This window comes from Micromesistius poutassou (assembly GCF_964030765.1).
Source record: "Micromesistius poutassou genome assembly, chromosome: 2".
NCBI lineage: Eukaryota > Metazoa > Chordata > Actinopteri > Gadiformes > Gadidae > Micromesistius > Micromesistius poutassou.
Window position 1 is genome coordinate 23,306,801 of NC_140272.1, and position 70,521 is coordinate 23,377,321.

Genomic DNA, 70,521 nt, shown 5'->3' on the forward strand with positions numbered 1-70,521 from the left:
TTAGCCGTTTTATTTTCAGTTTTTGTGTTTTTGTTTTTTTTTGCAGGAGAAGGAAGGGTGGGCAAATAAAACTAATTCTGACTCATTCTGACTCAAACTTAAAAAAAGCTCACTTAAGCATTTGAACATTTGTTTGCTTGATTTCAACAGTTAACTCAAGAACCGGTAAGAATGGTTGCCCAGATGGCAGGAGGAGTGTAATTTAAAGATCACATATAGACACTCATCGGGGGGGTCAGTAGCTTATATTATGACTGCTATGCAGCATAGCAGTCATAATGTTGAAATAGATAGAATAGATTCAGCATAGCCTATGCTGAATCTCTCTCTCTCTGCTGAATGCTAGAGAACGAAAAATATTTCCACATCCGTAACAGCATGAAGAGGGCGTGGCTCGGCTCCCACGATGCGGAAGAATTCCCATCCTTGACGTCGCCCTGCGCCAATGAGCAGTTTTGATAGGAATGAATGGGCGCCATGTTTTAATACGCTGTCCTTTTCTTTGTTGGCCCCGCGGCGTTAAGCGGTACCGTCCTTTAGGACTGCAGTGGCGCCGCTCGTCCGGCCGGCGGCGCTGTTGGCCCCGCGGCGTTAAGCGGTACCGTCCTTTAGGACTGCAGTGGCGCCGCTCGTCCGACCGGCGGCGCTGTTGGCCCCGCGGCGTTAAGTTGGGGGCAGGGCGGGAGCAGGAGGACCGCCTCCTCTCTCCTCTCAGAGAACAACCGGAGCAGCACCGAGCGGGCGGACGACGACACAGTTGCTGGTAATTTGTTTTGTTTCTCGAAATGTTTTTCCAGTCTGCCCTCATCCGTACACCGACTAACGCCGCGGACCGGTGTCTCACCCCCGGGGGGGTCGGGTCCGGGGCCGGGTGTGCCCGGCCGCGGGGGGCCGCGCTCCGCCGGGCCCGCGGCCGCGGCTCCGCCATGTCGTGTTTTGTGTTAGCTCGGCGTTAGCTTAGCCGTAGCGCTAACGTGCTAGCTCGACCCGAGCCCGTCCGCCGCTTTCATTCGGCCATTACAAATAAAATAATAGTAAAAAAGTTTACCTGCGTGGGCGAATTGAGCAGTAATGTATTTTACAGCAGTGACCTGACGCTTGCGTGTAGCCCACTTCGCTCCGTGTTCGCTCCATTGGCGCAAAGACTAACCGCAAGATGGCTAATCTGGAGCTAGCCCCCGTTAGCCCCCGCTAGCACAGCGTCCATAGCAGCGGCAGACCGCCGGCGTGGCTCCAGGACCGCTCCGTAGCTCGGTGCTCTCTGAGCCGTGGTTCCAGAGCAGGAAGCCCGCTCACTTATTTTACTCTCCTGAAGAATTGAGGAGGAAACAACCAGTTTGAGTCCTGGAGGTCTTGTTGGGCCGACTATCGTTTTACGACGAGTTCCCGTTTCAGGAAATGTTGGTTAACTTTATTCACGCTAAAAATGCACTCATACGACGTGGTACTGAATCTTTTAGGATTTAATTGTTTGTTCTGATGGTTATTATTCACTAATTTCTCTCTCTCCCCCCCACCCCCACCCACACCCCCCATCTCTCATACGCTCGTTGGGAACGACAAGCTATTTGAAAACGTAATAATGGGAGGTATGTATCAACACGAGTTTTTTTTTAAAATTTCTTCAACAAAATGGTCATGGCACGATAAACACGTTAAGTGGAATAGCTATTTTTCCTCTTGTAGACTAACCATCATGCACAACCTGTGTCTTCCTCAGACCCATCTCTTCGCGACTGCCCCCTTGACTGTAAAGTGTACGTTGGAAACCTGGGCAACAACGGAAACAAGACGGAGCTGGAGCGGTCCTTTGGCTACTACGGCCCCCTCCGCAGCGTCTGGGTGGCCAGGAACCCCCCCGGCTTCGCGTTTGTGGAGTTTGAGGATCCCAGAGACGCCACCGACGCTGTCAGAGAACTAGACGGAAGGTACGAATCCACGAGGAGCTGTCGCTGTAAGCCTGCGCGCGCCCGCTCCCCGCTGACCGTGTTGTGTTTCAGGACCATGTGCGGCTGCAGAGTCCGCGTCGAGCTGTCCAACGGGGAGAAGCGCTCCAGGAGCCGTGGACCGCCGCCGTCTTGGAGCCGCCGTCCGCGGGATGACAACCGGCGGCGCAGTCCGCCCGTGCGGCGCAGGTAGAGTGCTCCCCGCCCGAAGTGCACGCTAATACTTGTCCCATGTTGTCACGTACCGAGATGTGCCGCGGTGCCCTACTGCTCATCCCTCCATGGTAGCCCGTCTGAACACAAGACCGGCTGTTTTGAGTCCGCTGACTTCCACCTGCGGGTAAAAACTGTATTGATTTGTTTTTCAGAGTCTGCGTTGTCATAGATCTGGTTGCCACAAAACATTCAGTAATGTCTGGATAAAAAAAGATTACAAATGGACTAAAATCAGACTTATTTGTAATTACCTTATGAGTGATACTTGTATAACCAGTAAGCTATCAATGTTTTTCACATTGATAACATTTTGTTTCGGGGCCATTTTAAAGGGGCAGTGTTTAGGTTTAAGTGTCGTCTAGCAGGGTGGTGGCAGAGTTCAACCCACTGAATACCCCCTAACCTCTCTCCAATGACCTAAGTCAAGCTAGGGCTGCCTGTTAATGGCCAGTAGCACAGCGTCGGGTCGTCATGGGGATTCATACTCTTAAATTAAAACGGCGTCCTCTAGAGCGTTGATCCGTTCTGGTCTAGTGCAGACGCATGCGTGCTCTGTGGAGACGACCCGTTTCCTATGTAGCTGTAAAGGGCTAATTCTAAGATAATGAAGACGATACGATTCTGACTTGAACGGATTCTATACTAATTAAACATACTCTTATTTCTGCCAAGCCCATTCCACTAGATGGCACTTAATTCTACAGCGTGCACTTTAAAGGCCGACTAAAAGATTAGTGTGATGTCAATGCTGTAACCAGCATTTTCAAATGGCAAAAAATGTAACGGCAAAGATGAGCCTTTAAAACCAACAATAAGCTATTGAAAAGGCAACCTGAGGCAATTGTATTATTGGCATGAGGTAACCTTAATATTTACTTTTCTACACATGTACATTTTGTTCTCAGTTCAGCTGCCATCTATATTAATAAAACTGAACCCCATTGCAGAGTCACCACCACGCTTCTCACCACCCCCTGAGTCAGTCAACTAGTCCTCTTTCAGCATCATGTGACTGCTGACCACCGTCTCCCAGTCAGCTTGGCTGGTGTTTTCACCTGAGCCAGGCGCACCGCCCGTCGTCAGGTTCCGCCAACCTTATGGTTCCTGAGCATGCGGTTCCCAGCAGCATCTCCTCCTCCTTCCTCCAACCTTTACTCAGTCAACAGCGGCCCACCACACATTATCGACCAATCGGCATCTTTATTTTTTTTGTCCTATACCGAATACTTCTACCTACGGGAACAGCCCTTGGCTTGCACTCCCCAAAAGGCAGGGACAATCTCCAGCTATCCCCTCAACAACCAACCCAGCACTTCATATCGCCAACATTCGCATCACGTGGCAAAGCCTCTGCAATTCCACCTCCCTCACCTTCAGTCTGGCCTCCTTGCGTCATTTCTATCTTGTCCAAATCCCCCCAAAAATAGTAAGTTGCTTTTATCCTGCTCTTTGTAGTTCTAATGGTTACAGGGGCTTTAAGACTGCTTGATCGATGGCCATCAGCAGTTATTTCATTTACGCTACAAAAAATGTTAGTCCTTTCCCATAGTTTAAAATGTAACAGCTTTTTTGTTAAAATGGGGCTACGGAAATGTTGTCCATCAATATTGAACCAGTCAGATTGAGTTTTTAAAAGATTTAGACTCTGCAGAATTCCGTGGCTGTTACTGGACCTATGACTGCAGTAGGTCTTTGAGTTAACCTGGGTGTGTCCCTTTTATCCTAACTTATAAAGGTGTACACTGCAGATGTTTGGAAAAGGTCCAGTATCTAAGTGAATTCTTTATGGAATTCAGATCTTAATGCATCTTGACAGGTGAGATTTGTTACCAAAGCGCTGATTGTCAGACGCTAATGCCCTGATAATGACGCCCACCTGCTCCCTCTGTTAGATAACCTGGTTCCACCGGTTGTTAAAAAGAAGGAATAAGAAACGTTATGCATTGCAGTCAAGATGCAGCAGTCGCAACTTTTTAATTTGGGAGCCCCCTTTTCTTTCTCAGACATCCAGAGGTTTTTCCGTGTAGCGCGACGCCGCATAACGCCCAAATCTGTGTTTTCTCCTCTAACCTTCTACTTAGATCACCTAGGAGGAGGAGCTTCAGCCGCAGTCGCAGCAGGTAAGGACCGGACCTCACTGGGCACCTTTCTAACCCATCAGGAATGGAGATTAGGCACTTTTTTAGCTTCCATTCATAGGAAAATGGTTACCTTACTGTGCTTTCATCTTTCCTCAGGTCTGTGTCAAGAGACCGGCGCAGAGATAGGTCTCTATCCAGAGAAAGGAACCATAAGCCCTCAAGATCATTCTCACGCTCTAGGAGGTGAGTTCTATTGCGGTGACTGGGATGGATGCCGCGGCCAAGGATTTTATAATCATTGTATGTTTTCTTGTTTTCAGTCGCTCCAGGTCGAATGACAGGAAGTAAAAGGACGACAGAAAGACTTGAGCTTCTTTGATCTTGTGGTTAGGATTCAACTTTTTATACAGGCTTTTTTTTTTTATTCATTTTATTGGTCACTTCATGTTGTCCTCTGTGGACAAACTATCCAATTAACAATCTGTTTAAATTTGCTTTTTCAACTTCAGGATTTTTTTTTTTTTCTTCAACATTTAAGTGTTGATTATAAATACCTTAACAAGTGAGAACCATTGTTTTTTTTGTTGCTCATTCATTGAAAAAACGAAGTTATTACTGTCTTTCCCCGCATGTAGAGATGTCATCTTGGGATTTCACTTTCCATGGTCAGCCCTTGTTTTTGTTTGCATTAGTTTAACTGATCGAATTAAAGGTTATTTGATGTTTTTAATTTGTTTCTTGGTATCTTTTACTGATGGTTGCCTCTGAATTACCAATAAGGTTTGTGTAGAATTATTTTCATGCATCTTAAATTTGGAATTCCACAAGCAGCAAAACCCTGAATCCTTCAGTACGGAATTGACCCACTTGCCGGCTGCATCCACTAGAGGGCACCAACGTCACTTATTTCTGTTGGAAGTTGTCTGTTTATTCAGTTTTGTAATTACTCAATCATTTAATCAAAAACATTGATCCAAACTGCTTTTGCTAGCCTATTCCATGACGTTTAAGATGTGGTCTTGATGGAATTGCTCAGTTCAATAAAAGTTTAATTCAGTTGGAAATAACTTGTGTCCTTCATAAACTTAATTTAGACTTAATCTAGTTTCCTGAAAATGCAGGGAGAAAAAATACGGATGGTGTCATGTCTGAACCACACAGGAAATTGATGGGCGCACTTGCAAGATACTTCCTTATGTCGATGCACTGCTGAAGTGACATTGCGAAGTTAGGTCAGTGCTGTTGACTTAACGCCATGAGCCTTTGAACATTGGTGTTGGTAAGTTATCTTATCTTAATTAGCTACAACCTCAATATTATTAACTTGTGATTAAACCCAACAATATCTGGAAGTCTAGAGTTGGGTCTATCCAGATGTTTTGCATTAGTGAGTAGTTTTTGAAAGCATCAATTAAATGGGTCAATCTCGCGCGGCTAATTGTGTACTTCAAATGACTGTTTAGGTAAGAAGAAATGTAATGTCGAATCAGAGATCGAAGAAAGTCCGGATGGGTTCATCCCGTCGACGAGTAGACAGAACTTCATTATTGGCGCATGACGCGAGACCAGAAAACCCAACGGACCGTAGCTCCAGACAGGTAGACACGGACTCGGTTAATCCCATTTCTGAAACACTGCATGAAACAAGCGAGGACTTGGGTGAAAAATGTGGAAGCTTGATCCAGCATCCACCAACCACGTTTGAGATTGACGCGCAGTCCCGGAGTGTTTCACCAAAACCCCCTAAACTTCAAAAAGAGGACATGTCGGGAAATAACAGAACTGAGAATGTAGGAGTGAGTGCGTCAAATGACTATACCAGGGAACAGTGTAGAGAATTAAGTGATAATAAAACTCCGTTACAAATGGGGATGTTGCCTGATGAAAGCTGCCAAAAAACAACGCTGCAAATGTCAAAACCGGGTGATGACGACATTGCTGCAGAAGTCGGTCAGTGCAGTGGAGATCTCTGGCTCAACAGCGCTCTGTGTTCATCTCCTGGTCAGCCCCTCACAGACCAACTCTCCGATAGTCCACAGCAATTATCAGACAGTATAATACATAAAGAACAAGAAAGGGAATTTAGAAATGAGGATTCCAATAATTTGGCCGTCTCCTTCTCACCAGGAACTATTGCTGAAAGTCAGGAACACTTATTTCAGGTTGATGGTATTTGTGGTGATTTGCCATCTCTAATGAAGGAAGAGCACGAGGTGAACGATGACGTGAACCCATTGTTAAAACAGTCTGAACATCCAATTCAATCTGTGGTGTGTCCGTTACTCATTCAAGTACCCAGCCAAGAAGAGGCTGAAGAAGCGCAGATGACTTATACCACACCCGACTCACAGGATGCTACAGGCAGTTCTGCTGTAGAAAGCCAACCCCTTCTCACCATGCCATACACTTTAAACCCCGGCAACAACCAGGAAATGACTGTACAGGATAATCTAGAAAACACAGAACGTGATCACATATTTGATTTGAGTGAGCAAGGACACAACATGAAGGAAAAATCCTTCAGTAAAGTATGTGACTCTGAACAGAACAGCGATGGTACAGCGGGAGATGGTTCAGCTTTAGATAAAGATGTCAAACAGACTGAGGTGGCATCCAACCAAGAGCAGGACGGGGATTCAGAAATGAAATCCTCCAGGAAAAAGAGAAGGATGGGTTCCAGTCGCAGGCTTGGTAATCAGGTTAGAGGGGGAGGTGGAGACCACTCAGGACAAATAGTAGAATCAGAGTTTTCTGCCGATCTTAACAAAACCAATACGTCTTTTGAAACAGAGTTGGAAGTTGAGGTGAAATGTGACTCAGAGTCACTCGAGGGGGGAACACTTGGAACTTCCACAGACAAAGCCGATTGTCTTTTGTTCATACCCCCTCAATCAGAAGAGATCGAGGAAACAGGGAGCGAGGACACAACAGATAGAGCGCACAAAGAAATATATACAGGGGCTAATATCCACTGGGCCCCAGACGTTCCCCTTGGTGGCGTAGATGACAGAAAAGAGGATGAATCTGAGGAAAAGGGGGAAATTGTAGAAAAGATGGAAGTGATTCAAATCCCACCGTCCCAAACCATGGCAGAAGAAAACAACCAGGAAACCTCTGGAAACATGTCCCGTCCATACGATGAGGAAGACCTGTGCAGGGCTGCTGCTGAGCCACAGGACAAAGACATCAGGCCAACAGGTGCAGTATTTGATTTGAGTGAGCCAGAACACGATGTAAAAGAAAAAACCTGCAGCCAAGTATGTGAATCTGAAGGCCAAGTAAGTAATAAGCCATGGGAATTAATTGAAGACACTGCACCAGAGGAAGGAGAAGGGCAGCCTGTAAAAGTTGTGGCTCTGCAGTCAGAATACTCCTCAGCTTCTGCTGATGACGAGAATCATCACACATTTCTGACTAGAAGTGGAAATATTTCCTTCAACGATGGGACAGTTGATAACCCCACAAAACAACCAATTGCAGAATTAATTGAACCAGAAAAGAATCAAAGTGGAAGTGAGAAAAAGGTCACTCTGGATTCAACAATAGAATTGAAAGATATATGCAATAATGACTCCAATGTAACATCTGAGTTTAACCCACAGTCTGAAGATGTTGCGCCTACTTCAAGCAATGTCACTCTAAGTGATAGTCACAGTATTGATGACTTTCCCGTAGAGAGCCGTCTATCAGTTAACATGACAGAGATAAATCCTTTGGCCACACTTCCTCAACATGTTCCCTCGTCTGGAGAGGAACAATGTAACGCAGTAGAAATGTCTGCCCCCACTTCATCACCACTACAGGACGATAGTGCACAAGTTGGAGCGCAAACGAGCACAGGGTTATCACATTCATTAGGAAGAACGGAACCTGGCTTCAATAAGAGTTATCTTGAAAATGAAAACCAAAACCCTGTAGAGATGCCAGAGGTAGATGGTTCAGCTTTAGATAAAGATGCCAAACGGACTGAGGTGGCATCCAACCAAGAGCAGGACGGGGATTCAGAAATGAAATCCTCCAGGAAAAAGAGAAGGATGGGTTCCAGTCGCAGGCTTGGTAATCAGGTTAGAGGGGGAGGTGGAGATCCGTCAGGACAAATAGTAGAATCAGAGTTTTCTGCAGATCTTAACAAAACCAACACGTCTTTTGAAACAGAGTTGGAAGTTGAGGTGAAATGTGACTCAGAGTCACTCGAGGGGGGAACACTTGGAACTTCCACAGACAAAGCCGATTGTCTTTTGTTCATACCCCCTCAATCAGAAGAGATCAAGGAAACAGGGAGCGAGGACACAACAGATAGAGCGCACAAAGAAATATATACAGGGGCTAATATCCACTGGGCCCCAGACGTTCCCCTTGGTGGCGTAGATGGCAGAAAAGAGGATGAATCTGAGGAAAAGGGGGAAATTGTAGAAAAGATGGAAGTGATTCAAATCCCACCGTCCCAAACCATGGCAGAAGAAAACAACCAGGAAACCTCTGGAAACATGTCCCGTCCATACGATGAGGAAGACCTGTGCAGGGCTGCTGCTGAGCCACAGGACAAAGACATCAGGCCAACAGGTGTGTGTTTCCCCATGCTTGTCCAGAACTCTTATTCAAAGGAGAATACTCCTCACAGCCTGGACATTAACAGCTCAATCCTGTTTGCTCCAGTTTCTGATATCAGGGATAATGATGACAAGATGGACACTGCAGCCGAACATCCAACTGCACATTCGTCAAATTTAGATCAAATTAGCGGCCAAGGGAATCAAGGGTCCCTCCCACCTGTTAAAGACCATGACGAACATATTTTGAGGAGAAGAAAGATGGGTTCATCTCGCTGGACTAAAGGAAGTGCAACAGGGTCACAAAAAGGCTCAGACGAAGCCCCCACAACAGACAACAAAGAGAGGGGAAAAGATGCCGCGTTATCGGAGAGCATTCCGGAGGAGGATCCCCAAAAATCGATTCCTGAAGATAACGAAGGAGCTGAGAAGGTCGATGAGGAGGAACCAAACCAGATAGCCGGTGATACGCACCAGTCAATGAATGAAGCTCCAACTTCTGTGAGGAGAAAGCTGGGCTCCAACAATATGACCGGCAGAATGACACTGATAACAGAGAACAGTGAGCTCTCAGGAGATAGGAAGACATTCAAAGATGAGCTCAAAATGAAAGTAAACAAGGATAATGAGACAGAGCAGAATGGAGAGAGAAGTTCTGAGACCGGTGTAAAACCAGTGAACACAACCTTAAGTTCTCTCCCTATCGACGCACACGTTGAGGCTAGAAGAAGGAAGTTAGGTTCTCAACGGAAGTCAAGGGGACAGCAGCACCATGACTATCCACCTGAGAGTAGAGACCATGGAGCCTTTGGAGGTCACCCGCAGCCTACAGAACGACCAAGGTCAAGGTCAGGTCATGCTCTATATCTTTCTATAATTATGCATATTGCACTTTGTCAATAGTTTATTACACTCCTTAGAAGGAGATACAGACTCAGAATAGAATAACAGAATGCAAAAATTAACATTCTGTTGTTGTTTTCAGTCGGCTGATAATTGGTAATGCAACCCCTGCCTCTGGTAAGTAAAACCTAAATATTGAATGGCTGCAATTTTAATCTTGAGTCCCATCATACAATGGAACGAGAGGGTCCCTTTTCTGCAGATACCAACTGCTTCAATGTGGTGATGGTTGGGAGCAGCAGTGTTGGCAAGACCTCATTCATGAAAAGGATTCAAAGCGGGTCGTTTTCTCCCGGTTTCTGCGCCTCGATTGGTAAGCTTGACGTTGGGTGTGTTATTAACTATTACCATGCTGACCTAAGAGTTCCATGATTCTGAAGTGTACTAATGTACGTTCCTTGTTTTCCTTCTAGGCATTGATACATGCGTTCATGCATTACCAGTGGATGGGAGGGAAGTGAAGCTTCAGTTTTGGGATACAGCAGGACAGGAACGGTACATCACTTTGGAACTACCCAACACCTCACCTCAGAGAAACATGCTAGTCTCTTCACATTTTCCCAAACCCTACAAAAGAAGTGCTAAGCTAAAGTGGGCTTGCCTCAGGAGTCTAACTGGATTATAGCCATAGGCAAATTCACTAAAAAAAAATGTCTTGCAGTTTTATTAAGAAAAAACATTGTTGATAATGTGAATTGAATAATGTTAATGATTATTGAATAAATCTATGCTAGAATGTTCTCTAAAATACTGTTACATTGTTTGTTGTCCTTAAAAGGTTTCGCAGCATCTCGAAACAGGTCTTTCATAAAGGCCAAGCGTTCCTGTTGATGTATGACATCACTTCCTCCGCGAGTTTCACTGACGTCCGATACTGGATCAGCTGCATACAGGTACGACTCTCACGCTTCATACGGCCTCAGTGCCAAGGTGGCGTAAGGATAGTCTGTGTTGGCCTTTAGTTGTGCATCAGTGAAAAATGAAATAAAGGTTAGAACTAAACTAAAATATGTATTATAAGTGTGGTTGCAAAGCAATCCACACTATAGTTGTGTGTGGTATTATGTGTCGAGCAGCGTATGTGCTGGCACCTATTGTTGGGTTCAGTAGGAGGCCAGTCCTGCATCCTGTTGTTAGTGTTAGTTTTAATATTATTCTTCTGCCACAAACAGCTAACAAGCCACAACCACCCGCTCACTCTGAGTGACTCTTCGTCCACACGTCTCCTCGTGATGAACAGATCTGCCTCAAGAACTATGATAGCCGTCAGGACATATCTAGGCCATTTTGAATTAAAAGTTTTTCAGGACAAAATTAATTAAACCAGATGAATTCAGGTTTTTCCTCAATTGGGGCGTGGCATTTAAACGACATTGCTTGTGACATAAATGACCACAGTTCCTCGCTCTAACAACTGCTGATCCCTTTGACCTGCGGTCATTCAACCTTGCATGCGTATGACCGGACCTTAGCCGAGGCTGCTCATCTTAATCAGCTCTATGAAGACAGAGGTCCTAATGAGTAGCATTCAAATCAAATTGCAAAATGCTTTAGAATGGGCAGATCATTCCTGGAAAATACATTCCCTTTATTGTACAGATGACAAGTCGAATGGAAGGCAAAGTCTTAAATAAGTTGTGCCCTTTGCAGGAGACTGCTGGAAAAGAGGTCATAATGTTGTTGCTTGGTAACAAAAGTGATTGTGCAGAACGGCAGGTCACCGCGTCTGAGGGAGAGCTCCTGGCTAAGGTACAGCGACGACTTTAACATCTGTATAAACCGTCAGCGTGTAAACAGACATGGAACGTGTTAACCCTGCTGTACGTTATGCCTTCCTTGAAATCAGATTCGTCCCAAAGATTCATGTCAAAGAGTATGATTTTTCAAACATGCATTGATGCAATTGAATTGCATCAATTGCTAAATCAAGTGCAATAATGTGAATCAGCCCCTGTGTAGAAATGTTGACCTTCTTTAGGATGTGTCTATTCCATTGTGTTCAAATGTAAGTTCAATGCATTCAATTTCCTCCTTACAGGAACATAATATTGATTTCACTGAGTGCAGCGCTGCCACTGGTGAACACATCGTCTCCAGCATTGAATCCCTCGCAAGGTGAGGTTTGATTTTGTTCTTCAGTTTAACCCGCAGCCCAACATCTTCAGACATACAGCGTGGCTTCATTTTTGGGCTGTCACTAATAGTTTTGTACTTCTCTGGAAATGCCAGGAAGCTGACTGAGAACTACAAAATAGAGGAACACGTTATTTTGCGACAACAACAACAACAACCACAGAACAGGAGATGCTGCTGAGGAAGCCACGATGAGCATCCTGCGGCCGCAACACGTTTAACCCTGTTTATGGACTCCAGTTCCAACATACAGTCCTAAACTAACAAGTAATATACATTTAATGGTAATCTTTCCTCTTATACATGTTCAAAATGACCTTTTGTGGGACATGCATTTAGCTCAATATGTGTAGTTGTATTTTATTTTAAATAATCACTTTAAGGGGAAATCAATGGGATGTTAGGGGGAACATAATTACAGTAATTTACCTAAAGGTCATTCTCAGATTGAGTTTTATCTTTTGGCTTGCCATTGCAATTGGCTGCAAATGAGACATTCATACTGTTGTAGCCCATAACCTTAGGACGCACGTACATTCTACATCGTGCAAATGGAGAATGTAAATGAGGAACAGTCTCCGTTCGAGAAAAGGGTCCATTTCATCTCCATCCTGCATGTTAACCGCCTGCCTGATAAGATATAACCTAACTCGGACTTCTCCTTTTGAGTTGTAACGAGGCCAGCTCTCCACTAGAGGGCAGCAGTGGGTCGAATCACTCTCCAGTGTGGCGCTAGTAGTTAATCAGAGCTTCCCAGTTTGGAATGCCATCCATCATGATTCTCATTCTAGTTATTCTCTTGGATTTACTTTTTTCCAACCCTTTATTTCCAACTTCAGTTTGAACCCATGTCCATGGCTCAACGCATTAGGATTGGTTTTTGACGTTAGTCCATTATGTTGAATGCTTCATTTATAACAGTTATGACAATGTAAGCATGTATGTAACTCACTGCTGAATATAAATAAATATGCATATATTCCAGGGCAAATGACCTTGTACGGATAATTGAATGGAAGTGATCCCTAGTCGATGTGAGGTGAGCGCCACCAGTCCGGGTCATACCGCCACACCTCAATACCACGTTCTGACCTGCTCTCCGGGATCCCTCGCTGTCCCACGTCCCCACGGGTCGCCTTGATGCAGCCGTGTTAAAGTGGGCGGAGCGAAACCCCATGAGGGCAGGATATTGGACCACTAGTTGAGAATGTGATCATCCGTTGTGAGCGGTGCCCTGTGATATGTGATATAGGTGTGGACAGATCAATGTACCAGCCTGCCCAGTGGACTGCGGCCATAGGCTCATCTACACGTCGCCCACCTACTTAGAGGTTCCACTTTGAGTGGCTCATCACACCTTGGTGTGTGAAATAGCGGCCCTTTAATGAGTAAAAGCAAAGTACTTCACTTTAAGATCAGGGGCCGTATTCACAAAGAATCTTAGGGCTAAAAGTAGCTCTGAAGTGGCGAATTTAGGAGAAACTCCTTAAAATAATGGGCGTGTCAGTCTTACATTTAGGACTCCTAATTATTATTATTTTTTTTGTATTTTAGGCCTCAAAGTAGCACCTAAGTCTAGGAGAGCTTAAAGGTCCTGGGGCCTCATGTACAAAGCTTGCTTACGCACAAAAAAGCTGCGTAAGCAACTTCTCACGCAAACGTTCGGATGTACAAAGACTGACTTGACGTGAGAAAGTGCGGTTCTCCACGCAAACTAAATGCCTGGCTTACGCACATTTCTGCTGCATTTTGTCAGTTGGCGGCACATAGAGGCAATGCAGCGCAACAACATTAAGCCTACGCGATCACGAGTCATGAAGTAATATTGCAATATGAGGCGAGTACAAAGTGGATTTGAACGTTGGAATGCGTGAACTTAAATGCGCTTCAATCATGCGTTATTGTTGTCGAGACGCATAATGTGACACTGTTGTTAGGCTAAACTTAATCAGACCCATAAAATTAAATTGTCAATATTGGAATTAAAAGGAAGCCCCAACAATATTATTTTCAGTTATGGCTTGTTTATTAAACGTTACATATTTTCCGGACCACGCATGACATATGATCTCTCTTCACACATTTGTTGTGAAATTCTTGACTGCAATATTATTATGTGATGTTGAGTGGAGTAAGCACAAGCCATTGTTAGTTAAAATCAATCCATCAATGAACCAGTCGGCCAATTTCGAATTATGTACATATTATTGACACATTGGGTGTATGGATACAACCTATCGTCAGCATGCATCCAAATAAATGAGAATATAAAAGCATGCGCAAAATGTGGCAATAATCGATAGGTTGACAATGGCAGTATTGGCCTTGTTAGAAGATGCTCGCATTCAAAATTAACGGGTATTCCGCGATTATTATGATTTTTTGGTTAAAAAAAAAGGGCCGATCCCAAATCACAGCTGCCACCCTTTGCTCAAATAGGGCGAGCTCCCAGACTCCGCCACGCTGCGCTCTGACCCACGCTTCTCCGGTAGGCAAAGACCTTTCTTTTTACGTCCACCTTGATGTCCGACCACTTTTTTTTTTAATGTCAGCAACAGTTCGGCTTTCCGCCCCAACCTCATTGACCGACTTGGCAACGTTTTCCCACGCCAGTTTTTTGCTTTTGGTGCTGATTCCGGAGGAAAGAGAGCCAAACAAGATCTTATTTCTGGCCTCTACCTCCGAAATCAGCACCTCCACCTCGCATTCACTGAAGTTATTTTTCTTCCTTTCTCCATGTTCTCCTTTCTCCTAACGAGCGCACTACTGCAGGCCTATTTATACGAATTAGCATATTAAATGAGGGAGGAGACTGGGTGGAGAGACGGGCTCGTGCATGTGCGCTCAATTTCACGTTAATTGGGATGTACAAAGAGAATCTGCGTGAAATCGTGCTTACGCAAGGATTGATACATCCGGATTTATTTCTTTGTACATGAGGCCCCTGGAGAGGACTCCTAACTCACTAAGACCTATTCACAGAGAATCGGGAAACGGCTGCAGCGAGTCGAAATGTTTTGGAGGATTCAGGTTAAGGCAAGGGTGTCAGGTTACGGTAAGGGTGCCAGGTTAAGGTAAGGGTGTCAGGTTACGGTAAGGGTGCCAGGTTAAGGTAAGGGTGCCAGGTTACGGTAAGGGTGTCAGGCTAATTGTATCATACTCCCAACACATATTAGAAGACTGTGAAGACCTATTCACAGAGAATCGGGAAACGGCTGCAGCGAGTCGAAATGTTTTGGAGACAATGGAGGACTGCGAATTAATAAAGAGATTAATAAAGAGATAGGCTAAATCGTGAGGGTATCAAACTTGTGGTTGAATTAGTGAATAACAATTTGATATTTAGCAACAGGGAAAATGCAACTTTGCAATGTCGACAATTTAGGAATATCATAACCATCAGTGATGGTTAAAACACACGGGGGAAATGTTACAAATGTACCTTTCATCATCCTTAATTATTTAATTTATAAATATAAATCACTTAAACCATCAATATTTGTCATTTTGTCTCATGTATTAATAGTAATACAACACTTTAATCATTATTTATTTCAAATAGTAATAAATGGTTTGAAGTAAAACATAATAGAACTACTCTTACTTATGATTGCTATCTAATCATTTATTGTAAGATGATTTATTGTATTGAGTTTATAATCAGATCAGTAGCTATTGGTCCTGGGACCAGTTGGGCTTAGGACTGAACATGGACTGATATTTAAAGTGTGTAAGTGATAGAAATAATAATATGCTCATTAGATAATAGTTAGCAGGGTGCTTTCAATGACCTCCTTGATATAATGCAATTCATGTATTTTTATTGTTTTCTCTCTCTTTTTAACGTGCATACAACGTCATTATCGTGGTCTGACCAAACGTCTCATGATGCGTGTATTCTGCTAACTGCACTGTCCAGAACTGTTTGATAGGACTTCATTTGATTTATCTCCAGTGAATTATGTAAATGGAGGTAGTCCAACCCAGGAAAGTTGTTAAACCAAACGATAGATGTCCACAGACATTGGCAGAAGCGGTAGACAATTATAAATTGGCAAACAGTACAAAATAAACTTTTAAGCTTTATCACAAAGGGGAGCATCAAGAAAAATAATAAAGGGTCATGTTATGGTTCAGCAATGATCCAGAAAGTCTTCAGTGTGGCTGTCTGTCTGCACTGTGGGTGTCTGTCTTCACTGTGGCTGTCTGTCTGTCTTCAGTGTGTCTGTCTGTCTTCAGTGTGTCTGTCTGTCTTCAGTGTGGCTGTCTGTCTTCAGTGGCCGAGCGGGACTCTGCCAGACGGTTCAGAGCGCGGTTGCCGTGGCGGCGGCGGCGGCGGGCGGCGCTCCGCTCCGCCTCTTAGAGTTGTTGTAGCGCTGGATGGTCTGCGCCACGTGGGCGGCGGTCCACTGGCTCCGGGGCAGGGCCTGCTCCGCCGTGAAGGGCCCGTCCCGCGTCCGCCGCACCGCCGCGCACGACGCCGCGCTGCGCAGCTCCAGGCCGATCTCGTGCACCACCTTACGCAGGTAACGCTGGGTCTCATTCAGACACTGCAGCTCTGGAACCAGAGCACATAACGCTGGTCTCATTCAGACACTGCAGCTCTGGAACCAGAGCACAGAGCACAGAGCGCTGGTCTCATTCAGACACTGCAGCTCTGGAACCAGAGCACATAACGCTGGGTCTCATTCAGACACTGCAGCTCTGGAACCAGAGCACAGAGCAGGTAACGCTGGGTCTCATTCAGACACTGCAGCTCTGGAACCAGAGCACATAACGCTGGGTCTCATTCAGACACTGCAGCTCTGGAACCAGAGCACAGAGCGCTGGTCTCATTCAGACACTGCAGCTCTGGAACCAGAGCACACAGCACAGAGCGCTGGTCTCATTCAGACACTGCAGCTCTGGAACCAGAGCAGATAACGCTGGGTCTCATTCAGACACTGCAGCTCTGGAACCAGAGCACAGAGCACATAACGCTGGGTCTCATTCAGACACTGCAGCTCTGGAACCAGAGCACAGAGCGCTGGTCTCATTCAGACCAGGGCACAGAGCGCTGGTCTCATTCAGACCAGGGCACAGAGCACACAGCGCTGGTCTCATTCAGACCAGGGCACAGAGCACAGAGCGCTGGTCTCATTCAGACCAGGGCACAGAGCACAGAGCGCTGGTCTCATTCAGACCAGGGCACAGAGCGCTGGTCTCATTCAGACCAGGGCACAGGGCAGACTGCGCTGGTCTCATTCTAAACCTGCTCTAAATCGAGTGCTCTGGGATTGACCCGTGGCTGGACCTAAGTTAGCCTCGGTGGAATCGGATGAGACTAACTTAGGGCTGTCAGGCTAAGGTAAGGGTGTCAGGCTAAGGTAAGGGTGTCAGGTTAAGGTAAGGGTGTCAGGCTAAGGTAAGGGTGTCAGGCTAAGGTAAGGGTGTCAGGTTAAGGTTAAGCTGCCAGGCTAAGGTGAGGGTAGCAGGCTAAGGTAAGGGTGTCAGGTTAAGGTTAAGCTGCCAGGCTAAGGTAAGGGTGTCAGGTTAAGGTTAAGCTGCCAGGCTATGGTGAGGGTAGCAGGCTAAGGTAAGGGTGTCAGGTTAAGGTTAAGCTGCCAGGCTAAGGTGAGGGTAGCAGGTTAAGGTAAGGGTGTCAGGTTAAGGTAAGGGTGTCAGGCTAAGGTAAGGGTGTCCGGTTAAGGTTAAGCTGCCAGGCTATGGTGAGGGTAGCAGGCTAAGGTAAGGGTGTCAGGTTAAGGTTAAGCTGCCAGGCAGCTAAGGGTGTCAGGCTAAGGTTAAGCTGCCAGGCTAAGGTTAAGGTGTCAGGTTAAGGTAAGGGTGCCAGGTTAAGGTTAGGGTGTCAGGTTAAGGCTAGGGTGTCAGGTTAAGGTAAGGGTGTCAGGTTACGGTAAGGGTGTCAGGTTACGGTAAGGGTGCCAGGTTAAGGTAAGGGTGTCAGGCTAAGGTAAGGGTGCCAGGTTAAGGTAAGGGTGTCAGGCTAAGGTGAGGTGCCAGGCTCCCAGCTGAGTCCAGTGAACTCCCTGGATGTCATTAGGATGTCCCTAATGTCCCTATTGGCATATTGTATCATACTCCCAACACATATTAGAATACATTTGATGGATTAATCCACTGCCTAAAATAGTACAATTTACAGAATGTCGCCTCCTGAGATATATATAGAGATAAGTTAATCAATGTAAGAGCTTGTATAACGATGTCAGAGGCTTTAAGCCTATATCATTCCTGAGCCATCAGCAAGTTTCCGTAAAGTCCAAAGTTAAAGCATTAAAAGAATAACAGCCTTGTTATAAAAACGTCATAGAGTACCTACCTAGTTGTTTCTAATATATACACACACCTTATTCTTGTTTGCCCCTTGGCAGTTATGTCACATGATCTGTTCTAGTGTGTTACTTTCTGACATTACCCAGAATGCCCTTTGCTAGCCCCTCTCAACACTAGGAGGCACCATTCTTTAAACTGTACATTTATAAATTGAATAAATCAACTAAATGCATATCGATATGTATAAACAGGTGATGACAAAGTGAAAACCAAAAAGACGATACAAGCAAAACTAACAAAAACATATACAGGTTACGGCGACTTCTGAGTCGCGTCCCTTTAATCGTGAAGCCGTTATTTAACGGTAGATATTCACCCAGGGTGAAGAACGGGGGCTGGAAGCCGGCCACGCGGAGCCCCGTCAGGATGGGGGGCGACTTCCCCTGCGGGCCGAGTTCCCCCGTCACGGCCATCTCATAGGCCTCCTGTGAGCGCAGGTCCACGTTGGAGTGGCTGAGGACAGCGCCACAACACAGGGTTAGTGTCCACGGTGGAGTGGCTGAGGACACCACAGCGTCACAACACAGGGTTAGTGTCCACGGTGGAGTGGCTGAGGACAGCGTCACAACACAGGGTTAGTGTCCACGGTGGAGTGGCTGAGGACACCACAGCGTCACAACACAGGGTTAGTGTCCACGGTGGAGTGGCTGAGGACAGCGTCACAACACAGGGTTAGTGTCCACGGTGGAGTGGCTGAGGACAGCGTCACAACACAGGGTTAGTGTCCACGGTGGAGTGGCTGAGGACACGTCACAACACAGGGGCCGTGTTCCAAATCGTTCCCTATCACGGATATAGTGCACTATAGAGGGTGATATAGTGCACTATATCACCCTATATAGTGCACTATATAGGGTGATATAGTGCACTATATAGGGTGATATAGTGCACTATATAGGGTGATATAGTGCACTATAGAGGGTGATATAGTGCACTATAGAGGGTGATATAGTGCACTATATAGGGTGATATAGTGCACTATAGAGGGTGATATAGTGCACTATAGAGGGTGATATAGTGCACTATAGAGGGTGATATAGTGCACTATATAGGGTGATATAGTGCACTATAGAGGGTGATATAGTGCACTATAGAGGGTGATATAGTGCACTATAGAGGGTGATATAGTGCACTATAGAGGGTGATATAGTGCACTATAGAGGGTGATATAGTGCACTATAGAGGGTGATATAGTGCACTATATAGGGTGATATAGTGCACTATAGAGGGTGATATAGTGCACTATAGAGGGTGATATAGTGCACTATATAGGGTGATATAGTGCACTATAGAGGGTGATATAGTGCACTATATAGGGTGATATAGTGCACTATAGAGGGTGATATAGTGCACTATATAGGGTGATATAGTGCACTATATAGGGTGATATAGTGCACTATAGAGGGTGATATAGTGCACTATATAGGGTGATATAGTGCACTATAGAGGGTGATATAGTGCACTATATAGGGTGATATAGTGCACTATATAGGGTGATATAGTGCACTATAGAGGGTGATATAGTGCACTATAGAGGGTGATATAGTGCACTATATAGGGTGATATAGTGCACTATAGAGGGTGATATAGTGCACTATATAGGGTGATATAGTGCACTATATAGGGTGATATAGTGCACTATAGAGGGTGATATAGTGCACTATATAGGGTGATATAGTGCACTATATAGGGTGATATAGTGCACTATAGAGGGTGATATAGTGCACTATATAGGGTGATATAGTGCACTATAGAGGGTGATATAGTGCACTATAGAGGGTGATATAGTGCACTATAGAGGGTGATATAGTGCACTATAGAGGGTGATATAGTGCACTATAGAGGGTGATATAGTGCACTATATAGGGTGATATAGTGCACTATATAGGGTGATATAGTGCACTATATAGGGTGATATAGTGCACTATAGAGGGTGATATAGTGCACTATATAGGGTGATATAGTGCACTATAGAGGGTGATATAGTGCACTATATAGGGTGATATAGTGCACTATATAGGGTGATATAGTGCACTATATAGGGTGATATAGTGCACTATATAGGGTGATATAGTGCACTATATAGGGTGATATAGTGCACTATAGAGGGTGATATAGTGCACTATAGAGGGTGATATAGTGCACTATAGAGGGTGATATAGTGCACTATAGAGGGTGATATAGTGCACTATAGAGGGTGATATAGTGCACTATAGAGGGTGATATAGTGCACTATAGAGGGTGATATAGTGCACTATATAGGGTGATATAGTGCACTATAGAGGGTGATATAGTGCACTATAGAGGGTGATATAGTGCACTATAGAGGGTGATATAGTGCACTATAGAGGGTGATATAGTGCACTATAGAGGGTGATATAGTGCACTATATAGGGTGATATAGTGCTTTTCTGACGCAAATGACGTTCAGAAATGTTCAGAGTAGTGTCTGAATTCTCGTTTGTTGGTTCCCTAATATAGTTCACTATATCATAAACACTGTATAGTTCACTGTATCATAAACACTGTATAGTTCACTGTATCATAAACACTTTATAGTTCACTACATCATAAACACTATATAGTTCACTGTATCATAAACACTATATAGTTCACTATATCATAAACACTATAGTTCACTACATCATAGACACTATATAGTTCACTGTATCATAAACACTATATAGTTCACTGTATCATAAACACTATATAGTTCACTGTATCATAAACACTATATAGTTCACTGTATCATAAACACTATATAGTTCACTGTATCATAAACACTGTATAGTTCACTGTATCATAAACACTATATAGTTCACTATATCATAAACACTATATAGTTCACTATATCATAAACACTATATAGTTCACTATATCATAAACACTTTATAGTTCACTATATCATAAACACTATAGTTCACTATATCAGACACTATATAGTTCACTATATCATAGACACTATAGTTCACTGTATCATAGACACTATATAGTTCACTACATCATAAACACTATATAGTTCACTGTATCATAAACACTTTATAGTTCACTATATCATAGACACTATAGTTCACTACATCATAAACACTATATAGTTCACTGTATCATAAACACTATATAGTTCACTACATCATAAACACTATATAGTTCACTACATCATAGACACTATATAGTTCACTATATCATAAACACTATATAGTTCACTGTATCATAAACACTATATAGTTCACTACATCATAAACACTGTATAGTTCACTACATCATAAACACGATATAGTTCACTATATCATAAACACTATATAGTTCACTGTATCATAAACACTATATAGTTCACTACATCATAAACACTATATAGTTCACTATATCATAAACACTTTATAGTTCACTATATCATAAACACTTTATAGTTCACTATATCATAAACACTATAGTTCACTATATCAGACACTATATAGTTCACTATATCATAGACACTATAGTTCACTGTATCATAGACACTATATAGTTCACTACATCATAAACACTATATAGTTCACTGTATCATAAACACTTTATAGTTCACTATATCATAGACACTATAGTTCACTACATCATAAACACTATATAGTTCACTGTATCATAAACACTATATAGTTCACTACATCATAAACACTATATAGTTCACTACATCATAGACACTATATAGTTCACTATATCATAAACACTATATAGTTCACTGTATCATAAACACTATATAGTTCACTGTATCATAAACACTATATAGTTCACTATATCATAAACACTATATAGTTCACTGTATCATAAACACTATATAGTTCACTACATCATAAACACTATATAGTTCACTACATCATAGACACTATATAGTTCACTGTATCATAAACACTATATAGTTCACTATATCATAAACACTATATAGTTCACTATATCATAAACACTATATAGTTCACTGTATCATAAACACTATATAGTTCACTGTATCATAAACACTATATAGTTCACTATATCATAAACACTATATAGTTCACTGTATCATAAACACTATATAGTTCACTACATCATAAACACTATATAGTTCACTGTATCATAAACACTATATAGTTCACTGTATCATAAACACTATATAGTTCACTGTATCATAAACACTATATAGTTCACTGTATCATAAACACTATATAGTTCACTATATCATAAACACTATATAGTTCACTGTATCATAAACACTGTATAGTTCACTATATCATAAACACTATATAGTTCACTACATCATAAACACTATATAGTTCACTGTATCATAAACACTACATAGGGAATAGGGAGTGAGGGAATAGGGAGTGAGGGAATAGGGAACGATTTCTACACAGCTAGGGTTAGCGTTCTGGTGGTGAGCTGAGACTGCGACATTTAAATATGTGGTTTAAATGACCAGAATGTATATGTAATCCTGTTCAACACAAACTTTACAATCATTAATAAGTCATATTTATATCACCGCTTATGTTTCCAGGTTAGGGCGTGCTGTTAAATGGGTTCTGAAAGTGGGAGGAGCTTACATGAGCAGGGCCTTCTGATTGGCCCCCTGCAACATGGCCAGGACTTTCTCCAGCTTGTCCCGTGTGACGTGATCTGAACACACCAAGAACATTCACCACAGGATTACACTCACACTCAACCCAGACACAACCGCACACACACACAGTTCTACACACCATATGTGGACCGCTCAACAACCCTGCCCGTGCGAGAGAAATCGTCCGTTGCAAATCCAAATTCACCCTCCAGAGTATAATCCTGGAACACACAACCGACGGAAACGCTTTAAACAGAACGCAGCGGCGGCCGTCTGAACAGCAGCGGAGAGGAACAGAACAACAAGCCTACCCGGGTGCAGCACATTTGGTAAAGATCATTCAGCCGCTTGTTTCCTCGTCCGACTCCGATCACTAGGAGTCAAGGGAACAGAAGGGGTCAACAGCGTGAAGGCGCAGCGCTCTCCCCCTGACGCCCCTGAGCCCGGGCGCCTCACCCAGCACTCCGGACGACGCGGCGTCCAGACGATGGCCCACGCCCACCTTCACACGTCTGAACTCTGGCCCACGGACTGACACCGGAGAGGAAGTGGCACGTTACATTCAGGCAGCCGTAATTTATTTACAGCTTTATATAACAAGTTAAAACACACAATAACAGACATGGACAAAATATGAGATGTTACGTTACATTATATACAAGCAGATTCCCTTGGAGACCAATATGAGACCAATAGTATTAAAACATTTATCATTACTCCATACTATTACGGAGGAGGGCGGACGTACCCAGAGGATGAGCGGCCAGAGTGGGCAGGGGGCCCGCAGAGAGCGTCGGGTCGGTGGGACCTCTGCCTGGTCCCCACAGCCCGACCCCAGGGGCCAGGGGGCCCGCAGAGAGCGTCGGGTCAGTGGGACCTCTGCCTGGTCCCCACTGCCCGGGTCCAGGGGGCCCAGGGGGCCCAGGGGGTCCAGGGGGCCCAGGGGGCCCAGGGGGTCCAGGGGGCCCTGGGGGTCCAGGGGGCAGGGCCAGGGACCGGGTGCCATTCACACCTGGTAACGACGATGTGCGGGAATAATGTTGAGTCCACATCTATAGTAAATTAGTTTTAAAATATTTTGTCAGTGCAAGTGTGCAAATGTGAATAACCTTCAAGAACACACGTCTCTATCCTGTCCCGGACGAGCTTCCAGTGGACGCCGGGCGGTTTGTAGACACAGAACAGCCCCTCCAGCCCACCCGACCTCCGCACGGCTCGAGCCGCCATCGCTGTTGTCCGTCAGAAACGCTAAAGTTCGGATCAATACATCTGAGCGACCCACCGACCCGCCGAGAGCCCGCAGGGAGAGCCGCGGGGATGTTGTTCTGTTCTCCACACGCGTGAGGAGGGGCGCATGCGTGGTCGGGACCCAGCGGGTCCTCTCTGCCGCCCCCTGCTGGTCCGGAGGGGCGCATGCGTGGTCGGGACCCGGCGGGTCCTCCTCTCTGCCGCCCCCTGCTGGTCCGGAGGGGCGCTGTAGTAAACATTGTTGTTGAGCACGAACGGAACTGGGAGAAGCACAGTAGCTATTTTTCCACACCGACGTCCGTGAGCCGAGAGCCGTGAGCCGTGAGCCGTGAGTCGAGAGCCGAGAGCCGTGAGCCGAGAGCCGCCCACCACACGACGAGCGGAGCGGGACGTCCGGCGCTTTGGACCACCAGACGGGTCACAGAGAACACAGTCCGCCGCTCCTTTCGGTCAGCAGACCCCGGGGCCTCCGACCCACACCGCCCAGCCCAGAGCGAGCAGAACCCGGGTACCAGCCCCAGATTGAGGTACACCCGGGTACCAGCCCCAGCCTGAGGCAGACCCGGGTCCGGGTCCGCTCCGCCGGGACTCCAGCGGAGCGACACGTAGCGGTTATATCGTTGATTCGGTTTCAAACCGAATCAAGTCGCACCGTAACCATGTTCATTTAACCCTACTGACCGTGAAGTGTAACCAACTCCTTTATTATTAATACTCGTTATAATAGTAATACTCGTTATAATAGTAATACTCGTTATAATAGTAATACTCGTTATAATATTGAAGAGTTGTTGTGGCTCAGGCGTCCAACCAGCGGGCCGTGATTGACTTTGAGGGGCGATACAAAGTGATGACGGGGAGCTTGAAGCTTCTCTGGCTTCTTTTCTGCGATGTGTTTGTTTTCAACCATGCTTACATTTAGCTAGAGTGCCTTCTAGTTGAAGATACATTTTGCGTAAACGTTACATGAGACAGGCCTGGTGCGTCAGTAGATCTACACATAGTCATTTTGGAAGGGAATCGAATTGCGCAACACTTGGCCAGACCAGTGTACCATGCACTGAGACTTGCGTGGATTTCTTACTAAAACTTTGCGGACGCAAAAAATCTGGAAAGATGCTGCGCACAAAAAAAATCTGAATGTATCAATCAGGCCAGATGTGTGCCAGGCCAGATGTGTGCCAGGCCAGATGTGGCCTGACGCGTCCTTGTGTGTCCCCGTGCTCAGATACAATGCGCGGCCCTTTGCAGTGCGTGTTGTGGGACGTGAAGGACACGCTCCTCAAGGTGCGCCTGTCGGTGGGCCAGCAGTACTGCAAGGAGGCGCGCCGAGCGGGCCTGGACCTGAAGACCTCGGAGGTGGACGTGGCCTTCCGGCAGGCCTACCAGCACTGCTCCCGCCGCTACCCCAACTACGGCATCACGCAGGGCATGGACGGGCAGTCCTGGTGGATGAAGGTGGTGCGGGACACCTTCTCCCGGTGCAAGGTTCAAGACCCCACCCTGTTGAACACCATGGCTCTGAACCTCTACAACGACTTCTGCAATCCAGACAACTGGGAGGTAAACGAGGCGCTGTGGGGTCGGGGGGGTTTGAAGTGGTCCTCAAAGTAAGCATGGGGGCATCTCTGCTGCACGAGCACGAATGAGGATGTACCCGGTGTGTGTGTACAGTGTGTGTGTGTACGGTGTGTGTGTGTGTACGGTGTGTGTGTGTACGATGTGTGTGTGTGTGTGTGTACAGTGTGTGTGTACGGTGTGTGTGTACGGTGTGTGACCGGTGTGTGTGTACGGTGTGTGTACGCTGTGTGTGTACTGTGTGTGTGTACGATGTGTGTACACAGTGTGTGTGTACAGTGTGTGTGTGTGTGTACGGTGTGTGTGTGTGTGTGTACAGTGTGTGTACGGTGTGTGTACGGTGTGTGTGTGTGTGTGTGTACGGTGTGTGTGTGTGTGTGTGTACGGTGTGTGTGTACGGTGTGTGTATGGTGTGTGTGTACGGTGTGTGTGTGTACGGTGTGTGTGTGTATGGTGTGTGTACGGTGTGTGTGTGTGTGTGTACGGTGTGTATGGTGTGTGTGTGTACGGTGTGTGTGTGTACGGTGTGTGTGTACTGTGTGTGTGTACGATGTGTGTACACAGTGTGTGTGTGTGTGTGTGGTGTGTGTACAGTGTGTGTGTGTACGGTGTGTGTGTACAGTGTGTGTACGGTGTGTGTACGGTGTGTGTCTGTGTACAGTGTGTGTACGGTGTGTGTGTGTGTATACGGTGTGGGTGTGTGTACGGTGTGTGTGTGTGTACAGTGTGTGTACAGTGTGTGTACAGTGTGTGTATGGTGTGTGTACGGTGTGTGTGTATGGTGTGTGTGTACGGTGTGTGTGTGTCTAGACAGTGTTAGGACCCCGGGGGGGGGGGTGTTAGGACCCTGGGGGGGGGGGGTGTTAGGACCCTGGGGGGGGGGGGTGTTAGGACCCTGGGGGGGGGGTCGGCGGGGCTGTGCTGGGTCCAGTGCTCACAAACCAGTAGAATGAAGAAGACTTGAAGGGAGGAAGAAGTTGTGTTTCTATCATTTCTATCATATATTTTGTACCTTGTACAAAATATCTATATTTCCATACGGATATCATTTTTTATTTTATTTATTTAAATAGGGACCGAGCACATTAAGTTACACATTAAGTTACAACAGACATTACAGTATCAGTACACAAATACACAAGTTACTACAGACATTACAGTATCAGTACACAAATACACAAGTTACAACATCTGTTGTACATGGAGTGTGTTAAACTGATCCCAATGCTGTGCCTTCAGGGCTGAGACAGATCTCAAAGGGATGCAGGCACTCCATTACTGCAGATGGTGGGCACGTATAATATAATATAATAATCCAGTTTTCTACTAAACATGGTGTTTACAATCAACAGTGAAGAGATTGTTTCTGAGGACATGGGGGATTTGCCTTCAATTAGAACAGAGGTCCTTCATCGCCATCTGGTGGCTGTATGGTGCAGTTTCTATTGTTTGTCTTTGTGTCATTCGCGATATCTGCCCTGACCTTTCAACAGAGGGCTCAGGTGTCAACATTGTACAATGGGTTCTTAAGTTATCTAGCAGTTTGTGTCTCATAAAGGTTGTATTGTTAACCCCTGAACCTCCCACTACTAAAACCTGTCTCTTTGCTCTACTACACTGAGCCAGGTCCTCATCAGATGTCGTGCTATGGCCTGTAGCTATAGGGCTAACAAATGATAATGATATAGGGCTAACAAATGATAATGCACGAGGTGGTATTCACTTTTAAGTATAACATTTATATCAGGTGAAATGATTTTCCACTTTCCACTGTTTTCTAGCTTTATTCACTCTAACCAAGTCGTATCCACGTTGAATATTTCACTTACACAACAATGTTTCTCTCGGTACCAAGATGCCATATGAGATATACTCGATTAACTTTGGCTAGGTTATTTTCAGAAACAGGCATAGTAATGAAGAGGTTAATAAAACTCTAACATTGTATACTATACAACGTTGTGTAAAGTTTTCCCCTTGGTATCGAATATCGACATCTTTCAAGGTATTGTATCGCTGAATCGGACAACACTCAGCGTAGTTTAAAGGTGGACGATGTGGAGTGGTGTGGCCCTGGCGTGGCCCTAATGAGGGGCCCCGCTGTGGCCCCGTCGTGGCCCTAACGAGGGGCCCCGCTGTGGCCCCAACGAGGGGCCCCGCTGTGGCCCCGTCGTGTCCCTAACGAGGGCCCCGCTGTGGCCCCGTCGTGGCCCTAACGAGGGCCCCGCTGTGACCCTGTCGTGTCCCTAACGAGGGCCCCGCTGTGCCCCCCAGGTGTTCCCGGACTGCCGCCAGGCCCTGGAGAGCTGCTCCTCCCTGGGGCTGACGCTGGGCGTGGTCTCCAACTTCGACCGGCGGCTGGAGGGCATCCTGCAGGCGTGCGGCCTGCTGACCCACTTCAGCTTCCTGGTGACCTCGGAGGAGGCGGGCGTGGCCAAGCCCGACCCGGCCATCTTCGAGCAGGCGCTGCAGCGCTGCGGCGTGGCGGCCACCCACACGGCCCACGTGGGGGACCACTACCTGATGGACTACCTGAGCTCCCGCTCCCTGGGGATCCACGGCTACCTGCTGGACCGCCAGAACAAGTACACCAACTCAGACCTCCCCTCGGAGCACCGCATCGGCTCGCTGGAAGAGCTGCCCCTGCGGCTGCAGCACTTCATGGACTAAGCCCCCCGGGGGGGGGCCCCCGGGGGCCCGGACACCGACTCCAGGGGGTCCAGCCGTGGGTCTGGACCCCCCTCACAGGCTGACCCTAACGGGGGGGTGGGGGGGGGGGGGGGGGGTCACGCTTTAAGCACACCGCCACAGATTGATTCTTTTGGGGGGGAAGTGGTTCTTACCTGAGGCTGTGTAACAGTGGAGAATCCTGCATTTCAGCAATCAAATATATACACATATAATGCACCTTAGCAATACTGTATAACGATATATATCATATGCAATAATCAGAATAAAATCCATTTATATTCATTCTGTTCACTTTTCTTCATTTTAATTGAGTTTATGTCGGTTAAGGCTCAGCATGTTGTTAAAGTCAATGTTCAAAGCAACACTCTTTAATTGTACAAACATGTTGAACTACTGTGGAAGCAACGATCACCTAAATATGACTGTTAATCATTAACATATTTCCTTCATCCTTTTGGATTCATTTCATAACCAGAGGGTTGTGGCAGTATTCTAGAGATCAGCTGACCTGAGACCTGACGTCATCCTCGGAGAATGAAGGAAAAGTTAAATTACAACAAAAGCTGAATCACTCATCCAGAGCAAAGTCAAATAAACTACTGCAGCAAAACAAACATTTTGGTAAAGAACGAAACTGAATGAGATTAAAATGAAGATGAAACCATGTATCCATTTCATCAGCCCTGCAGCCCAATTCAATTTGAATTATGTCTGTGTGACAATGTATAATATTACTCAGTTTTTATATATAATTCACCCTACCCCACAAATATGTATATTTATGTCAAAACCCACCCTGTACAAGTCTGCAGAGTATAAAATCAGTGCATTTTCTTCTGTGTACAGAGGGTCAGAATGTCCCTGAAAAGATGGCAATGATGCATCTGCCCTTAACTGCGCCAATTCCAAAAGGCAGGATATAAATGTTTTTACAGAGCATGGGGTTGATCCCTTTTATATGAAGACTGGTGGATCTAGGACAGATCACTCTTTAAAGAGCGGATTTCAGTCGTAATATTAAGATTGAAAGCGCGTTGATTTTCTTCAGTGGTACACCAGGTTCTTCAGGCACAGTGTAGGCTATAATATCCCATTTAGTGCCATACAAAAGTTGGCCATTTTGACAGAGGCTGTCCAGTCTCCATTCATGTTTAGGAAGAACAGGATCTGGTAAAGTTTCCCCATCAGTGCGAACTATTCCTTCCCATAATTGGTGAATAATGCTTCAAATTGATGTGACGCCACCTGCAATATACCATCCCCATCCATTAGGGTCATTATCATTAATTCGAAGACTTAGCGATCATTTTAAGGATTATTAAAATTGTTAAAAAGATTTAACAATAAGTTAAGTTGAGTTGTTTAAAAGTCAGGTTCAATAATGAACAAATGTACACGAGATCCAAGTTAACGTTGTTAGTAACTCAGTAACTCTAAAGCAAGCCTTCTAACCTTTCTTAGAAATACCACGGCCAATTCTGTAATTTATTTATGCAGTCAGATGATGTCTTAGAGTCAGTGCTATTATGATAACACTAAAACCAACAATATGTTGCAAAAATATGCTAAATAAAGAAAAACAAACACATTCACATCTGGAAATAACAATTTATCATCACCTCATGATGAATCAGACGAAATGCAGAACAGTGCCGTTCGTACGGTGATAAATCACTGCTGAAGTTCATGGCTGCCAAAGGGGTTATCGCCCGCTGGCTGTGAGAGCTAAACCCTGCTCTAGGCCGGCTGTGCCAAGCACTGGACAAGGTGCCAATACCAAGACCAGACAGCAGCGGACTGAATGGGAGCTCTATCCACACTAGAGAAGCTCCACATAGTTGTTGCACAACAGCATACCATCGGCCGGTCTCACGGAGGAACAGACTTCATTGTGGACGTCCATAGGCTGCCATCACATTCGTGGAAATGAATCAGACCTAATTTTAGATAAGAATCCAGAGAAAGTAAAGTTGGTGTGGAAGGAAGTTGCAGACAGTGACTAGAACCACCTATGACATGGGTTCAAATGACATTACCGTGTGGTGTTATTTGATAGAGGAGAATAACATTGACAGCAACTAACCCGTAATACTCTTCAGTAGAACCTATCTGGTCAGAAACAGACACTGGGAATGTTGGGCTCAGAATAAGTAGAAGACAAAAGAAAATGCGTGCTACCAGGAAAACCAAGCCCAGCGAGAAGCGCATGAAAGTGTTCCCGAACTGGACGCTGTGCTGAAGTGAACCGTCCGCTGATAGAGGAGCGCGGTTCTGTTTCCAGCGCCCTCCTTCCCGTGCCTAAGCCTATTGTGCATCTCCAGAGAGCCCCACAGAAGAGCTGCTTATTCCTAAGCTGCTTCAGCGGCTCAGCCAGCAGCGCTCTAAAAGGCTCCGCAGCAATCCAATCACAAACATAATAGGATTGGGGAAACAAAAGCCCGCCTAATTTTGGAGACGGCGAAAGGAAGAGCAGAAGAGATACGGTCGATAACGGAGAGCTTCCACACCGCCCTAGCCGCGGAGCCGGGGGGCGACGGAGCGACCCGGACGTCACAATCTCAAAGCCGGTTCTCACGTGAAGAGAGAGACGATCAACGTGGAGACGCCAGCAGTTGAGAACAACAGGGACACACACTGAACCAACGAGGTCAGTGACACGACGGCCCCCTGTCCTCCAGCGCCACGGCCCCCCAGAGTCAGGCTGGGGGTGGGTTTGGGCCCCCCGGGGTCAGGGGTCGCCCGCACGTCTGGAATAGAACCAGTGTAAGGGAAACATGGAGAGCCTCACGCATGAGAAATATGAGAAACGTGCAAAGAACACACAATGATGAGGTCAAAGGAAGTGGGTGACGCTCATGTGAAGCCAAGAAAATAAATACCAAGAACACGGTTTGCAAATTTAAATATTCATTGAAAAGCGAATTTCATGGAATACAGGTCTGACAAACTGAAGCATGCAGCAAATTAAAAAGGTTTGAAAGAAGAGCATTACATCTTACAGAATACATTATACCTACAACATATTCTATGTAAACATGCTGTCAGGCATGACATTTCTAACGATTGCGACAAACTGTAAACATGAAAAGGTTATTTTAGTGCAGCATTCCTCTTGGACAGTACTGGGAGCATGGGGACAGTACTGGGAGCATGGGGACAGTACTGGGAGCATGGGGACAGTACTGGGAGCATGGGGACAGTACTGGGAGCATGTGGACAGTACTGGGAGCATGTGGACAGTACTGGGAGCATGGGGACAGTACTGGGAGCATGGGGATGACAGCAGAGGGTATTGAAACGGTTTTCAATACAGAAACGTGGAACTCAAAGGCAATCTCAAGAACCTCACTGAAGATACCCCTTGGACTAAAAGCATGAAGTGTACGCCGAATTAGGGCAATAATCTGTTAATGTTTTAAAAAACTATTAAAACATCAGCAGTGACTAAAGTGTAAGTATGCATACGTGTCTATGTACAAGTAGTATAAACAGTGAAATGTGTCTCTTCCCTTAAGTGCTTCATAGTAAGAATTAAGTGTACCCGTGCATTTCATACCAGTTTTAAGAAGGGGTGAGCTAGCTCGTAGTCCGTTGCCACATATATATATATATATATATATATATACACATACATATTTTTAAGTAGAGTAAAGGAATTAAAACAATATGACTGACATTACAGCCTGAATTAGTAGTCGGAAATATGAATCACTAATTTCTGCTCCCTAAAATTCCTGCTCCTCTATAAACATACCTTTGAAAACCTTTTTTTTCCCACCAACATAGCATCTCTATAAAGAAATATCAATTTGAGAAGCCTATTTGTGTTATCGACTCAATCCGTTTTGATTAAAAGTTTACAAGTCGTCGACAGTCACCCATTTTTGTCAAGTGAAGTGAGTTCAAATCCCTCGCTCGTAAAACCGATACAACTACTCCCAAGCCTTGGTTTCCCCCGGCAGAACTTCAAACATCTAAAGTAGTGCTTGATCAAATATCTGATGTAAAGTATGTGCATGCAATTTAAAAAAAAAGACAAGAATGGGCCAGTCCTCCGACTCAGAAATCAAAACAGACGCGTCTGCGGTCCAAGATAAAAGCAGTCCTGGTGGACCGTCCTGGCCGGGGCCCCCCCTCAGCCTGGCCAGGGCCCCCCCTCAGCCTGGGCCAGGGCCCCCCCTCAGCCTGGGCCGGGGCCCCCCCTCCTTTAAGGTACAGGCAGACGATCATCTTCTTCCTCGATCATCGCCGTTCAAAAGTACAAAACACGGAAACAAAGGAACCGTGGTGGAGACGGTTCCCCTACACGGGGGGGGGGCAGAGCGGCTCGGGGAACGCTGCAGCGGTGGGGGGGGGCAGCAGGCCGCGGGCCCGGTGGTCTGACCCCCGCTTTCTCCTCACACCACTGCAGAGAAACAAGGAGAACACATCACCGCTGTTACAGCTTGTTGACATTTCGTCAATTTCGAAACAGTACAACTTGAGTGAAAGCGATGTTAATGAGCATGTGGTGGGAGCCCAATCCGGAAATGTCCCGTACCGCTTTCAGAAGGACGGAAGGAAGGCCCGCCCTTCAGCAGCTCTCTGTTGTGATAAGCCCGCCTCCGTCTCTCATAGTCCCGCCTCCACCAACAGCTGAGGACACAAACGTGTTCATCAGGCCAACAATAACATAACAATAACAAGAAAAGCCGGGCAGAGTTTCATATATTACTCTTTCTGGTAGAGAAATGTGCCATTTAATTTACGAGTAGTATTGCTTTGAATCATAATAGGCTGATCACACAGAATTTATTATTATTATTTAAATAAAAATAAACTGAAAAGTAATAAATACAATTCTAATCCGGTTGTTTCACTGTGCGTACAAGTTAAAATATGTTCTACTTTGCGACGTATGTGACCCCCCCCCCCCGCCCCAGAGCCACGAGGAGACCGTCCCCCCCCCCCCCGCCCCAGAGCCACGAGGAGACCGTACTGTAGCAGAGTGCAGAGCAGCATGGTGAGGGCACAGCCCACCACACACAGCACCAGCACCGTGGCGGCCGCCGCGCCGCGCTGGCTGGTGGCCACCACCGCCAGCAGGTCCGCGTGCTCACAGCGCATCCCCACGAACCCCGAGGGACACCTGCAGGAGGAGCACACACAGCCAGTCTGAACACAGCGTGTAACAACAACACACTGACCACAACGTGTAACAACACACTGACCACAACGTGTAACAACGTGTAACAACACACTGACCACAACGTGTAACAACAACACACTGACCACAACGTGTAACAACGTGTAACAACACACTGACCACAACGTGTAACAACACACTGAACACAACGTGTAACAACACACTGAACACAACGTGTAACAACAACACACTGACCACAACGTGTAACAACACACTGACCACAACGTGTAACAACACACTGACCACAACGTGTAACAACACACTGACCACAACGTGTAACAACGTGTAACAACACACTGACCACAACGTGTAACAACGTGTAACAACACACTGAACACAACGTGTAACAACACACTGACCACAACGTGTAACAACGTGTAACAACACACTGACCACAACGTGTAACAACGTGTAACAACACACTGAACACAACGTGTAACAACACACTGACCACAACGTGTAACAACACACTGACCACAACGTGTAACAACAACACACTGACCACAACGTGTAACAACACACTGAACACAACGTGTAACAACACACTGACCACAACGTGTACCAACACACTGAACACAACGTGTAACAACACACTGACCACAACGTGTAACAACACACTGACCACAACGTGTAACAACACACTGAACACAACGTGTAACAACACACTGACCACAACGTGTAACAACACACTGACCACAGCGTGTAACAACACACTGAACACAACGTGTAACAACACACTGAACACAACAACACACTGAACACAACGTGTAACAACACACTGACCACAACGTGTAACAACACACTGAACACAACGTGTAACAACACACTGAACACAACAACACACTGACCACAACGTGTAACAACACACTGACCACAACGTGTAACAACAACACACTGACCACAACGTGTAACAACACACTGAACACAACGTGTAACAACACACTGACCACAACGTGTAACAACACACTGAACACAACGTGTAACAACACACTGAACACAACGTGTAACAACACACTGAACACAATGTGTAACAACACACTGACCACAACGTGTAACAACACACTGAACACAACGTGTAACAACACACTGACCACAGCGTGTAACAACACACTGAACACAACGTGTAACAACACACTGAACACAACAACACACTGAACACAACGTGTAACAACACACTGACCACAACGTGTAACAACACACTGAACACAACGTGTAACAACAACACACTGACCACAACGTGTAACAACACACTGACCACAACGTGTAACAACACACTGAACACAACGTGTAACAACACACTGACCACAACGTGTAACAACACACTGAACACAACGTGTAACAACACACTGACCACAACGTGTAACAACACACTGACCACAACGTGTAACAACACACTGAACACAACGTGTAACAACACACTGACCACAACGTGTAACAACACACTGAACACAACGTGTAACAACAACACACTGACCACAACGTGTAACAACACACTGAACACAACGTGTAACAACACACTGACCACAACGTGTAACAACAACACACTGACCACAACGTGTAACAACACACTGAACACAACGTGTAACAACACACTGAACACAACGTGTAACAACACACTGAACACAACGTGTAACAACACACTGAACACAACGTGTAACAACACACTGACCACAACGTGTAACAACACAATGACCACAATGTGTAACAACACACTGACCACAACGTGTAACAACACACTGACCACAACGTGTAACAACACACTGAACACAACGTGTAACAACACACTGACCACAACGTGTAACAACACACTGAACACAACAACACACTGACCACAACGTGTAACAACACAATGAACACAACGTGTAACAACACACTGACCACAACGTGTAACAACACACTGAACACAACATGTAACAACACACTGACCACAACGTGTAACAACAACACACTGACCACAACGTGTAACAACACACTGACCACAACGTGTAACAACAACACACTGAACACAACGTGTAACAACACACTGACCACAACACACTGACCACAACGTGTAACAACACAATGACCACAACGTGTAACAACACACTGAACACAACGTGTAACAACAACACACTGAACACAACGTGTAACAACACACTGACCACAACGTGTAACAACACACTGAACACAACGTGTAACAACACACTGAACACAACGTGTAACAACAACACACTGACCACAACGTGTAACAACACACTGACCACAACGTGTAACAACACAATGACCACAACGTGTAACAACACACTGACCACAACGTGTAACAACACAATGACCACAACGTGTAACAACACAATGACCACAACGTGTAACAACACACTGACCACAACGTGTAACAACACACTGACCACAACGTGTAACAACAACACACTGAACACAACGTGTAACAACACAATGACCACAACATGTAACAACACCACACTGAACACAACGTGTAACAACACACTGACCACAACGTGTAACAACACACTGAACACAACGTGTAACAACACACTGACCACAAAGCGTAACAACACACTGAACACAACGTGTAACAACACACTGAACACAACGTGTAACAACACACTGAACACAACGTGTAACAACACAATGACCACAACGTGTAACAACACACTGAACACAACGTGTAACAACACACTGAACACAACGTGTAACAACACACTGAACACAACGTGTAACAACACAATGACCACAATGTGTAACAACACACTGAACACAACGTGTAACAACACACTGAACACAACGTGTAATAACAACACACTGAACACAACGTGTAACAACACAATGACCACAACGTGTAACAACACAATGACCACAAAGCGTAACAACACACTGAACACAACGTGTAACAACACACTGAACACAAAGCGTAACAACACAATGACCACAAAGCGTAACACACTGAACAAAGTGTAACAACACACTGACCACAAAGCGTAACAACACACTGAACACAACGTGTAACAACACAATGACCACAACGTGTAACAACACACTGAACACAACGTGTAACAACACAATGACCACAACGTGTAACAACACAATGACCACAAAGCGTAACAACACACTGAACACAACGTGTAACAACACACTGAACACAACGTGTAACAACACAATGACCACAAAGCGTAACACACTGAACACAAAGTGTAACAACACACTGAACACAAAGCGTAACACACTGAACACAAAGCGTAACAACAACACTCTGAACAGTGTAATAACAACACTCTGAACACAAAGCATAATAACAACACTCTGAACAGCGTAATAGTGTAACAGAGCTAAAGACTCATGGAGTCCCAGAAAGGATAAGCCAATCAAATCGGCCGGCGTTCCGGTTATCCCAAGAGAGGGAATTCCCTGACATTACTGCAGTCACACCAGATAACAATTTAAAACTATTTCAGATGTCTCCCCTGGCACGACGACCAGAGATAAATCGATTTTCCAGCTGATTCTTACTAGTCTTCCGCTATTGAAACATGTGAAATTGGCTTGCCTGCCTGATGACCTAATGCGCCTTTTTAAAATATTTTCTTTTTCCTAAGAGAATTGAAGGAAACCATGTGTCTATAACGTTTTTACCAGTTCCAGATACCACATTTGTCCCAATGTCAGGCACAAAACATTTGAATAAATATATGTTTTTCTTGGATCAGATGATGGGATGGCTATGTAAACCTCAATAGTCCAATCAGATTGAATTACAGAATGTGGGCTGTTCATTCGCTTGGAAATACTAAAATGCAGGATTTTCTGGATTTTAGGATTTCATTTTATGTATTTAAAAGCAACATTAGAAGTTTTTAGTAAAACTTCTGTTGGTTTCAACTTCCTCTCTGAATGGCTGTGCTTGAGGTAAATGACATAATGGAATTAGGAGGAGAGTCTGCCTGCGTCAGACGGCAGCGGCTGACGCTCTGACAGCGCTGTGTCTGTGGCGCTCCTACAACGTCATGTAGCAGCGCCGTCCCACAACATCACCTGCCGGCTAAGTGTTTGTCGTTTTTACAAGCCTATGAACAGCGTGTTTGTTGCTCCAGGGACATGGTTACAGCTGATCACGTTGTTGTGATGCCGTAGTTTTGTGACCCGGGGAAAAGAACTGAAAAACAGCACAGATCCTAGGAGCCACAGCGACAGGGCGGTGTCAGGAGGCGCATGGATCCAGTCCCGTTATCTCTCTGACTCATTTTGAAATAGCACCACATCCAACTGTTTTTATTTTGACCAAACTTAAAGGGGTAGTTCAGGATTTTTGGACATCGGGTCTCATTTCCAAGTGAGCCAGTGTGTTATTGATAACTGGAGACCGTTTTCAACACGTCTCATTCAGTCCTTCTAGTTGCGGAAATCGCTGGTGGTAGGCTAGCGCAAGTCGAGGGGAACTGCTAGCCTGCCAATAAAAACTGTTTCACCCACTCCACAGTACACCCGAGGCAAACCAATTATAACGCCAGACAATCGATGTAAATGTCTGTGTTGATAGAATAATGTTAGAAATAAAACTATCGTTGTATCGCAATGATCGCATTACATTTTGGGGGACTACTTTCTCAGCAGCGGCGGCGCCGGTGTAGCGACCGATTCACTACAGCAGAAGGTAAACAGAGAAGCGCACTCCAGGTAATATCAGTCCGCCGCTGCCGTAGCCTGCTCTCAACTACAGGGATTATAAACTAAATGCAATGCGATGATGCAAGGGTAGTTTTATTTCTAACATCATTCTATCAACACAGACATTTACATCGATAGTCTGCATTATAATTGGTTTGTACTGTGGAGTGGGTAAAACAGTTTTTATTGGCAGGCTAGCAGTTCCCCTCGACTTGCGCTAGCCTAGCACCAGCGATTTCTGCAGCTAGAAGGACTGAATGAGACGTGTTGAAAACGGTCTCCAATGATAAATAACACACTGGCTCACTTGGAAATGAGTTCCGATGTCAAGAAGCCCGAACTACCCCTGAAAAGTTCAGTTCTGAGAAAGAAAACAAGTACCACTTGTTTTCATGTTCAGTATTACAGTCAATGGTTCACAGTCCCGTCTTTACACCTTCTTTACACGTTGTTTACACGTTCTGTACACGTTCTGTACACCTTCTGTACACCTTCTTTACACATGTATTCTAGCTCTGGTTGATCCGTCACGTTGTTGCTGCACTCACACACATGCAGGCGTCTCCTCCAGGACCAGGAAGCGACAGGTGCCATGGAAACAGAAGTGTCGGTGTGAGTCCGGACAGTCGTCAAAGTGGAACCGCACCGCCGCCACGAACTCTGGGGAACACAGGAGAGCCAATCACAGGAGGCCTTAACCACTAGAGGAGAGCCAATCACAGGAGGCCTTAACCACTAGAGGAGAGCCAATCACACGAGGCCTTAACCCCTAGAGGAGAGCCAATCACAGGAGGCCCTTAACCCCTAGGCCCTTAACCCCTAGAGGCCCTTAACCCCTAGAGCCCCTTACCTAAGGGGACCGTAGAGAGATCTTTATTGTAACTTAATCTAATCCTACGGTAATGCTCTCTGAATGTTTACGGCCCACAGCCGGTGACAGCCTCCTATTGGCTGACGTTGGGGAGCTCAGTGAAGGACCACGTGTGTTACGTTAACGTGGTGACGCTGTCCGGCGCGTGGCTCCGCCTCCTGGGTCTAGACATGGCGGCCGTTGACGTGGTTTGGTTCGGCTCCAGCGTTTGTTAAATGTAGGGACAGGCTGACAGGACACGTCGTTCGAGTCAGAGCCTTATTGTTTCACTTTTCTGCTCAATAGTTTGTGTTTCATCATGAATTGTTCTACTGTATTCAAAAACAGACTGATAATCAATACTAATAAATAACTACTAGTAACTAATAAATCATTTCTCAGTCTTTGCTAGCTGTTTGTGAAACCTCCTGTGCATCTCCTTGGGGCTAAGCCCCCCCTGTCCTTAAAACCTAGTGACGCCTCTGGTTTCATCAATTAATGTTTCAAAACAAATCTGCAACCCAAATTGAAATACAGGATACAAAAGAACAAATAAAGCAACAGCAACATGATTTTGAGGCGCTGCAGACCCACAACACAAAGAGAGCAGAAGAGCTTTACCTCCATTGTCCCCACAGGGAGGGAATGTATAGTTTACAGGTTTTGTATTTCAGGAATCACAGCCCAGTCAGATCAGATCCCCGTTAAATATCACTGATAGGATATCAGGTGTTCCATCATTTCACAACTTCTGACAGTCGTGATGGAGAAACTGAAGTCAAAATGATACTCAAAAGAAAATGTGATATCAATTCAGGAAACACAAAATACCGGCAACTGGCCCCAACAAAAGGTTGGTGTAGAGTCCTCAGGCTCCCAAATCAGATGTCACAATGTGCCATTCAGGAGAGAGAACACACACACACACACACACACACACACACACACACACACACACACACACACACACACACACTTTCCTGCAGGCGTCTGACTAACAACCCCTCACTTTCTTTCTTTCCACGAGACCAGCGCTCCCAGACAGAATTCCGTCAGGATGAGCTTGGGAATGCCTCCCAGATACTGACTACGTGTGGTGATGTGAACATCTGAGGATAGAAAAGTCCTACATAAAGGCTTTGTACCAAAAACAACCAGACTGTCCGTCAATTACCGTGCAGGAAGTCTCCTCAATCCCCTTCCACTTCCTCTCTGACTGCTCTATCTCTCGTATTCCCTTAAACACAAGCTGTGGACAGGAAGTTGAAAATGTAACCTGTGATTATAGTTTTTGGGTGAGTTTGCACCAAACTCTTTTACCGCTTACTTTTAACTGGAGGGATGGTTTTGGGTGTAGTGCTGGTGGTGGTGGAGGAGGAGGTGGTGGTGACCAGGGGGGAGCCGGAGGAGGAGGTGGTGGCGGAGGTGGAGGTGGAGGTGGCGGTGCTGACCAGGGGGGAAGCGGAGACGGAGGTGGAGACGGAGGTGGTGCTGACCAGGGGGGAAGCGGAGACGGAGGTGGTGGAGGCAGAGGTGGAGGTGGTGGTGAAGGTGGTGGTGGTGGTGCTGACCAGGGGGGAACCGGAGACGGAGGTGGAGGTGGAGGTGGAGGTGGTGGGCGCACCGGTGGAGGCGATGCGGATGGAGGGGCTGGCCTCCATCACTGGACCTCCCGGCGATGCTCCCAGCGTAAACAGGGAACCTACCGGTGGAGAGGAGAGGGGTTGTTGATCGCCAGCATCGATTAAAATGTAATCCGATCCGAAGACCGTGAGCGGCAGGTGAAGGTGGAGGCTACAGGCCGTCACCAATGTGTTGTTGTCCACAGCGCTCACGTTCAGAGAGATGCGTCTCCCTCGAGGCCTCCACTTCCACTTCGATGGGATCTTATGGCCACCGAAAGGTCAAGTAGTCGTTCATTAAAGCATACCACAAAAAAACACCACCAACACCTCGCGTTTAGTGTGGCATGCTGCAAACACTACACTCTAAGTAAGTAAGTAAGTACACAAAGGCGTTGAACATAATCGACAGATGAAACACACGTTTATCCCGGATGTGACAGATTGAAGCACTACTTTTACGTTAGATACAACAGGCGTCGTGTCGTGGGGACAGTGAAGCCTCGTCGGGTCTAGATGGCACAGCAGGGGTTCAGAGAACTCACCGGTCAGGAGAAACACTGCGTCCCACAGGATCCGATTCATCCTGACGACTTGTAGGAACAACGAGGTGGTGGGCTGGGGCTGAGCGTGGATCCACAGTTTAGGGTGACGGCGTTCAGCGCGCAGCCCATTAATAAATCCGACCCCGACACTGACTCAGCCGATGTCCAGCACAAACATTTCCACCACAGTAGTGGTCAAATTTGAATTTATACGGAGTTTGTAAGAAAAGCGAAGACTTCCTGGTTATTCCACGCGCTTTACACTTGTTTCAATCAGCTCTGAGCGGCGACGCGCACGGTTCATTCCCGGATCACTGGACTGAGCGGCGCGCACCGAGAGGCCAATTAACATGAGGGGGGGGGGGGTGGGGGGGGTGGAGAGAGAGGGGTGGAGTGAGTGAGGGAGGGGAGGAGGAGAGAGGGAGGGGAGAGGGGAGGAGGAGAGAGGGAGGGGAGAGGGGAGGAGGAGAGATGAGGAGTGAGTGAGGGAGGGGAGGGGGAGGGGGGAGAGGGGAGGAGTGAGGGGAGGGGAGGAGGAGAGAGGGAGGGGAGTAGGAGAGAGGGGAGGAGTGAGGGGAGGAAGAGAGAGGGAGGGGAGAGGGGAGGAAAGAGGAGAGAAGGAGAGAGGAGGAAGAGGGGAGGGGATGAGGAGAGAGTGGAACAGGAGGAGAGGGGGAGAAAGGAAGGGGGAGAGAGGGAGGGGAGGAGGAGGAGGAGGAAAGGAGAAAAGGAGGAGAGGAGGAGGAGGAGAGGAGGAGGAGGAGAGGGTGGGCAAAGCGCAGACGGGTGGATGGTAAGAAGATCCCGAGGATTATTTTCAATGCAATGCAGCGAGTACGTTTGTGTCACATCTGTACAGTACATTATCTGAAGCGTGCATTGCTATATTGTCTAGAACCAGACAAACCAATGACCCGCTTGATAGCAATAAGTAAAAAAGTAATAAATTAAGTGCAATTTCTTGTATTCCCTCAATGAAAATATTCCAGAGTTGGAATAAAAATGTACTTCTGGAAATGCTGAGATGAAGTCAAGTGGTTAGACGCAAACCAGCCCTGGGTTTCAAAGAGGTTTAAAAGACGGTGATTTACCATGAACACATCAGTAGGTGTGGTGGGAATTCCGGAACCATGTCAATCACAATTGTCTAAACTGACCAAACTGGGTAGAATAAAGAGTCTTCCGAACTAACATACAATAATACAATGGATGGGAAATCAACACTGGTCACATGTAGGCAAGAGATTAGTTCCTTTAAACCTCAGTCATTTTCTCCTGTCTCTGTCGCGCATCACGTTATGACAGCGCCATCTGCTGGACACACCCGCTGTCTGCGGGCTGTAACGCACTGTACAGCCCTTCACGGTGGTCAAACTTTCAACCATGTATTCATTTGAATTAACACTTAATTACAATTATTATTCAATTGTATTTTACAACCACTGAGCACACGTGTTCAGGATTTAGCATAAGTATAAGTAAGCACAAGTAAATCCAGAGTAAATCATTGGTTTACTGGTTACCCCCCCCCCCCCCCCCCCCCCCACCTGTATTGGTTTCCTCCCACCTTCTATTTCTCTCTCCCTCTCCCTCTCTCTCCCTCTCTCTCTCCCTCCCTCTCTCTCTCCCTCTCCTTCTCTCCACATGCAGCTTGCACTTCTAGTTTGTATGAAGAGCGTTTAGAAAGGGAGTTGTATTGTGTATTGTGTTACAGTGAATTCCTGAACAGTATTTCGGAGCTTATTCACCCCTGGTCCGTTGTTTATCCGTTGTGGAAGGTACCATGGCTGACCAGGGCACGCCGAGGGTAAAGTGACTCTTTTGTCTGTAGATTACAGTTTTACATCTATACACTGTTTATACTGTCATATCTATACACTGCTCCACTTTTGTAAAACGAGATAAGGCATTATGGATTTATTGATGTCCTAGTAGTGGTAGAAATATATTTAGCATTTTTATAAGAACTGTATTTACTGCCAGATCTGTTGAGTGAATCATGTGACGCTCGTGATCACAGCAGCAGGGCCACTCGTGGACGCTGGCGCTGATGGTGACCTCCACCGCCATCGGGGGGACGCTGCAGTACGGATACAACCTCGCCATCATCAACGCGCCCACAGACGTACGTTCTGAGGACCCAATCCTTCTACACATTCTGTGTGTGTGTGTGTGTGTGTGTGTGTGTGTGTGTGTGTTGTGGCAACCCGGCCTGTGACAATCAAGGTGCTGCAGAGCACCTGAGGCCCAGGGGAGACCTTACAGCTCCCAGGGGCCCTCAGGGCTCTGAGGGCCCCTGGGGGTGAGAGGGGAGTCCAGCCGTGGCAGCACAGCCACCCGGTTATCGTTCTGTTCTTTTAAGAAAGATCTTTTATGTTTGATTAAAAGTGACTTTGTGGCTTAACGACCCAGAGGACCGCGTGCTGATTGAAGTGAGGCGGTTCACTCGCCGAGCCGGGTCGCCACAGTGTGTGTGTGCGTGTGTGCGTGTGCGTGTGCGTGTGCGTGTGCGTGCGTGTGTGTGTGTGAGTGTGTGCGTGTGCGTGTGCGTGTGTGCGTGTGTGTGTGTGTGTGTGCGTGTGTGTGTGTGCGTGTGCGTGTGCGTGTGTGTGCGTGTGTGTGTGTGCGCGGGGCCTGAAACAACACTGACTAACTCTTGTGTGCAGTTCATCCAGCGGTTTGTGAATGATACATGGCGGGAGCGCTGGTCCGTGCAGCTGGAGGACTACCAGGTGACGCTGGTCTGGACCATCATAGTGTCCATGTTCTCATTGGGTGGTCTTGCAGGCGCTCTTATTGCTGGACCAATGACCATCCGCTTCGGGAGGTAATCTATGACGTTGCCATGACGTATCTTAACGTGATGTTATGCCTGCACACGCACCTTCAACACTTGGATTAGATTCCAAGCTTTAAAACAATCGGTACAATAAACGTGTCAATGTGTGAACGCCATCGGTTACATTTTTACTTTTTCCGTCTCCCTTGACCGACCGGACACAAACAAACCCTCACGTCGACCGTATAGTGGAATGAAAAAAAAGCGTCCAGGCATCGCTTTGTGACGCATGGCGGCTGGGATCAAACACGCACCTCATCAGTACCACCTTAAACACACACGAGGTTACAGAGAGCAGACAGCTCCACACACACGAGGTTACACAGAGCAGACCACAAGACATAAGTTACTGTGGTCTGGAGACATCAGATCACTAATACTGATCTGACAAGAAACATGAGACCTATATCTGTCCTGCAGAATCTTTGTTCCATATCTAACCATACTATACTCCTGTGTTTCTCCTGTGGTTCTCCTGTGTTTCTCCTGTGGTACTCCTGTGGTTCTCCTGTGTTTCTCCTGTGGTTCTCCTGTGTTTCCCCTGTGGTTCCCCTGTGGTCCTTCCCTAAGGAAGAAGTGCATGCTGCTGAACAACGTGTTCCTGATGTCCGCCTCCCTGCTGGCTCTGACCAGCCGAGCCGCCAAGTCATTTGAAATGATCATCATTTCACGTGTTCTGGTTGGAATAAATGCTGGTATGTCCAAAGGCCGAAGTTCACATCATGTTTCATACCTTCATCGCACATTAAATGATAAATAAAAGAGTCTTTGAGGCTGAAGAAACCCTCAAAAATGTGGCCAATACAATTTATTTTGACATAATATCATTGTTAAATGTTTTGAATTGTCGCTAGATGCAAATTCAGCTCCCAATAAGAATTTAAATTTTTGCAAACAATCACTTAACTTTAACGTCATTTTACTTACTTGCTTATTTTACTTATTTTAAAGTATGGCAACCCTCCCTCTGCAGGCATCAGCATGAACGTGCAGCCCATGTACTTCGGGGAGAGCGCGCCCAAGCACCTCCGGGGGGCGGTGTCCCTGTCCTGCGCCGTCTTCACTGCCCTCGGGGTGGTGCTGGGGCAGGTGGTGGGGCTCAGGTAGGTCACATGGGACCACTCCATAGATCAGTCTACAGATGATCTTCATGTAAGCAGCTGTTACGCCTCGTGCCCACTGTAACGTCCGTCGACGGATCTCATTGACTTTACATGGGACACTCCCGAAATGCATTGTGGGTCCGTCCGTCAAATCGGCTCCGTCTCTTGCGTCCAAAAGTTGAGAAACGAGAAAAGCCCGCTGTACACGTCCGTCGACGGAAGAGAGTGGGCGTGTCCGACGCATGGGGTAAAACACGATCTGCGTATAATGTGTATAATAACGCGATCTGATTGGACAACGGATCCGTCGCTGCCTGAAAAGTTAAACTTTTCTCAACTTTTGGACGCAAGAGACGGAGCCGACTTGACGGACGGACCCACAATGCATTTCGGGAGCGTCCCATGTAAAGTCAATGAGATCTGTCGACGGACGTGTACAGTGGGCAATGGGTGTAGACGGGGCCTTGTTAAGTAGCCATCATGGGCCCTTCAACCAAGGATAAACAAGTGGTTCCACCACAGGTCTACTGAGAATAGGACTAAGGATTACAAGTCAAGATGGGTTTATTTTATAACAATATAGATGGTTAAAATAAGATGGCTAAAATAAGTTTATCAATACAATAATTACAAAAGAGTGTTGTCTACTTACTTCCAGATAATTTCACTCATTTAGTAAAGCAAAAAATACTGTTCTACCGCAGGCTTGAACTTGTACTTGCCGTTTTAGATGTTTGATTTATGCTCTCTTGTGGGGAAATGGCCAGCTGTTTCAAAGTCATTGCCAGTGAGGTGGTAAGCTGTCCTTCTGCTTCCCATGCGAGAGTGAGCGCCTGCTGGAGGGTCAAACCTTGTTTTTATAGTGTTTCTTTCCAGCCTCTGAATCCAAACTGTTGTCAGGATATCTGTATTTAGCTTGTGCTGGTAACCACAGTTTTAAATGTATTCCTTTGACCACACAAATGATACAGACTCCTGATGTAAAGCGTAATAATTTCTTCCGGGATTTCGTTCGATGCGACAAAGACAATCGCTAAACTTTCCCGCCTGTCCGCATGCTTTCTAATTGAACCTTCTCTTCCGCCTCCCGTCTCCTCCACCTTTCTACGAATCTACTGCCCCCCCCCCCCCCCCCCCGTAACCTCTCTCCTAACTTGGCAGTGTACCTTTGTAACCCTAGCAGTGTACCTTTGTAACCCTACTCCGACTAACATGACTCCAGCATGCAAAAACAACATACACCCTCAGAAAGAACACTGACACAGGATCCCGTCCCCTGGTGATTCCATGGGAAAGGTCCAGTCTCTCTCTTGGCTTCATTACGTGGAGGGGAGTCGTCCTGGCCTCACTGCTCTGGTTTGGATAACCAGCCCCCAGATCCATGGGCTCAGTGAACTCCCAGCCGAACAGCATCACGTCGGGTGTCAGGCCGGTGGAGCTACGCTCGGTAGCATAGCTCCACCGGAGTAAGCTCTGCACGGACGGTCTCTTCTTCTACCCCCACTAGAGACAGCCCTCCCTGGGTTTTTTTCTACAATGCCGTACCCCAGACTGCTTAACAGGTCACATTGAAGCCCCCCCGTCCTGAAAGCGCTCTGCATCGTGGCTGTCTGACTCTGGTAGTAAACGGGGAGGACCGACGGCAGGGCCTTCCAGACAGAGCATCTGCATCTCAATGCTGGGTGCCAGCGGGCCACCTGGCCCCCGGGCTCCCTCTGCCAGGTCAGTGCGTACAGTAAAGTGTCTCCCCAACAAATACTACAACGGTCAACTCCACTCCACTGCTAAGAGCTCCCTCCTAGTGGTGCAGTCATATGCCAAGACCCTCTCGTCAAGAAACAAAACCCTCTCGTCAAGGTCCAAAGTCACTGGCGCCTGTGTCGAGCACTAGATCACCTCTGTCAGACGGATACTCCAAAATGGGCGCAGTGCTCGGAAGCCTCTTCAGTTCATAGAACACCTCCTGACATTATGCCGTCAAATGGAACCGGGCGTACTTCTGGGTGAGGGCTTGGCAATGATCGGAAAGTCCTTCACAAATCGGAGGCAGTAAGAGGCCAAGTCAATGTACTGGCTCGGAAACAGCTCGGAAACATTCCGGGGTGTGGGCCACTCCAGGACTTTGTGAACCTTCTCCGGGGTCTGTAGCAGCACCTTGGGCGGACACAATGTGCCCCAGGTAGGTAGCCTGCTCGCGGAAAAGGAGTCATTTATATGGCTTAGGGTTTAAACTACGCAGCCGGTCGAACATCCGGGCTAGACGCTCCAACATCTGCCGCAAAATCAATGACCAGGACGATGATGTCTTCACGTCTCGCAGAGACGCAGTCCATAGTCTGGAACGTAGCAGGTGTGTTATATAACCCAAAAGGCATCACATTCCACTGGAATAACGCTGAAGCCCGGTCGGCCCCACCTGGGTCGGCCACACCCGGGTCGGCCACACCCGGGTCGGCCCCACCTGTCAGTACCCAGAGACACAGCGTGCTGAAGCACTGAGGACAGCGGCCAGAGAGTGTCCTGGATGCGTGGCATTGGATCGTCCTTAATAGTGTGTTCATTCATAGGCCCACGACTCGATCCTGAGCCCTTACTCATGAGCACGGGCTGACGTGGACGGTCGCTGTAAGGTTACCGTGTCACCCAGGGCGTTAATGGTCACCCAGGGCGTTAATGATCTCCACACCGAGGCCCCGTCCACACCGAGGCCCCGTCCACACCGAGCCGATTTATTGGTGAAAGTCTTTTGCGTTTGGGCCGACCGTCCAGACGGACCCGGCGGATCCGGTGCCCGAAAACACACTTTTCTGAAACCAGGTCCGAAGGTGGATCAGATAAAAACAGACCTATGCGTTTTCGTGTTAGGATTCGTGTGGACGCCTGAAATGCAAACGATGACGTCATCGCCCCCCCCCCCCCCCCCCCACCAGCTAGGCGACGTTAGAGCGTTGCGTTGATTTTTTTGGGGGGATTATTTTTGTAGCTTTAAATACAGCCCCTTGGTGAATTGAATTACTAACTGTACATTAAAAAGTATTTCTGCTCAATCTACAAGGTTTAACAACTGCTTTCTCCTCCTTGACTGTATGTTTGTATACAGCGCACAGGCTTGATTGACTTTTTCTTTGTGGAGAACCAGCACCACACAGTGGCCTTGAATATGTACTACAGCGTTTCTGAAGCTAGAATTTTCGCAACGAATCCGTCTTTACGGAGATATTCCTGAAACGCATCAAAGGAAAGCGGATCATTTTCGCCTGTGTGGACGGGGCTGAGGGTGTCCTGTTCTTGCTCAGGGTGGAGGCCATGTGGAGACTTTTCATAGATATCATCCCTGAGCGTGTGCAACGCTTCCCCCCACACGCCGTCTCAGTAGCAGTCCGGTCGCCGTGGCATGTTCAGATGAAGACTCGTCATTTATAGCCAGCGTGGACCAAACATTACGTCATCACGACCATCACACACATTAGTTCATACAGCTGTTTGCCGCGTGTCGCGCACCTCTGGAATGGAAGGGTACGAAATGCGTGTCCACTCCAATGTTAGGGCCAAAGGGCCAAAGGGCCAAAGGGCCACCATTACTGCCATTATGCCCCAGAGCGCCTGTGTCTGGGTGGAATGTAGTGCTGTAGTCTGCTTGCTAAGTAACGTACAATTTTTGTTACGTAATTTAAACACGGCCATCATTTTGGCTATGTTCACCACTTACGTATGAATAAACCCTCATTGGAAAGATACTCAACTGTTCTACCTAGTGGTGAGGTCACTAGAGAGATAATTGAAAAGCCTGTAGATCAGAGAGCAGCCTAGAAATAAACACTGGTGTACTTTTCTACCAGGGTATTCATGTTTTTCCATACTTTACTAATCTGGAATGTCTTTTAAATTTAAATATCCTCATTCGGGGGCTTTGATATTGGGATTTAATTTGGTATAATCTGATTAATCACATATATCATGAGATTAATCAGATACTTTTCATGACATATATATGTGTATAAACACACACAATCATTGCCATAAGCAGTGTTTGGGACATGTTTCCTTGGTCTCAGTCTCCAAGTGTTCCCTTCGCAGGGAGATCCTAGGCAGTGAACCGTACTGGCCCTACCTCCTGGCGAGCAACGCCATCCCGGGCTTCATCCAGCTGCTCACCCTGCCCTGGTTCCCCGAGAGCCCGCGGTACCTCCTGATCGACCGCGGGGACAAGGAGGCCTGCGTCAAAGGTAGCACACACATGGGTATATATACAGGGATATCTATATATATATATATATATATATATATATATATATATACACATGGGTATATATACAGGGATATATATATATATATATATATATATATATATATATATATATACACATGGGTATATATACAGGGATATATATACAGGGATATATATATCTATATATATATATATAGATATATATATATATATATATACATGGATATACAGGGATATATATATATACATGGTTATATATATATCTATATATATATATATATATACATGGATATACAGGGATATATATATATATGCATGGATATATATATATATATATATATATATATATATATATACATGGATATACAGGGATATATATATATATATATACATGGATATACAGGGATATATATATGCATGGATATATATATATATACATGTATATACAGGGATATATATATATATATATATACAGATATGTATATATATATATACAGGGATATATATATATATATATATATATATATATATATATATATATATATATATACATGGATATATATATATATATATATACACCCCTGTATATACATGGATATACAGGGATATATATATATATATATATATATATACAGGGATATATATATATACATGGATTATATATATATATATTTATAAAACAGGTGGCTTAAATCAAGCAATCTGATTGGTTCCCAACTGTTGTATATAGACCGAGTCAGCAAGCAAGGAAACGTCACTTCCGGTCAGGGCCGTGGGGGAAAACAAACCGTTTTCCCCATACACACTCATGCAAAAAGGCGGTATTTTAAACCTTTGTCAAACGCTTGTCCGCTGTCATTTCTTGGTTTGAATCACTTGTATATGCTGTCAAAGGGCTATATATTAAAAAAATTATCATGATCGGGTCGATTGTTGTCCGTATATTTTTTAAAAAGTGGATCTTTCACAGTTGGTCTTCCCCCACAGCGTTGAGTCTAGGTGGGTGTTCCCTTGGTCGCCGGCCGGATCTATATCGTAAAAACGCGGCAAGTGTTTGTCTCTTGCTGTCATGTCTTACTTTCAGTCACACATTTCAAGTTTTTTAAGATAAAGCTCTTTGTCAGCACATACAAGTGACTGAAAGTAAGACATGACAGCAAGAGACTCAACGCTGTGGGGGAAGACCAACTGTGAAAGATCCACTTTTTAAAAAATATACGGACAACAATCGACCCGATCATGATAATTTTTTAAATATATAGCCCTTTGACAGCATATACAAGTGATTCAAACCAAGAAATGACAGCGGACAAGCGTTTGACAAAGGTTTAAAATACCGCCTTTTTGCATGAGTGTGTATGGGGAAAACGGTTTGTTTTCCCCCACGGCCCTGACCGGAAGTGACGTTTCCTTGCTTGCCGACTCGGTCTATAGAGCATATACACACAGCTATGACGCCCGTTCAGTTTACAGAGTTCAGTATCACTCCGCGCCTAACTTGAACTGTTGTTTATTTATATATAAAAGCAATAGCATAGTTCACTGAAGCCTAAAAAACATGTTGATTGGTGGAGAGGGTGGAAATGTTGTACAGCAATAGGCACACGGTGAGTGAACTCGATAGTAGGCTAAATTGCCGGTGAACCGAGCTACCGTCTCTAGCCTTCTCTCTGAAGGACGCTACAGTGTGTTGCATAGCAACCGCCGTACACTTTGCAGGCAGCCAGGAGGGACTACTTTTTTGTATTCGTTAAAAAAAAATGCTTTTCCGACTTTCTAGCTTTTTCAAAATTGAGGGTGTCTATGACTTTCATTTCGCCACACTTACGTAACCGTTTTATAAAAGCAATAGATCACTTCAGTCAGTGATATACGGTCATTATACCACAGTGAAGGGGGTCGCCGTCCCTTAACTGTGGTATAATGACCGTATACCACAGCCTGTCGTGATCTATTGCTTAAATATATATACATGGATATATATATATATATATGGATATATATACATGGATACACATGGATATATATATGGATATATATATATATATACATGGATATACATGGATATACAGTATATGGATATACATGGATAAGCCCCAACAGAGCTCTGTGTGTGTGTGTGTGTGTGTGTGTGTGTGTTATGCTCTGTGTGTGTGTGTGTGTGTGTGTGTGTGTGTTATGGTGTGTGTGTGTGTGTGTGTGTGTTATGCTCTGTGTGTGTGTGTGTGTGTGTGTGTGTGTGTGTGTGTGTGTTATGCTCTGTGTGTGTGTGTGTGTGTGTGTTATGCTCTGTGTGTGTGTGTGTGTGTGTGTGTGTTATGCTCTGTGTGTGTGTCTGTGTGTGTGTTATGCTCTGTGTGTGTGTTATGCTCTGTGTGTGTGTGTGTGTGTGTGTGTGTGTGTGTGTGTTATGCTCTGTGTGTGTGTGTGTCTGTGTGTGTGTGTGTGTGTGTGTGTCTGTGTGTGTGTGTGTTATGCTCTGTGTGTGTGTGTGTGTGTCTGTGTGTGTGTGTGTGTGTGTGTGTGTCTGTGTGTGTGTGTGTTATGCTCTGTGTGTGTGTGTGTGTGTGTGTGTGTGTGTGTGCAGCCCTGCGCCGGCTGCGGGGCTGTGAGGTGGGCTCCGGGGAGCTGGAGGAGATCCTGGAGGAGCAGGCTCAGAGCGCGGGGCTGCGGCCGCGCCGGCCCTGGGAGCTGCTGGCCGACCGGAGCCACCGCTGGCAGCTGCTCTCCGTCGTCATCATCAGCAGCGCCATGCAGCTGTGTGGCAACGACTCGGTGAGGGGGGGGGCTAGAGGGGGGGGCTAGAGGGGCGGGGCCCTAGAGGGGTGGGGCCCTAGAGGGGTAGGGCCCTAGAGGGGCGGGGCCCTAGAGGGGCGGGGCCCTAGAGGGTGAGAGCCCTAGAGGGGCGGGGCCCTGGAGGGGTGGGGCCCTAGAGGGGCGGGGCCCTAGAGGGGTGGGCCCCTAGAGGGGCGGGGCCCTAGAGGGGCGGGGCCCTAGAGGGGTGGGGCCCTAGAGGGGGGGGCTAGAGGGGCGGGGCCCTAGAGGGGCGGGGCCCTAGAGGCGTGGGGCCCTAGAGGGGCGGGGCCCTAGAGGGGTGGGGCCCTAGAGGGGCGGGGCCCTAGAGGGGCGGGGTCCTAGAGGGGCGGGGCCCTAGAGGGTGGGGCCCTAGAGGGGCGGGGCCCTAGAGGGGCGGGGCCTTTACGTGTTCTGCCTATATTGTAAAACACCACCATGTGCTCACTGTAGATGTGTGAACGAGTCTCCGAGCGGCTGCCTTCTCCTGCTGGTCCCTCTGTGGTGTTAGTGTCTGTGCTGCTGGTCCCTCTGTGGTGTTAGTGTCTGTGCTGCTGGTCCCTCTGTGGTGTTAGTGTGTCTGTGCTGCTGGTCTCTCTGTGGTGTTAGTGTGTCTGTGCTGCTGGTCCCTCTGTGGTGTTGGTGTCTGTGCTGCTGGTCCCTCTGTGGTGTTAGTGTGTCTGTGCTGCTGGTCCCTCTGTGGTGTTAGTGTGTCTGTGCTGCTGGTCTCTCTGTGGTGTTAGTGTGTCTGTGCTGCTGGTCCCTCTGTGGTGTTGGTGTCTGTGCTGCTGGTCCCTCTGTGGTGTTGGTGTCTGTGCTGCTGGTCCCTCTGTGGTGTTAGTGTCTGTGCTGCTGGTCCCTCTGTGGTGTTAGTGTCTGTGCTGCTGGTCTCTCTGTGGTGTTGGTGTCTGTGCTGCGGTACAGACCGTGGTGTGAGGGAGCCGCTGGGTGCAGGGGCCCGGGGCTGTGCTGGCTGCGTCCTGACTGTCCCGCTGCTTGTGTCTATAATTCATGTGTCCATGATATTCATCCTCAGGTATCAGGTGCGTGGGTGAGCCGGGAGCTGCGGCCTGCGTCCGGGCCTGTTAGAAATGGGATATTCCCCATCAATATTTGATCCTGTGTTTTCATGCGTACCGTGTGTCTCATATATCTGTACATAATAATATCAAGCAGCTTTAACATGCTTTTATCCAAAGTGACGTACAATTGATGTTATAATTGATATTATATGTTTTATGATACATTATCTTTGAGCAGTTAGGGGTTGGACATCTTGCTCGAGGATGCCTGTAGGGTTTTATTTGAGATCAAATGGACTGAATTAGGCAATTAGGCAGTGAATTAGGCCTCATTACTTGGGCTATGCAGAAAAAAGCTGAGCTGAGCTCATAAGAGGTGAGTTATTTGAGCTGAAGCACACAGAACGACTCATGAACCGTTGTAGAACACTTGTCCTATTGTCCCCTCCAGATCTATTTATATGCATCATACGTGTTTAAAGAGGCTGGGATCTCCGTAGAGAAGATCCAGTACATTACCATTGGTACTGGCGCATGTGAATTCTCTGCCTGTATACTGTGTGTAAGTATTGTGTGTGTAAGTATAGTGTGTGTCCTTATTCTATGTGTCACTATAGTGTGTGTCCTCATTCTGTGTGTGTGTATAGTGTATGTCAGACACTTTACTATAGTGTGTGTCAGTATACTGACACACACTAGATCCTGTGTGTGTCAGTATACTGACACACACTAGAGTGATACACTATACTGACACACACTATAGTAAAGTGTGTGTCAGTATAGTGTGTGTCAGTATAGTGTATCAGTATAGTGTGTGTCAGTATAGTGTGTGTCAGTATAGTGTGTGTCAGTATAGTGTATCAGTATAGTGTGTGTCAGTATAGTGTGTGTCAGTATAGTGTGTGTCAGTATAGTGTATCAGTATAGTGTGTGTCAGTATAGTGTATCAGTATAGTGTGTGTCAGTATAGTGTGTATCAGTATAGTGTGTATCAGTATAGTGTGTGTCAGCTACAGAGTATGCTACAGAGTATTGTAGTGAGCGATACTCGATATCCAGCTCAACTAAAACCCTCAATTCAGAATAATGGATCAATAACAATATTGATCATTTGTACCTGCTTAATCATTTGATTGGTACCCGCTAAAGGTGAAAGGTCGATCGTGTAACGTACAATTCTAACAGGAGTGTAAAGAATGATTCTTTCTGCTGCTCTGCTCAGAATCTTCTGGTTGAGCTGAAGGGGCGGCGCTTCATGTTGATGGGGGGCTACGTGCTGATGTGCTGCTGGGCCGTGGTCTTCACCGTCGCCCTGTCCTTTGAGGTAACCCCCCCACTACTGGACAGCCCTGTCCTTTGAGGTAACCCCCCCACTGCTGGACAGCTCTGTCCTCTGAGGTGACCCCCCCACTACTGGACAGCTCTGTCCTCTGAGGTGACCCCCCCACTACTGGACAGCTCTGTCCTTTGAGGTAACCCCCCCACTACTGGACAGCTCTGTCCTCTGAGGTGACCCCCCCACTACTGGACAGCTCTGTCCTCTGAGGTGACCCCCCCACTACTGGACAGCTCTGTCCTCTGAGGTGACCCCCCCACTACTGGACAGCTCTGTCCTCTGAGGTGACCCCCCCACTACTGGACAGCTCTGTCCTTTGAGGTAACCCCCCCACTACTGGACAGCTCTGTCCTCTGAGGTGACCCCCCCACTACTGGACAGCTCTGTCCTCTGAGGTGACCCCCCCACTACTGGACAGCTCTGTCCTCTGAGGTGACCCCCCCACTACTGGACAGCTCTGTCCTCTGAGGTGACCCCCCCACTACTGGACAGCTCTGGCTCTGAACGCAATCCAAGAGCATCTGCGTTTTTCTGTCCTACTGAGACGCTACAATCAGGGAATATGCATTTACATTAATATGTTTACATTAATACATTTATATTACTACATTTACATTAATACATTTACATTAATATGTTTACATTAATACGTTTACATTAATACGTTTACATTAATAAGTTTTTGCATTAATACATTTACATTAATACGTTTACATTCATGCGTTTACATTAATACGTTTACATTCATGCGTTTACATTCATACGTTTACATTCATGCGTTTACATGAATACGTTTACATTCATACGTTTACATTAATACGTTTACATGAATACGTTTACATGAATACGTTTACATGAATACGTTTACATTAATACGTTTACATGAATACGTTTACATTCATACGTTTACATTAATACGTTTGGTAGAAACAGAGTTCACATCCATCTAAAACAGATTGTTTGGTTTTAATTCATGGTTGTATATATTTACATTTTCATGAACACTTAAGTCTATGCTACACGTGAGCCTCCTAAGATGGTGCAATTTGATTGGTTTTCTGTCTCGGGGTATTGGGCAATATCCCATGACTGAGATCTCAAACTCGGGATACTGTTTTCATTGCGCGTGACGGTCGTCTCGTCACGCTAATAAAAACAAATAACCGTTAATAAAAACAAATAAATTACGGCAAAAAGTGTTATCTTGTTTATTTGTGTTCACGTGTAGTACATACTAAAACAATGACTCACCTCAGGCTCTGTGGAATAGCCTAGTCCCTCCCTAGTCCCTCCCTCCCTCCCTAGTCCCTCCCTAGTCCCTCCCTCCCTCCCTAGACCCTCCCTAGTCCCTCCCTAGTCCCTCCCTAGTCCCTCCCTAGTCCCTCCCTCCCTCCCTAGTCCCTCCCTCCCTCCCTAGACCCTCCCTAGTCCCTCCCTCCCTCCCTAGTCCCTCCCTAGTCCCTCCCTCCCTAGTCCCTCCCTTGTCCCTCCCTCCCTCCCTAGACCCTCCCTAGTCCCTCCCTAGTCCCTCCCTAGACCCTCCCTAGTCCCTCCCTAGTCCCTCCCTCCCTCCCTAGTCCCTCCCTCCCTCCCTAGTCCCTCCCTAGTCCCTCCCTCCCTCCCTAGTCCCTCCCTCCCTCCCTAGACCCTCCCTAGTCCCTCCCTCCCTAGTCCCTCCCTCCCTCCCTCCCCCCTCCTCACGGAGCCTGGGGTGGATCCTTGTTAAAGACGTGTTCACTGAAAGGCTCTGCTGTTCACTAGATGTTGTACAGCTGTGACTCCTGTCTCTGAACAGCATGTGGTCTCCTGGATGCCCTACCTGAGTATGACCTGCATCTTCACCTACATCCTGAGCTTTGGCATGGGCCCAGGTCGGTCCGCTCTCACTCCTCCCTTCAGCTCTCTCTTCCAGCTTCGGGAGCCTTTCCCACCATATCTCATGACATTCACCCTCAGCTCTCCAGCTCAACGCTATCATTCCGTTGTTTTCATACACCCTGAACCTCCAGGAATAAGAGTCGTTTAGAAGATGAATAATAAATGTGATGGAGCAAAACGTGTCTGATCTCCAGTCTGATGCGATCCACAACGTGTGCCATAAAAATATGAACATGATGTGATTTCTTTATGATGATGGTTAGGATCACTCATTATGATTCAGCCCCACAGGGAAAAACCCATCAAACTATTATGTACCAACTATAGTTAGGGTTAGTATCTAACTGTAGTTAGGGTTAGTATCTAACTATAGTTAGGGTTAGTATCTAACTATAGTTAGGGTTAGGGTTAGTATCTAACTGTAGTTAGGGTTAGTATCTAACTATAGTTAGGGTTAGTATCTAACTATAGTTAGGGTTAGTATCTAACTATAGTTAGGGTTAGTATCTAACTATAGTTAGGGTTAGGGTTAGTATCTAACTATAGTTAGGGTTAGGGTTAGTATCTAACTATAGTTAGGGTTAGGGTTAGTATCTAACTATAGTTAGGGTTAGGGTTAGTATCTAACTATAGTTAGGGTTAGGGTTAGTATCTAACTATAGTTAGGGTTAGTATCTAACTATAGATAGGGTTAGTATCTAACTGTAGTTAGGGTTAGTATCTAACTGTAGTTAGGGTTAGTATCTAACTATAGATAGGGTTAGTATCTAACTGTAGTTAGGGTTAGTATCTAACTGTAGTTAGGGTTAGTATCTAACTGTAGTTAGGGTTAGTATCTAACTATAGATAGGGTTAGGGTTAGTATCTAACTATAGTTAGGGTTAGTATCTAACTATAGATAGGGTTAGGGTTAGTATCTAACTATAGTTAGGGTTAGTATCTAACTGTAGTTAGGGTTAGTATCTAACTATAGTTAGGGTTAGTATCTAACTATAGTTAGGGTTAGTATCTAACTGTAGTTAGGGTTAGTATCTAACTATAGTTAGGGTTAGTATCTAACTATAGTTAGGGTTAGTATCTAACTGTAGTTAGGGTTAGTATCTAACTATAGTTAGGGTTAGTATCTAACTATAGTTAGGGTTAGTATCTAACTATAGTTAGGGTTAGGGTTAGTATCTAACTATAGTTAGGGTTAGGGTAAGGGTTAGTATTTAACTATAGTTAGGGTTAGGGTTAGTATCTAACTATAGTTAGGGTTAGAAGGCAAGGCAACTTTATTTATATAGCACTTTTCATACACAAGGCAGATTCAAAGTGCTTCACATATAAACATTGGCATACAATAAAAGAAAATAATAGATAAGTCAAAAATTTAAATAGATAGAAAATAAAGGCAAAGTTAAAAAAAAAAGCATTTTAGAAAGTGAGAAAATAAAGTTAGTAATAAAATAAAAATAGATAGAAGCATTGTAGATTTAAGATTTAGCAGAAAGTTAAAGCAAAATAAAAGTCTTCAGTCTTGTTTTGAAAGCTGTCAGAGTTGGGGCAAGTCTTAAATCCTCAGGGAGTTTATTCCAGCTATTTGTTGCATAGTAACTAAATCCTGCTTCCCCATGTTTTGTGTTGACTCTGGGGATAATTAACAGATTGGTCTCAGAAGATCTTAGTGGTCTAGAAGGCTTATGTAGTGGAAGCATATCAGTTAAATATTTTGGCCCTAAACCATGTAGGGATTTATAGGTTAGCAACATGATTTTAAAATAAATTCTCTGACATACAGGGAGCCAATGTAACAATTTAAGAATTGGTGTAATATGTTAATTTTTTGGTCTTTGTTAGAACTCTAGCAGCAGCGTTCTGAACAAGCTGTAGTTGCTTTAAAGTTTTTTTTGAGAGACCTGTAAGGAGACCATTGCAGTAATCAAGCTTGATAGTGATAAAGGCATGTACAAGTTTTTGTAAGTCTTTGGTTGACATGAGCCCTCTAAGTCTTGCTACGTTTTTAAGGTGATAATATGCAGATTTTGTAACTGATTTGATGTGACTGTCGAAATGTAAATCTGAATCCATGATAACCCCTAGATTTCTGGCTTTGATTGAGGTTTTCAGGGACAGAGAGTGAAGGTGTTGGGTAACTTTAAGCCTTTCGGTTTTAGCACCAAATACAATTATCTCGGTTTTGTCCTCATTTAGTTGAAGGAAATTTCGGCACATCCAGTCTTTGACTTGCTCAATGCACTGGCACAACAGATCTATGGGCCGATAGTCATTTGGTGATAGAGATACATAGATTTGCGTGTCATCAGCATAGCAATGATGGTCAATATTGTTATTTTGCATGATTTGCCCTAGTGGGAGCATGTAGATGAATAGAGAGGGTCCTAAGATCGAACCTTGTGGGACTCCACATGTCACATTGGTTGATTCTGAAACAAAGTCGCCAATGGAAACAAAGTAGTTCCTATTTTGTAGGTAGGACCTAAACCAATTTAAGACTGTGCCTGAAAGCCCCACCCAGTTTTCTAATCTGTCCCAAAGTATTGTATGGTCTACAGTGTCGAATGCAGCACTGAGGTCTAGTAGCATTAGTATTGAGATTTTGCCAGAGTCTGTGTTAAGGGTTAATATCTAACTGTAGTTAGGGTTAGGGTTAGTATCTAACTATAGTTAGGGTTAGGGTTAGTATCTAACTATAGTTAGGGTTAGTATCTAACTATAGATAGGGTTAGTATCTAACTATAGTTAGGGTTAGGGTTAGTATCTAACTATAGATAGGGTTAGTATCTAACTATAGTTAGGGTTAGTATCTAACTATAGATAGGGTTAGTATCTAACTATAGTTAGGGTTAGGGTTAGTATCTAACTATAGATAGGGTTAGTATCTAACTATAGTTAGGGTTAGGGCGTGTGCGTGTGTGTGTGTGTGTGTGTGTGTGTGTGTGTGCAGCGGGCGTGACGGGGGTCCTGATGTGTGTGTGTGTGTGTGTGTGTGTGAGTGCAGCGGGCGTGACGGGGGTCCTGATGTGTGTGTGTGTGTGTGTGTGTGTGTGTGTGTGTGTGTGTGTGTGTGTGTGTGTGTGTGTGTGTGTGCAGCGGGCGTGACGGGGGTCCTGATGTGTGTGTGTGTGTGTGTGTGTGTGAGTGCAGCGGGCGTGACGGGGGTCCTGATGTGTGTGTGTGTGTGTGTGTGTGTGAGTGCAGCGGGCGTGACGGGGGTCCTGATGTGTGTGTGTGTGTGTGTGTGTGTGTGTGTGTGTGTGTGTGTGTGTGTGTGTGTGTGTGTGTGTGTGTGTGTGTGTGTGTGTGTGTGTGTGTGTGTGTGTGTGTGCAGCGGGCGTGACGGGGGTCCTGATGTGTGTGTGTGTGTGTGTGTGTGTGAGTGCAGCGGGCGTGACGGGGGTCCTGATGTGTGTGTGTGTGTGTGTGTGTGTGTGTGTGTGTGTGTGTGTGTGTGTGTGTGTGTGTGTGTGTGTGTGTGTGTGTGTGTGTGTGCAGCGGGCGTGACGGGGGTCCTGCCCACGGAGCTCTTCAGTCAGACGGCGCGGCCCGCTGCCTACATGGTCGCCGGCTCCATGATGTGGATCAACCTCTTCGTGGTCGGGATGCTGTTCCCCTTCTTAGTGGTACACACACACATGCACGCACACACGCACGCACGCACGCACGCACGCACACACACACACACACACACACACACACACACACACACACACACACACACACACACACACACACACACAAATATACACACGCACGCACGCACGCACACACACTCACTCACTCACTCACTCACTCACTCACTCACTCACACACACACACACACACACTCACACAAATACACACACACACACGCACGCACGCACGCACACACACACACGGATACTTCACTGTGTGCAACACATATTGTGGTATTTTATATAATATATATAAACGAAATCAATTAATAATTAACCTATAAACTTGTGATTTAGTGATCCGACATTTTAAACTCAGAAATTGTGTTTTGTTCTATTCTGTGAATGATATTCTCTACCTGGCAGCTAGATCAAAATACGGGAGTGAACCACGTAGCGCGTCGGCCATCACTGGGCCGTCCTCACCTGCTCTGACAGCTTCCTGTCTGCCCCGCCACAGAGGTCACTGCTCTTGACAGCTTCCTGTCTGCCCCACCACAGAGTTCTCTGGGCCAGTACTGCTTCGTGCCGTTCGCGGGCGTCTGCCTGCTGTCGGCCGTGTTCGTCGGCTTCTTCCTCCCCGAGACCAAAGGCAAGACGCTCGCAGAGATCACCAGCGAGTTCCACAAGCTCAACTTCAAAGGGCAGCCGGAGAAGAGCCAGCCTGCTGCCGCCCAGTACCAGCTGGGGGAGGTGGGCCTGGCCACCGCCCTGTAGGGGGCGCTCCCCTGGTGGGTCCACCGCCCTGTAGGGGGCGCTCCCCTGGTGGGTCCACCGCCCTGTAGGGGGCGCTCTCCTCTGGTGGGTCCACCGCCCTGTAGGGGGCGCTCCCCTGGTGGGTCCACCGCCCTGTAGGGGGCGCTCCTCTGGTGGGTCCGTCCGACCGGACGTCTCCCCGTCCCCCGACCCCCCGACGGAAACTCTGAGAGATCTACTCGCCTCACTGCTGGTCCTTGATGACCGTTGCCATGACGACTGAGACATTTTGTCCGAAAGACGACGTTAAACGTTTTTCTCTACTTCTAGTCAGTGGCGTTGGGTTTAGCTGAGGCCTGACACATTCGTTCATATTTTTTTGAAAGCACAAATCCTGGATAAGTATTCAGTGGGGCACACTCTATGAACGTCCTTACTGTACCGACGGCGATATATTGTTTCACTTCTTCTGACAAATGTACTTATTGTAAGTCGCTTTGGATAAAAGCGCTAAATGCCCTAAATGTAAATGTAAATGGGCACACACGCCGCTGTCTTGAACTGTGTGGATGTCACGACTATGAAACCAGAGCACAATAATGAACTTGTAACCAATGATCACCAATCGCAAAGAAGAAGTATGTTCTCATGCAAAGGAAAATAAATGTCCTGTGATACCTTGCTCTTCATAGCCCTATGTACATTCATCTTCATCGCTCCCTTTTGAAAATACTTGTTAATGATGGTTAAACAGCCCAAACACAAAGTGGCAACACAAAGTGGCGCCGTGACGACACATGACGCCTGCTGGTTGAGCTGCTGCTCAGGTGACACGCGTACGGCCTGCTGGGAGGCTGGGAGGCTGGGAGGCTGGTCCATGAGGACAGCGTAGTGAGGCTGGGAGGCTGGGAGGCTGGGAGGCTGGTCCATGAGGACAGCGTAGTGAGGCTGGGAGGCTGGTCCATGAGGACAGAGGCTGGTCCCTGAGGACTGCGTAGTGAGGCTGGGAGGCTGGGAGGCTGGTCCATGAGGACAGCGTAGTGAGGCTGGGAGGCTGGGAGGCTGGTCCATGAGGACAGAGGCTGGTCCATGAGGACAGAGGCTGGTCCATGAGGACAGAGGCTGGTCTATGAGGACAGAGGCTGGTCCATGAGGACAGAGGCTGGTCCATGAGGACAGCGGGGCCCGGGCTCAGAGCCCCTCCTGTTGACCGTGTGATTCTGTGTTCTGTGTTCTGCTGAGAGCGTGAGGTTAGCAGCAGACCGCCTGAATCAGTATAAAGAGCAGGAGTTATCGGTTCTTCTGTCTGCTGTTATATTATATTATATATTTATTATATATTAATATTATATTATATATTTATTATATATTAATATTATATTATATATTTATTATATATTAATATTATATTATATATTTATTATATATTAATATTATATTATATATTTGTTTATTAAGTAAATGGAAGGTGAGTATGGACAATGGGGGTCGGTCACGGGAACACAATTCTCATCTCTGATTGGTTGGTGTAAAATTAGTACCAGCAGAACAAATTGTAGATACTTTATGTTAACGCCGTAGGCTCTTGTCAAATTAGACCTTGATTGGGGCCTTAATAAATATATTTTCTCAAATTGTATCATTGGCCTTTTGATGTTAATCAAAATGAAATGAAAGATTGATATTTGATACCCTTATTTTACGTGAACAAATAGAAATAAATCCCAATATGCATTTCATTACATAACTTCATAAGGGCCTTGTGGTGGGAACGTCAATCACAATTGTCTTAACTGACCAAACTGGGTACAATAAAGAGTCATCCAAACTTATAACAAATATGGTCATATATTAACCGGTAATAACGGTACAATAACATGCAACAAACAATAAAACATAACAATCCAATCCAATCCAACTTTATTTGTTGAGCCCTTTAAAACAACCACTGTTGACCAAAGTGCTTTACAGAGAATAGTGAAAATAGTGAAAAATAAGTGAAAGCACCACAAATACAAAGACAATAAAAACAGAACAGTGAGGTGAAATACAATAAAATAAGAAAAGATAAAAGATAAGATAAAAAGATAAGATAAGTTTAAGATAAAAGATAAAAAGATAACATACAGTAAATGGTGCGTCCCTCCAGAAGCTCCAGGCTGAAGTCCGACTGTTGGCCAAAGACCTCTTATACGGGGGACACGTCTCATCCTCCACTGTCCAGCCCCCCGCCTGCTCCCAGCGTTACCTAACGTTAACCTTTGACCCCGGGACCCACCGCTCACCAGGGAGCAGAGATGCATTCTTCTCCTTTAAGTAAACATTGTTCAGACTGATCATTGACTCTTGTAATGTGGGGTCTCAGAGTGTGGACTTCTCAGTTGACCCCTTGACCCCTTGACCCCTTGACCCCTTGACCCCTTGACCCCTTGACCCCAAGGGGGTCAGCGATCAACAAACGGTAGTTCTAGAAACAGAATGTGAAAATAGTATTTTCCCATTACAGGCACAACCTTATATTTCATATGATTGTCATTGTTGTAGTAGATATTATTTATCAGCAGTTTATTTTAAGTGAGCTTGGTATGTAGTCCATGTATTACTAAATGTGAAGAAGTGCATTGTGGGACAGAGAAGAAGCTGAAACTACCGCTTCCAGCCAGAATAAGTCATGCATCTCCATACATTCAACTCACCATAAGTACAGTGTACATACATTAGTAGAGACCGTAGCACGCTAAGTAGATGACTAGAATAGTAATAGTCTCTTATAGAAAGCATACGGCAGTGGAGGATATAACGTATCATGTTGTCTTAGTTAAACAGTCTCTGTGTCCACACTCACATGGGAAGGATTCACTCTGCGGGTGAGCTGCTCACTCTTCCCTGTTGATGGTTCTGCAGTGAGATATACAAATACAAACTATTATTATATATAGAGAGTGAGGTAGAGAGAGAGAGAGAGGTAGAGAGAGAGAGGGAGATAGAGAGAGAGAGGGAGGTAGAGAGAGAGAGGTAGAGAGAGAGAGAGTGAGGTAGAGAGAGAGAGTGAGGTAGAGAGAGAGAGGTAGAGAGAGAGAGAGTGAGGTAGAGAGAGAGAGAGGTAGAGAGAGAGAGAGAGTGAGGTAGAGAGAGAGAGGGAGGTAGAGAGAGAGCGGTAGAGAGAGAGAGAGAGAGAGGTAGAGAGAGAGAGAGAGAGAGAGGTAGAGAGAGAGAGAGAGAGAGAGAGAGAGTGAGGTAGAGAGAGAGAGAGGTAGAGAGAGAGAGAGTGAGGTAGAGAGAGAGAGGTAGAGAGAGAGAGAGTGAGGTAGAGAGAGAGTGAGGTAGAGAGAGAGAGAGAAAGGGTAGAGAGAGAGAGAGGTAGAGAGAGAGAGTGAGGTAGAGAGAAAGTGAGGAGGAGAGAAAGTGAGGAGGAGAGAGAGAGTGAGGTAGAGAGAGAGGTAGAGAGAGAGAGTGAGGTAGAGAGAGAGAGAGAGGGAGAGGTAGAAAGAGAGAGAGGTAGAGAGAGAGTGAGGTAGAGAGAGAGGATGAGGTAGAGAGAGAGTGAGGTAGAGAGTGAGATGTGACTCCAACACAGACTAGAAGTGGGACAATCTCTGCTGTTGGCTCAAAATTTACTTGAAATTGTGTGAAAACAAAAATTCAGATTTTTGAACGGTATGAGATTAAAAGATGAGAGTTGTAGGAGAGAGAAGGAGCGTGTTATCCCCATGGGACACACACACACACACACACACACACACACACACACCGTCCACACACACACACCATCCACACTCACCGTCCACACACACACACACACACACACACACACCGTCCACACACACACACACACCGTCCACACACACACACACCATCCACACTCACCGTCCACACACACACACACACACACACACACACACACACACACACACACACACCGTCCACACACACACACACACACACACACACACACACACACACCGTCCACACACACACACACACACACACACACACACACACACACACACACACACACACCGTCCACACACACACACACACACACACACACACACACACACCGTCCACACACACACACACACACACACACACACACACACACACACACACGCACACACCGTAGCGCTGTCCTCCAGGCGTCCCCAGCCGCTCTCAGAGGGACCAGGCCCTGATTGGCCGGTGGTCAGAGGGTGAAGAGGGAACAGGCCCTGATTGGCCGGTGGTCAGAGGGTGAAGAGGGAACAGGCCCTGATTGGCCGGTGGTCAGAGGGTGAAGGGGGAACAGGCCCTGATTGGCCGGTGGTCAGAGGGTGAAGAGGGACCAGGCCCTGATTGGCCGGTGGTCAGAGGGTGAAGAGGGAACAGGCCCTGATTGGCCGGTGGTCAGAGGGTGAAGAGGGAACAGGCCCTGATTGGCCGGTGGTCAGAGGGTGAAGAGGGAACAGGCCCTGATTGGCCGGTGGTCAGAGGGTGAAGGGGGAACAGGCCCTGATTGGCCGGTGGTCAGAGGGTGAAGAGGGAACAGGCCCTGATTGGCCGGTGGTCAGAGGGTGAAGGGGGCCCCGGCCCTGTGCATGAACCAGTTCAAAAGAACTAGTTCATTGAAGTTCATTTTTCTATGAACTTTGAACTGAACTTAACATATTTTTAACTAAAGAACTTGAACTTGAACTAGTTCAGATTTTGTGACATTCTGAATTGATGCTTAGGTCCAGATGAAATGTTTATTGAATAGAGTTACTGCCTTAGTTGTGATGAATGAAACAGGTGTGCAAATAATATCCACAACAATTTTAGATGGTAGTGATGGGCAGCAGGTAATGGAGAGGATTCATTTTAAAAGATAAGCACAGAAATACTCACTCCCACAGATTTTCCTCTCTAAAAGAACTGTTAATGAACTGAACATGAACTAGTTCAAAACTGAACTGATGAACTATGAACGTGAATTTATTCATTTTCTTTTGTATGAACTGAACTTTGAACTTGTTCATGTGAAGTGTGCACAACACTGACCAGGCCGCTGCGGGGTTCAGTTCAGTTAGAGTGGATAACGTTAGCGTTAGCGTTAGTGTTAGCGTTAACGTTAGCGTTAGTGTTAGCGTTAGCGTTAGCGTAGAACAAGCTAAAACATGGAGCTTCTGCTGCACAGTAGTGAGCTGGACTGTGTGACGTTTTGATAGTTAGATGCTAGACTAACATCAGTAAAAAATTAAATCATATGGTTTTCTATAAACTCTGAAGAACTTGTGATCTGGCCTCAGGTTATATCCCCACACGGTGAGCCACATGCACTGACCAATCACAGCACTCCTGTGTCCCCCACCCCAGTTCCCCATTAACTAAACATGCACTCATCCATCCTCAGTACATTACAGTGTTAACAAGTAACATCTTAAACATTATAGTGTAAAGAATCTACATCTTAAACATTACAGTGTTAACAAGTAACATCTTAAACATTACAGTGTTAAGAATCTACATCTTAAACATTACAGTGTTAAGAATCTACATCTTAAACATTACAGTGTTAAGAATCTACATCTTAAACATTACAGTGTTAAGAATCTACATCTTAAATATTACAGTAATATCATATTTACAGTAGTAAACTGCTCAATAATTAAATAAACAGATTTAAAACAGACATACAACCTGTGCTGGATGATGAGATGAGCCGTTTATAATCATAAAGTTAGCACAATGACCATCATGACTAGTATTAACTAGTTCAACCTTAAGTTAGTATAAGTAAGGTGAGAGGCTCCTCTCTCCCGTGGGACGTCATGACGCTCTCCTCCTCTCTGGAGATGGGAGGCCGACGGTGTGAATGACTGACAGCCAGCAGCACGGCCGCGGGCTGGTGACTGTGGCCTCTGTGGAAGACTTTCTTTTTGTTGACCTTTCCTTCAAATGAGCCAGATCCTTTTTCCATGTGGTAAATAAATTAATACAGCGTTTAACGTTTAGCTTTGACTGTGACCCTGCGTTCCAGGGACACTTTTCAACCCGTAAGTTACGACTTAAAGTCACGACTCGCAGCCTGGTAGCGTTCCAGGCAAGTCACAAGTCACGACTACGAGCCCTTCTTCTCTGTGGGCTGTACATCCTCTGGCTGTACTAACAACCTACGAGGCTGTTTGAGCGTGGCTGTATGACCACGGTGTCTAGACCGTTATGTAAAAGCTCCACCTACTGAAACGTATCTCACAGATCACGTCATATCTGTTACAGGGGGGGGCCCCGCCAATCCAAACATTCTCGCAGGTGCATTTAAGGTACGCGTTCACGGGTAGAGAGCTACGGGTTTGACTGCCGCTCCAGGGCACTTTCCCGGGTAGAAGGTTGTGAAAACACGGGTTGCCTGGAAGGCGCCGTTAGTTCACTTTAACATATTAGTGAACTGAGAAATAGATTTAGGTCATTTACTATGGAGAGATAACTGTTTCAGTGGTCTGTGAATCTATAGAAAATAGATTTCCAACATGTGTTAGTTGATGTGTAAGCGGTATGATCTGCAGATTTAAGTGCTGGAGACCAGGGTTAAAATTCTTATGTTGGTTGTTTTTCCAACATAAAGTCATTGTGTGATGACATTACAATGTAATGTCAATTATGAAATCTGACCATCAGAGTTCAAGTCCTTCTTATGTTGGTGGTCTTTTCAACATAAAGTCGTTGTGTGAGTTTAATGTCAAACATTACATTTGATCCTTCAGAGCAGCTGTCTGGTGGTGCAGTGGTCAGACCTTCTGGGTGAGCTGTTGCAGACCCAGCTTCAAGTCCTGCTTAAGTTGGTTGTTTCCAACATGAAGTCATCCTGGTAATGTAATGTAGTACACTGTCTCTGTGCTTCCCCAGGCAGAGACAGTGGTGGAGACAGGACATCATTACGCTGTAACCCAACATTATTTTTAGAACAAACAGGAATTGAACCTTGGACTGCAGGGGGTCACAGCGGACCGCACAGGGACAACCATATAGCAATAATCAATAATCAAATCAATAAAGAGCTTATACATGGCATTACAACGTATGCACAGTGCACTTCTTTCTTTCCTCATTTGTTCATTTCTTACCTAAAGGTAGAAGGGCGCCGAGCCAACTTTAATGTACTTTTTTTTAAATTAAATTTTTTTCCTTTGAGGGCAACCAGCGGCCATCGTTCAGTGTGTGTGTGTGCGTGTGTTTGTGTGTGTGTGTGCGTGTGTGCGTGTGTGTGTGTGTGTGTGTGTCCATTAACCAGGTAGACATGAATGTTATGTATTTTGAGGGTTCATGATGTCATAGCTGACCACTAATTCCCATGTCAGCCAAATAATCAGTGACTTATTAAATTGAAGTGATTTCAGACGTGTTTCTTCTTTGACTGAGGGGAGATCTGACGCATGTCTCTCCAAAAAACATTAGGAGAATGCCTAACCAGTGTACAGGAGTCTGCAGCGCAGAGTTCTGGTTCGTACAAGTATCGGGTCGGCCTGATGAGCCTCAGCCCAGCCACGCTTATGGAGGTTAGGGAGACGGCCGGCCGGCTCTGTAAATGTTTAACCCGCTATTGGGATATATGCCGGGCCCTGCTGTGACACCTCAATCCACTGGTTCTGTCCACACATCTGTGTGCCGAGTCCAACTGGTCCGCAGTGACAGAGACATGAACGCTGCACTCAAAGAACTGGTAGGTGATGCTTAAGGGTGACTTGTTTCAAAATGTTCACGTGCTAAACATCGTATTCTATCCTAAAATGATAGTCCATTTTCCTCATTCTTTTGTAAGATTTTAAAGCCTTATTTCTTTTAACTTGTTTGCACTGTCGAGGATGCCTGAAACAAACCATTGGCCATTAATCACTGATTTTAATGTATTCATGGCAACACACTTAAAAGCAGGCTGTAAAGTCACTTGAGGGATTTTGAGGGCTCCTTGTAATTTGCGATATAAGAAAATCCTTTCCTGAAGTTAATCAACTGAAAATAAGTGTAAAGATGGCATTTAATGTTATGATGGCATGTAAGCATCATAACAGTTGAAATGTTAACATTTCTTTGTCATAGATAGCACACCAGCAGGCAAAAATGATGTTAAAAGCTAAAGTTTCAGATTGATAGTATTATTATAAGCACCTTCATATTATTTTGGAGCTATGAGTAGCCAATATTCAATACCATAACATAACATAAAACATCTACCCAGTAACTAGTTTGCCTAAAACTGTGTGAAGCCTGTGAAGTTGTGTAATGTCTTGGTCTGTTTCCCAGCTGCAGTACAGGAGGTTGTACCTACTGTCTCTGGTGCTGGGAATAGGAGGATCCTTTCAGTATGGAATCCAGGTTTCTATGATGGCTTCTGCAGCAGAGGTATACACATGGTTAAAAACAAGTTCATGTATTGTATCGTGAATATATTATGTAGATAAAATTGTATTCATGTTACATTTTGTCACTTTATGCAATTTAATTCAAATGAAATCGCCACAAGTGACATAACGTTAACTTCCTAATTTGGGGCTAGTTTACAGCTGTAGATAATGTAATGTGTGGTAGTTTACAGCTGTAGATAATGTTATGTGGGGTAGTTTACAGCTGTAGATAATGTAATGTGGGGTAGTTTACAGCTGTAGATAATGTTATGCAAAGGATGGGCCAGAATGGGCCACAGGTGGTACTTTCATCCCTGCTCTAATGCAGACCACTTCAACAGCCTGCACTGTCTGTACTTTACCCCCCTGCTGGTTGATGGTTGCATGTGATCACATGTCACAATTTCTGCCCCGTCTGGCGCCGTCTCAGGGCCACAGGGGTTCTCCAATATTGAAACGAGGTGAACCGGCACGTCTTCGTTGTCTGTCCCGTTAAATAAAGCAAGCGCGTTAGAACGCTGTGCTGCGCGTTAGAACGCCGTGCTGCGCGTTAGAACTCTGTGCTGCGCGTTAGAACGCTGCGCTGCGCGTTAGAACGCTGTGCTGCGCGTTAGAACGCTGTTCTGCACTGAGCTGCGATAGCCCCCCTCCCCCACCCCCTCCCTCCCCCTCTCCCCCCCCCCCCCCACCAATCGTTCTAAAGCATCGCTGGCAACATCCCTGACACACCAATGGTTGGCAGAGCGCCGGCTGATTGACAGGTGGAATGTGTCGGTCGGGCTTACAGCCGCGCGGCACCGACAGACGAGAAGAGGCGCCGTAGGTACGTCGTAACGCCCTCAACATGAATACAGTCAGAGAGTCACCAGAGAGACGGCCATGGTCTGACTCTCTCCGTCAGCCTGCAGGTGGGGGCAGGTTTGCGCCCGCTTTGCCCCCCCCCCCCCCCTCCGCTGGACGACGCCAGTGAGCAGTGAAGTCGGTTCTCCTGAGTACTGCAGAGGGTTGCAGAGCGAGGCTGATGAAACGCTCCCTGCTGCTGAACGTCGTGTTGCAGAGATCGGTTGAGGCTAAACGTGTAGAGACTGAATCGGTTCAAACAGAGAGTCGACCGCTTCACAGTTAGAATTATAGACGCTGTGAAATACCTACGAGATCTACCTACCGAGAACAGCTCACCGCAGAACGGATTAGTGGGCCTGCTTTTTGAAGTGGGCTTGGAGCCCATTGCAATTGCCAGACATGTTGCTTGCGTTATCATAACTCATTATCATAACTCATTATTATGAACTCATTATCATAACTCAGTTTGACAAGCTAGACCCCCAAGTCTTGCACCATTTGAATCAGAGCTCCAGCCTCCACCCTGTGGACGGTCTCAACCTGATCACTCACTGATCACTCTCACTGCTCTCTAAACTGACAAAGGGAAAAACAAAAGGCCAACCCGCACGGCCGCGACTGGAGCCCCTCTCCGCTCGCGTG

The 70,521-nt window shown here is 46.1% G+C and overlaps 7 protein-coding genes across 10 annotated transcripts in view; 5 read left to right on the plus strand and 2 right to left on the minus strand.

The window, feature by feature from the left end:
- The first annotated feature begins 650 nt into the window (after window positions 1-650).
- Window positions 651-4,973, plus strand: srsf3a (serine and arginine rich splicing factor 3a). The gene is made up of 7 exons (XM_084464362.1): window positions 651-763; window positions 1,565-1,589; window positions 1,721-1,928; window positions 2,001-2,135; window positions 4,244-4,282; window positions 4,400-4,486; window positions 4,564-4,973. The coding sequence occupies exons 2-7, from the start codon at window positions 1,583-1,585 to the stop codon at window positions 4,589-4,591; spliced, it is 504 nt and encodes a 167-aa protein (XP_084320488.1). The 5' UTR covers window positions 651-763; window positions 1,565-1,582; the 3' UTR covers window positions 4,592-4,973.
- A 484-nt stretch (window positions 4,974-5,457) lies between these two features.
- On the plus strand, window positions 5,458-12,793 carry rab44 (RAB44, member RAS oncogene family). Its single transcript, XM_084463881.1, has 9 exons — window positions 5,458-5,522; window positions 5,707-9,641; window positions 9,779-9,813; window positions 9,899-10,009; window positions 10,110-10,191; window positions 10,475-10,589; window positions 11,347-11,445; window positions 11,735-11,811; window positions 11,926-12,793. Exons 2-9 carry the CDS (start codon window positions 5,722-5,724, stop codon window positions 12,008-12,010), a joined length of 4,524 nt encoding a protein of 1,507 aa, XP_084320007.1. The 5' UTR covers window positions 5,458-5,522; window positions 5,707-5,721; the 3' UTR covers window positions 12,011-12,793.
- A 1,088-nt stretch (window positions 12,794-13,881) lies between these two features.
- trub2 (TruB pseudouridine (psi) synthase family member 2) lies at window positions 13,882-24,093 on the minus strand. 3 transcript variants are annotated; one of them, XR_014633180.1, is made up of 10 exons: window positions 23,845-24,093; window positions 23,711-23,747; window positions 23,484-23,674; window positions 23,192-23,266; window positions 23,047-23,108; window positions 22,875-22,956; window positions 22,719-22,791; window positions 18,482-18,618; window positions 15,020-16,387; window positions 13,882-14,801 (listed from the first exon to the last, which is right to left on the minus strand). XR_014633180.1 is itself a non-coding variant. In XM_084464155.1 (8 exons), exons 1-8 carry the CDS (start codon window positions 23,960-23,962, stop codon window positions 16,134-16,136), a joined length of 1,065 nt encoding a protein of 354 aa, XP_084320281.1. In that variant the 5' UTR covers window positions 23,963-24,093; the 3' UTR covers window positions 13,882-16,133. The 3 variants fall into 3 exon arrangements, 1 of the variants encoding a protein (XP_084320281.1); XR_014633181.1 differs by having other exon boundaries at window positions 23,484-23,747; XM_084464155.1 differs by having other exon boundaries at window positions 13,882-16,387; window positions 23,484-23,747.
- Window positions 24,094-24,228: 135 nt separating this feature from the next.
- Window positions 24,229-28,534, plus strand: hdhd3 (haloacid dehalogenase-like hydrolase domain containing 3). 2 transcript variants are annotated; one of them, XM_084464157.1, is made up of 3 exons: window positions 24,229-24,539; window positions 25,212-25,546; window positions 27,836-28,534. In XM_084464157.1, exons 2-3 carry the CDS (start codon window positions 25,217-25,219, stop codon window positions 28,229-28,231), a joined length of 726 nt encoding a protein of 241 aa, XP_084320283.1. In that variant the 5' UTR covers window positions 24,229-24,539; window positions 25,212-25,216; the 3' UTR covers window positions 28,232-28,534. The 2 variants fall into 2 exon arrangements, with proteins under 2 accessions (XP_084320283.1, XP_084320282.1); XM_084464156.1 differs by having other exon boundaries at window positions 24,234-24,510.
- A 4,115-nt stretch (window positions 28,535-32,649) lies between these two features.
- tgfa (transforming growth factor, alpha) lies at window positions 32,650-41,243 on the minus strand (the record flags this gene model as incomplete). The annotated part of the gene is made up of 7 exons (XM_084463503.1): window positions 41,111-41,243; window positions 40,511-40,645; window positions 40,271-40,318; window positions 38,642-38,753; window positions 33,231-33,380; window positions 32,793-32,887; window positions 32,650-32,657 (listed from the first exon to the last, which is right to left on the minus strand). The coding sequence occupies exons 1-7, from the start codon at window positions 41,148-41,150 to the stop codon at window positions 32,650-32,652; spliced, it is 588 nt and encodes a 195-aa protein (XP_084319629.1). The 5' UTR covers window positions 41,151-41,243.
- A 1,650-nt stretch (window positions 41,244-42,893) lies between these two features.
- Window positions 42,894-60,700, plus strand: LOC311338279 (solute carrier family 2, facilitated glucose transporter member 11-like; the record flags this gene model as incomplete). Its single annotated transcript, XM_084463504.1, has 12 exons — window positions 42,894-42,917; window positions 43,131-43,235; window positions 43,777-43,937; window positions 44,520-44,644; window positions 44,923-45,052; window positions 49,130-49,278; window positions 51,868-52,055; window positions 53,547-53,657; window positions 54,318-54,419; window positions 56,227-56,302; window positions 59,805-59,932; window positions 60,485-60,700. The coding sequence occupies 12 exons, from the start codon at window positions 42,894-42,896 to the stop codon at window positions 60,698-60,700; spliced, it is 1,515 nt and encodes a 504-aa protein (XP_084319630.1).
- A 7,380-nt stretch (window positions 60,701-68,080) lies between these two features.
- LOC311338609 (solute carrier family 2, facilitated glucose transporter member 11-like) overlaps window positions 68,081-70,521 on the plus strand; it is a 10,039-nt gene continuing 7,598 nt past the window's right edge. Inside the window, exons 1-2 of the mRNA XM_084463898.1 lie at window positions 68,081-68,354; window positions 68,936-69,034. Coding sequence (XP_084320024.1) covers window positions 68,220-68,354; window positions 68,936-69,034 — 234 coding nt within the window. The 5' untranslated portion in view covers window positions 68,081-68,219. The remainder of the gene's footprint in view (window positions 68,355-68,935; window positions 69,035-70,521) is intronic.

Coding starts and splice junctions, on each gene's coding strand:
- srsf3a (XM_084464362.1), top strand. Junction 2,136..4,243: donor AGTCCGCCCGTGCGGCGCAG/GTAGAGTGCTCC, acceptor CCTTCTACTTAG/ATCACCTAGGAGGAGGAGCT. Junction 4,487..4,563: donor TCATTCTCACGCTCTAGGAG/GTGAGTTCTATT, acceptor TCTTGTTTTCAG/TCGCTCCAGGTCGAATGACA.
- rab44 (XM_084463881.1), top strand. CDS start 5,722: ATGTCGAATCAGAGATCGAAGAAAGTCCGGATGGGTTCATCCCGTCGA. Junction 10,010..10,109: donor CGGTTTCTGCGCCTCGATTG/GTAAGCTTGACG, acceptor TTTTCCTTCTAG/GCATTGATACATGCGTTCAT. Junction 10,590..11,346: donor ACTGGATCAGCTGCATACAG/GTACGACTCTCA, acceptor TGCCCTTTGCAG/GAGACTGCTGGAAAAGAGGT.
- trub2 (XM_084464155.1), bottom strand. CDS start 23,962: ATGGCGGCTCGAGCCGTGCGGAGGTCGGGTGGGCTGGAGGGGCTGTTC. Junction 23,267..23,483: donor TCTGGCCGCTCATCCTCTGG/GTACGTCCGCCC, acceptor CTCCGGTGTCAG/TCCGTGGGCCAGAGTTCAGA. Junction 18,619..22,718: donor AATCAGAAGGCCCTGCTCAT/GTAAGCTCCTCC, acceptor CGCTGTCCTCAG/CCACTCCAACGTGGACCTGC.
- hdhd3 (XM_084464157.1), top strand. CDS start 25,217: ATGCGCGGCCCTTTGCAGTGCGTGTTGTGGGACGTGAAGGACACGCTC. Junction 25,547..27,835: donor GCAATCCAGACAACTGGGAG/GTAAACGAGGCG, acceptor TGTGCCCCCCAG/GTGTTCCCGGACTGCCGCCA.